The sequence below is a fragment of the Chrysemys picta genome, chromosome 5 (genome assembly GCF_011386835.1).
Source record: "Chrysemys picta bellii isolate R12L10 chromosome 5, ASM1138683v2, whole genome shotgun sequence".
In the NCBI taxonomy this organism is placed as follows: domain Eukaryota; kingdom Metazoa; phylum Chordata; order Testudines; family Emydidae; genus Chrysemys; species Chrysemys picta.
In genome coordinates, this window is record NC_088795.1 from 127,006,018 (window position 1) to 127,078,106 (window position 72,089).

Consider the following 72,089-nt stretch of genomic DNA (forward strand, 5'->3'; position numbering starts at 1 on the left):
ATGGACTATAGATGACTACAAGAGTCATTCCACTAAGATTATGAAATTCATGTTAAATCTCTAGTTCCCATTCAGAATGTGTTTCTGCATATATTTCCTAGAAAGTTATTTCATTTCTGCTCTGTATGTTTCTTACCTTATCAAAAACATAATAATAAAATTGATAATGTAACAAAAAATCAATGGTAAAAACAGGATAAAAAACCCTCTCAGGTACAAAAGGCCAAATTTAAAATAGCCAAAAAAGTGAAATAGAATGTAAGTCAACTTGTCATTTCCCTAGTTTTGATAAGGTCACATTTAAGAATCAGTAAAAAATAATATTGCTCTATACTGCAGCCTCTGTATGTCAAGCTTTTACTGATGTCAAGGGGCAATTTTGCATGTGCAAGGATGAGTCCTTGTAAGTTACTGGTTTAAATTGTGCTCTCAAATGAGGACCCCATTTGTACCTTGGCCATTCAAATGCCATGAAAATTATTTTCTAATTTGGCTTTTTGAGGAACACACATGAAGCGTCACATTTTCAAACAGTGGCCTATAATTTTAAATGCCCAGGTACGCCATTTGTATGCAGAATTGTTGCACTTTGAAATATGGGTTCCAAAGTACACAATTAGACTATATGAGTTGAATGTGCAAATGTAACTGTGTATGCAAATGGCTTGGCACTCAAAATATTAATATCCAGAATTAGATGCTGGGTCACAGCTGGATGAAAATTTAGCCACAATTATTGTTGATCAAACAGCTTTTTCATTTTGGGGGGGGAGGGGGAACCCTAAATGGGCCAAATCTTCATCTGGTGTAAATTGGTTTATCTTCATGAACGTCAATGGAGGTAGGTCCATTTAATCCAGTTGAGGATCTGGCCCACATACTGTAGATAGCAGCATCATCCCAACTGGATTTGAAGCCTCTCCTGAACCAGAATCAGATATTTTCCCATTAGGCTGCAGTGGTCTTCATTCTCCTTTCACTTACACAAGTTTAGCTCCATTGATTTCAGATGAGTTACTCTTGATTTATGTCATTTTAACATGGAGGAAAATTAGGTCCAGAGTGGAGTATATGCTAATATACTACTGGTATCTATATGTGTTATGTTAGTAGTAAGGACATGTGACAGAATAACCTCCCATGACAGGAGCAATTCAACATCGGGCCTGATTTTATTCTCACATTATTTTTACATGGGTATAGCTTCATTAACTTCAACTGAGTTGTTCCTTACAACAGTGTAAGTGAAAGGTGAATTGGCCCCAACATGTTATAGTGACATTCCACTGAGTCATTTTAAATAATTCTATTTTTGTTCATTATATTTGAATTTTTAATTTGCACAGAAATTGTTTAGAATATTAAAGGCCAGATCCTTAGCTGGGGAATATTAGTGTAACTTTACTGACTTGGTCCTCAATCAATAAACACTGAAACTGAGTTCTAATGATGTGTAAATTGCTCTAATAAAAACTCATCACTATAATTTTAAAAACAGCAGAAATCAAACAAATACCATGTTATTAAAAATCTACATTATTTTTCATTTTGCAATATGAAAATTTCTGTTTTCCTTCCAACAACAAAAGACTCGTATTCTTTACTGTACACTCCCGTTCACGTTATGAATTACATGTCACATATTGCAAGGCTACAACTGCAACTGAAAGAGTGAAGGTTGATAAAAATCTACTCCAGGTTCCTCAGTGTCAGGATACTTATCAGCCTACAAATTGCAAGACCAAGATTTAGGGTGGGTAAATAAATAAATGCTGACTAGTTCTAATTTACCCCAGACTAGTTCAACGTTCCTTGAGGAGAGCTCTGATAATATAATAATGGGACTGTGCACATATATGACACTTGACATGCAAGGATCTCAGCACACATTATGAACATTAATGAATTAAGTCCCCAAGCCTGCAAGGAGCTCTGCACACGGGTGCGCTCATATAGGCTCAGGGCCTTAGTCTCACAGCCCTCCTACGAGGTCCATTTTACAAATGAGGAGACCATGGCCCAAAGAGGTAAGGACTGACTGCTTCACCCTTTTGATTTTATGGCATCCAAACTGACTCATGTCCCTCACTTGGAGAGTGGAGCATCAAACTGATAAGCCAGTCCCTTTTGACTTTATTTTTCTAGAGCACAGATTTCTAGCTGGGGGAATGAAGCCATTGCATTTAGTTTGGAAACATCCATACTGTGTGGGATATTTTTATGTCACCTGAACCTGACCATTACTACTATCTGAAAACTATGGGAAAAGAGTCACAGCTTGTTCTCAATTATCCCTACCATATTAGGGTGCACACCTGGGGTTACATTCTGCTGTTGGTTATGCATTTGCAACCCCTTTATAGACAGTAGGATGCAATGTACGTATTCTGGTATAAAGACAAACAATATTTGGCCTATGATTTTTAGGAACCCATACTGTCGGGGTTCTTTTAGCATCTATAATAAACAAAACTGAAAGCAATTTATATTACATTTGCAAGTCATGAACAAATATTGCCCATTATTCAGACAAAAAACTCACAATATGAACACTACCTTCTAATCTCAACCCCCTACCAACCAAAACAAATAGGAAATTAATGCAATCTAAAAAATAAAAACCCTTTCTCCCACCCCAAGCAGATTTTTGACCCTGACAATGAAGAACCAGAAACTACATGAAGTCCACCAGGGACCTTACTATTGTTATTGATGTTACATGGAACATACTACAGCTCAGTTACTAGTGACGTGTGGCAGTATAAAACTGAGAGAGAGAGATTGATCCTCAACTGGTATAAATCAGCATAGCTTCACTGACCTGCACCCAAAAACACCAGCAGAGTAGCTGGCCTTGAAATTCTTGAATCTAAGATATAAAGAAAAAGGAGCTTGCAACCAATACGTGGTACTTTATCCAGCCGTGCAGCGGTGGCTTAAGGTTTTCAGATTCATGTTCCGCTGCAAGGCTGTCTTCCTTTTAATTAGCACTCCAGGAAAAAACACGTGGCTAGCACACAAGGAAGATGAATAATACTTGCTAGTCTAAGCCTTTTAAGGAATACTGCTTAACACACAGACACACACACACACACAGACACACACACGTGCGAAAACATCACAAAACTACAGGAAGCTCTATTGCGGTCTACATTCTTTAGAATTACTACCAGTAAGAACTCCCTGCACTCCGCTTCTATTTATCTGTTTGAGCAGGTAGAATATGTACACTCTATCAGGCAATTCACATAGAGATTTTAATAGCAGAATGTAATTCCTCAGCACAAGAAAAATGAAAGTGAAAGGTCTATGAATTATTACAAACCCACTCAATCTCTTCTGGCCATGCAGCAGTGCCCTGAACTGTAAAGGCTTTTTTTCTTGTGGTTAAGTTACCATGGAAGATGAAATAGTCACACAGATGTACTGGTCAGTAGAAACTGTTATTGCTAGCTGTATACTGACTATAAATACATTTTTGTTCTGATTTATAACCTCTCTCTACTGTATAAAGAAAAAAAAGACCCCAGAAAGATTTGTTTGTTTTTAAACAACTTTTTCAGACCAAAAAGTTTTCTTTTTCCAAAATAATATTTTTGGATGTTAAACCTCTGTTGTGAAGATGCATCAGATAATTCGCCAGACTGTTTGGAAACAAAACTCATTTCTGTTACAGTGAAGTTATTTTCTGCTCCATGAATATCTCCCAACACATCTTGGCTCTAGACCATATTGTTTTGTGGTTTGTTATCTTGCTGTCTTCCTCAAGGATTACTGTATGGCTTGGAGTATAAACTAAATGCCGACTGAATTTCTTCCCAAAGCAAAGTCAATTTTTTTGAATCTCTGAAGGACCTCCTGAACAAGCATGCAAGTTTATCTTTATGTGGAGAGTTTTTATGCTGGACAACAGAACGTTCCATGTATAAGTGTAAGGAGGAAAGTGCTGAGCGGGAGAAGGAAGGATGATCTACTGGGTAGGGTCCTGGATTGAGACTCAGGAGACCTAGATTCAACGCCCAGCTCAGACACAGACTTCCTATGTAAAAAGCAACAGAGAGTCCTTTGGCACCTTTAAGACTAACAGATGTATTGGAGCATAAGCTTTCGTGGGTGAATACCCACTTCGTCAGATGCATATAAATACATCTGTTAGTGTTAAAGGTGCCACAGGACTCTCTGTTGCTTTTTACAGATCCAGACTAACACGGCTACCCCTCTGAGACTTCCTATGTGACATTAAGCTACTCATCTAATATACTTTCTGCCTCCGTTTCCCATACGTAAAACAGAGATAATGCCCACAAGGGTGCTGTGAGAATAAAATCAATTCATAGTTGTGAGACACTCAGATACTATGGTGATGAGGGCTATATAAGTGCCTAGGTAGATGGATGATAGAGAATGAGAATACCGCCACGTAGCCACTGAGTCACTCACAGCTAGCATCTTGAGCAAGGCCTAAGCTAAGCGCCTCATCAGCATGACAAAGATCACATGTAAGTCCACCTCTTCTCAGATACACCTATTCTTTACCCACACGTTGTCTCTTTTTATCCTGTGAACTTGTAATACACTGGGCAGAGAGACAGCTTGAGACTTATTGCTCTAGATGCTCTGCTGTGCCCAGTATACACTTGGTGCACTGGGAAGGGGTGCAAATGACCCAGTTGCCACTCCCAGGTCCTGGGGCCAGTTCTAACCTCGTGCAGAGCAGCCTCCGTAAGCTACTGTAAAATACGCTATCTGACTATGATCCCCTCGGGGTCATTAACTGGTGGAAAATACCTGGGCAATAGCGCTTCACACTCCCTCTTGCCTCCAATGCGAGGGGTTGTACACATGTGGAGTGTGCCACAGGAACCAGCTCTGCCAGTTCTACATTCACTGGGAGACTGGGGAAATCTGGCAGCTTTCGTGCCACCAGAACAGGGCAAAAGGGTCAGACCCTGGCTCCCCACCTCTCAGTGCTTAGTAAAATGCCTGGCACTTACCACCTCTAGCTTCTACCGCCAATGAACGATACTACACTTGCACTGACTCACAACATTCTTACGCACTCTGCGGCACAGGGGCTTACAGAATCAGGGCACTTTATGCCTGTCCTCCTTTCGTTTCTCTCCATGTAAAATGGATGTTTACCATTCTAAGAAGCCCATCCAATTTAAAATAAGAAAAGCTAGACTCAACCGCCTTTCCCTGAAACACACAGGAGAGAACGTGTTTCAAATCACATATCTTACAAGGATAAAAACTCAAGCTACCTGACACAGTTCTGTAATAGCAACGATACAAACAGAAGCCGGCCCATGGGAGGCCTGTGCTGATTTTACAAGGTGCTCAGGTCACCATCAAACTTTGTGATGAGGATTGTGTGTAACAATTTCACCTTGTTTGATTGAAATATTTGCATTATAACTTGTTTGGGATTAAAAAAAGTATTAGGAACTTAATACTTCGCATTGGTTTTGGTCTGTGAATTTTTGAATCATCTAGAGAATATGAGCTCCTTGATGAAAAGTACTATTTTGTGTTATGAACCAGAAAATAATGGCCTATCAGACTATAGAAAGTGGTCTACAGCATCTATCTTTAATCTTTTTGTGTAAGTGTTCTAGACACTGTAATTTCCAATAACAATAATGGAATAAATACCTCATTAACCCCTTTAAAGCTTCCAACACCATGACAATATCTAAATGAACTGTCAGTGGAACAGGCATTGTTCAGTAAGACAGTAGACCAGAAAGTTAATATTGAGCTATATCCTCAATGAGGTAACTGAAATGTATCCTCATTCTCAACAATCGGATGGCTTATATATTGTCACTACGGTATAAGGAGAAATCTAAAGGGATCATAAATCATTTCACCTTTGCAACAAGAGATAAAAACAGCATTTACTGAACTTTGGAAGGAATGTTTGTTTAGACAGAGTTTAACTTTCAGAAGAGCCACTGCTTGAACTTCATATTTATGCATTTCTGATCTATAAACCTATTGATATGGCACTATACGAGTCATAAATTAGTATTCGGACAGACTAATACCCACTGCTGTACTGAATGTCATGGATATTTATTGAATGGGAAGTAAAAGTGTAATGTTGAGTTTGAGCAGAATATTCACATAACAATAAAAAGTATAGATTTGGCTTTAGGGAACAATTCATGGTGCTTGAATGCATCAAAAAGGAAAGTAGGCAACTTGTTCAAAAATATGAAGAATTTAATTAGTAAGTATGGTTAGACGGTGAAAGTGTCTAGATCAAAATCAAAGCCTGTGGGTGAAAACAAAGAAGGACTATATTATGCAAGACAATGGACATTCTATTGACTCGAACAACATGGTAATAGCCATTGCGGTAAAAGTACCGCAAAAATGAGTTGTGGGGGAAAGGGGCAAAAAGGAATTGTGCCTTTGCTTGGAATCTAGTCAAACATCTTCTTTGTAGGAACATAGCAGGAAGCATTATACCTCTCCCATCATTCATGCAGCATAGGATCTTCTAGTCCTTCAGAACATGGAGAATGGGCCAAATATTTCTCTCAGTTACAGTGCTGCAATCACATTGGGGTAGGGTGACCAGATGTCATGATTTTATAGGGACAGTCCCAATATTCGGGGCTTTTTCTTATATAGGCACCTATTATCCCCCACCCCCGTCTCGATTTTTCACACTTGCTGTCTGGTCATCCTACTTTGGGGTGTCATTGCTACAACAGAGGAACTTGTCCCAGAGTCTGCTGAATATCAGGATTTAGTTTAAAATCATAATGCAATTCTCAAACAGTTGCATGCAGATAGACGGAGCAGAATATCAGATATGAGTTCCACCATGTAGATCTGAAGGAAGAATTTTGCCCTTTATAAAAACATCAAATATGCATTCTTTGAATGAAATACCTAATAGTTCTGAAAAAATACTAAGCTGAGATGTTTAGCCGAGAGGAGTAGGTCACCCAATTCTAGGTGGGAAAGAAGCATACAAGTTCTCTAGGTAGCTTTGCAAATCTCAGCCTTAAAAGCAATTCAACCATTTTTCAGACACTAGTTGCTTGTATATTAGAATCATGCTCAATCCAAAGCAACAGTGGGTGGGATTTTCAAAAGCACCCAAGTCACTTAGGAGCACAAGTCCCATTAAAAATAAATGAGCCTCAGGTTTTGGGTGTCCAGCCTGAGACACCCTAAAGGGGCTTGATTTTCAAAGAGCAGATGTTCAAACACTTTCTGACCATCAGGGCCCACTTAAGGTGGCAGCAATTTGGGCACACAAAACAGAAGACACCCAAATCACTAGCACTTTTGAAAATATAGGCCATAGAAAACAACAACAACAAAAAATACATGAAGGGCTACCCTGAGACATTAAATTACAGTACTGGGATGTCAACGCCATTTGGACTGATTGCAAAGTTTGAACCCTGAATCTTCAATAAGAACCCCTAACAACTTGAGCTAATGGTCTAAGTCCCCTAGCTGGAAGCCAAAGCAGACTCATAAACCTTTGTGGCTCAGCCATTCACGAGAGACACGTAGCATACCCTGAATAGTGGGTTACAAAGCACTTGAGGTGTGGAATGGTATCTCCACGTCAGGAGTTCTGGGGTGCATGCCTCCCAAAGCTCCCACGGAGTGCAGTTGTTACCCCACTCTCAAAGAGGGTGCAGTGTGCTCTTCCCTCGACAGATAGACAGCTTGGTTGGGGCACGGGGCTATGGCTCTGCCTCCCTCTCACACTCCCTGCCCCATGTGAGATGACTAGGGTGACCAGATGTCCCGATTTTATAGGGACAGTCCCGATATTTGGGGCTTTTTCTTACATAGACTCCTATTACCCCCCACCCCCGTCCCGATTTTTCACATTTGCTGTCTGGTCACCCTAGAGATGACTAGGGGGGCTAGTCAGGTGTAGTCCTTGAGCCCACGGTAGTATAAACAGATACAATTGGTACCTAGCTGCCATTTGTGCCTCTGAAACTCTCCTCCAATGTCTTCAGAGATCTCACTGGGGCAGTACAACTCTCACCATCTCCCATGCAGGCCTAAGTCTACCAGGTACAACCCAAACGGTGGAAGTTTGTCCCTCATCACAACAGAATGGGGTTAGGAAGTTTTCTCTTTTACATATCTTAGAGGAATGTAACCATTTTAGACTATAAAAATGATGGATCTCAAGAATGCAGATGCAAAGGTGTTGTGAACTGCTGAGACTTCTTTTATTTCTGATGTCTTGCAATACACCACCACCAAAACTATCTCCCAACCAGCACATGAAAGCTATGCAGAATTAATTTGGCAATTTCTTTTAAGGCAAAGGAAACACTTGACTGATTTGTAGTAGGAAATTAACTTCCCAAAATGCAAGGTGAAGCAAAAAGGTGCTGGCTGGAATTAACTCTTTACATGCGTTATGACACCTGCTACAGGAAGATGCCTAACACAATATGTAGACAAAGCCAAATGAGGGGTAAGCAAACCAGTTTGGAAAATATAAGAGCGACCTCCCTCCTCCTCTGCACCCTTTGTCCATCTCTAAACTCAAACTTTTTTGAAGGTTGACAACACAGAGGTACTTACACCCAAACCCTGGAGTCATATTTGCATTTAAGGCCTAATTCTGAGCTCAGTTACACTAGTGTAAATCAGAAGTAGTGTTACTCAGGAAGTTAATGCTCATGACAACCATTAAGTCCTGTTAACCTGAATTTATATTTTACAGTGGAAAAAAAGAAACCCCAATATAAATTGCTGGTTACATTGGGGCTCAGTCCTGCAAGGTTCTGAGCACTCTGGTCCCAATTCTGCAAAGAACTGAATCACAAAGTTGACTTTACATGCACGTGCTTAGAGTTAAACACGAGGTTACATGCCTGGCTGGATCTGGATCAGAACCAGAGTGCACAGCATCTTGCAGATGATTTTCATAATCAACAAATTTGATGCTCGTGACAAGGAGAAGCACATAGTACTAACTAGAACTAGTAGAGGGCTCAAGTGGGACTTTAGTTGTGCATAGGCTTTAGGCTAGCCCTCTACATGGAGATGAATTTCACCTCCGTTCCTAACCCTCATTATTCCATTTTTTGGTTCTCTTGAGTAGAGACGTCTGATTTGGCTAATTTCCCTCCCACACACACACTTATATGGTGACTTACTAGTGTGAAAAAAAAATTAAATAGGGACTGATTAAGGTATTGTAAAGTCACTGATTTATTCAATTAATTTAGCCTCTTTCATGGGGTGACACTGGCCCTTTAAGAAGGAAGAGGCCAGTGCATCTGTGTCTGGTCAGCTGACCCCAGCTGAACTTCAGAGAGTGCACCTGGGCTCTCCTCCTCCTGGATGGAGAGCTGGATGGTCAGAGCCTGAGAGAAATCAGACCTCCTACATATGGTGGAGAACATAGGCACTTTGACCAGCCCCTGCCAGAGATCCCTTCAAGGAGTGAAGGCTGGCCTCACTCCATGGAAGATCAAGGATTAGAGATCTGTTCCCTTAAGGACTGTGTGGGGAACTTGGGGAACCTTTTGTGATGAATACAAACTTATATGGAATGTCTATCGTGGAATGTGGGTGTAGGGAATGGTTTTGTTTTTTTCTGGTCTATGGAAAGTCTGGAGTTGGTATATTTATTTGGAGTCCACTTTTGTGTGAGGTTTCTAAAGGAAGGGTATTTTAGGAAAGGCTTTCCCTACAGGTAGGTCACTTGGAGGTGATTTCCCTCAGGGGAATGGAAATCCATTGTATCTTTATATGTTTGCTTTGGGAATTGGAGAATGCTTTCACTACAAGGCTTTTGGAGAACGACTACACTGGTGTATATGAATAAATTATGCCCAGAGGCAGGCTTTGTATCAGACACTGAGAGGCTACGTTCCTTTCATGGGTGGACAAAAAAAGGGAAACTGAGGATGGGTGCACCCATTGTGCTGCGACCTGAAGCTGCAGGGTGCTCAACTAGGAGGCCACCTCTTTATACTCTTTCTTTCTGTTTGTATGAAATTCACTCCTGTGCCGAGGGGCTGCACAATGCCCATGCTCTGCTTAAGTCCCAGATATCATGAGGGGCAACAGCGTACATCATTCAGCCAATTCTGTTGCCAGCACAGTGAGCTATAGAATAAAGGGTGCATAGCTAGACTGTCCATACAGTTAGCCTGAGCAAATACACACTCATATTGCCATTACCGTTACTTCATCCTGCCTCTCTTCTCTATACACCCGTCTGTGTCTTTCATCCACTGGTTGAGCCTTGTCATCTACCAAGACTGTCAGCATCTTGGGACACGCTGGAGATGGCTGGGTTTTGTTAGGCACCCAACTCCCATTGAAATTCAAGGCCTGTGAAATTCAATGGGAGTTGGGCTCCTAACTCCCATAGGTTCCTTTGAAAATCCCTGCTACATCTTTGTACTGCGCTTTGCACAATGGGGAGCCCATCACAGGCATAAATAATATTAAATAATAAAAGTTGAAACGAAATGGGATAAAAAGGGCATTTCCCCTGAACTCACTCCTAGGTCTATTCTCTTCTCCGTCGGTCCACACTAATGTGAACAGGAATTATGCATGTTCTTTGGACTCTGCTCCTGCAAACAGGTGCCCAAGTGTGAAATTATGCAGGACTAGACCCTTACATCTGTGCAAACTCCACCTAAATCAGTGGGACTCTGTTTAATGGTCCATACCAGAGTATCTTTTTGCAGGGCTGGGACCGTGGTTTGTAACGCAATGAGATGGGAACACTTTTTTAGACTTCATTATTTGTTAGATATACTTTTTACCCAAATTCTGTGACCTGGTCAATAAGCAGTTAGCATTTTATGACAAAGTGCAAGTGGTAGTGTTAATAGAGGTTTGTAAGTACATGCACACATGAGAGTTGAGGATAATTTTTATGACTCCAGAAGAACTGTGGGTAACAAACAGAAGTCAATTTTTATGTCCACAATGATTGTATCCTCTCAATGCCTTCAGAAAATTGATACTAATTAACTGAATTGAGTAAGGCTAAGTACACTTGCTCACAGACTGGCTGGTATATCAAGTACTGTACTTGAGAATTTTTCAAAGGGGGAAAAGGATTAACATATTTTATCAAAAAAGAAATTGGTGGCCAGTCAAAATATACAACATAAACTCCCAGTTTAAAGTACTTTAAAATCCTTTATCATCTTACAATTTCATAAATCATTAGTTTCCAAATGTTTAATATAAAACAAAAATATTTTAAAGAGAGTCTTTTATATATGAAGATGATAAAAATGGATTTGGTTGTTGCAATGACGCAAAGTACTTTCACTGAAAATTTCAAACTCTTATGATTTTAGTATTAACCTTTCTATAACCTCCATCTTGCCTCTCAGTCTTGCCCTCAAAACAAATGAGCTAACGCTCCTCGCAGCACTGTTATCATATTCCACTCTTTATTATTTCACTTGCTAAATGTTTTCTTTCCTAAGACACTCAAACTGATTTAATACCCTTCCTGCTTAGGCTCTGCCTTATGCACAGATGTACAAGACTTTTGCATCAATTTAAAGCGCAAGTGATGAATGGAATTTAATGATCTTTTTTGTACAGTTCTGTATAACACTAAACAATGGCCAATGCATTCATTCATGATCAGTTTTTTGCCTTGTTTTTAATTAGCTTCCTATCTGGAGGGGCGGTGTGAAAAATTGCACCCTGGGCCTTAATACATCTTTCTTTTATAAAATGTATGTACAACAAATAAAAAGCACATTTTAACCTACCTGCTACCTATTACGTTAAATGTCATTGCTACTAAAGACTGGCAGCTCCGCTATCAAACGCCCTCATTATTTTATTCCAGCTCTAGTTTGGGTATAGTCAATCAAATCACACTAGATTTATGTCAGATGCTAACAAAATACAGTATAAATAGAGCTATTGAGTACAATTCAGTGATTCTGTGTTTATTCAGCTCTAAGCTATGAAGCTAAAGTGGATACCATTTATAACCAAGACATGCATTCTTCATGGCCATAAGAGTTAGCAGGCCATAGCTAGAGCACTTTTAAGCCTGAGAAAATATAAAGTGTTCCTATGAGCGGACTCAATTTTTTTTAAGTATACAAATTAATAACTTATATAAAGATAGAAAACACTACCATGGCTATAGCTCAAATATTTTGATTGGGAAAGTTGTTTGATGGACCTAAAACAACCTTGTTTGCAATGGAAGCCTCATTATTAATGGTCAGTGATTTTAGTACTTTCAAAAGGTGACTTTCCAGGGGAAGGATTTTAGGAGTATGGCTACATATTCGAGGCTTCCATTCACATGGACATTTGCAGACCTTTTCCACTTGCTCAGAAGAAAACTTTGCATATCTGGGCCTTCAGCCTCATCAAGCCAATTTTGTCCATGCAGAATTACTGAAGTCCTGTTTCGCTTACAGTATTTACAGAAGGGCTATGAAAATAGCAGCCTTAGAATGTCAGGGGAGAGCCATTCACACAGAATTCTATGCACATGTTCCTCACTTCCATATTCAACCATGATTTCTACCTGACCCAACCAAGAGCAGTGAGTATTGTACAGTGAAGGATTTAGTCTCTCTGGCAAGCCAGGCTTTGGCAAGACTAAACGTTCAGTGAAACCTCGGGATTTCCCAAATGGGGAACCAACCAGACTATTTATTTTTAATCCGGAATCTAGGGTGACCAGATTTTTGGGTCTTTTTCTTATATAGGCTCCTATTACCCCCCACCCCCTGTCCTGATTTTTCACACTTGCTGTCTGGTCACCCTATCGGAATCTCAGCTCTCTGAAGGCCTTATGATGTCATTCTATAGTGAAGTGCATGTAAGGGGTAAAAATGAATGAAAAGCCCTTGTTATAACTTTGCTCCATTGCATGCCTTCAGGTATACAGAAAACATAATGTGCAGGAAAAAGCAATGGACATAGTTTGAAAAATCAACGCAAGTCACCAAACAAGTAGCCATCCTGAAAGAAAGGTCCCTATTCATGCTATTAACATGCACACAATGGGTAGGAGAATGCCTCTTATCTTAGCACTTGATGATACTTTTTCGAGTATCCATTTGGAAAGCCTGGCTGACATACAAGTGCCTAGCAGTTCCCGGAAAGCTGTTCAGGCCTGGCGGTTGGATGTCACCTTTGTCTCAGGCCTCGAGAGCAGCCATAACACTGCCACAAGTATAGATGACCATATTAATTCAGATGTCACCCTATGGCTTTGCCAACCTGATTGTTTATATGTCTACGGGCATGGGCTAAACAGATGGAAAGTTATTGTTACTACAGGCAGCACTGAGTTACGGTACATATCTGTGAATGCACTTTTTGCAGGGCAGCATATGCTGTGACTCGCCCCTTGGTTCCTTCCACTTTAGCTCAGACCTTGCCCATTTGTTCTGGGATTAGATTTCACAACCACAAATGGGGGACATGTGACATAGAATCATAGAGTATCAGGGTTGGAAGGGATCTCAGGAGGTCATCTAGTCCACCCTCTGCTCAAAGCAGGACCAATCCCCAACTAAATCATCCCAGCCAGGGCTTTGTCAACCCTGACCTTAAAAACCTCTACTGACTACTGTATTGTATCATGTATGGCAGCCCGCGCACTGCTGTGAAAATGGTTTGCTGGGCCAACATTGCTAACATATGACAATTTTCCAGGCTTTAACATAGCAAAATGACAACTTCCATCTGAGCACTTAGCAACCAATAAATTAAGCCTCACAACAACCTCAGGGGAGCGTTAGCATGTTGACTAAGGGGAAAATGAGGCACAGAATGATTGAGGAAAGCCACTCAGCAAGCCAATGGTAGAGGCAGGATTAGAGCTTGTGATTCCTACTCCTTGCTCTAACCATGAGGACATGCCTCCTTTTAAACACAGCACAGCCCATATGCATCCGTGCACAGCATCTGCTTGAACTTTCCGGAGAAGATCAAGACTGACAATACATTTGGAGAATAAAAAAATCCCCGGAATATAGATGCTTCCCTACAACACCAATCTAAATGAGATTCACATCCTGTGGAAGTACATTACCCTTGATTAGCAGCCTTTTATTTTTAAATATTGACCACAGGGCTCCGTTAGTTTATTTAGACCTGTGACAATGAGCTCTCCTGCTTAATGACAGCTGAGTCTGAGCAGGTGCCATTGGGCATATGGATGGGAACGAAGAGTATATTATGAGTAAGAGAAGAAGGATGGAATGGGGGGTGCTTTTGTTTTTATGTATTTACTTTGCCGTGGATTGGCCTGTTAAAATAATAGCAACCCAGCGATTGAAATGATCCTAGGTCTCTGTCAGACAAATCACAGCTCAACTTATTTTCTTTCAGTTACATCAGAAAGTATGAACTCGCAACCTTGGCCCGAGCTCTTTTAATCGTACACTGACAGGGCAGGAATAATTCACCAGTTGAGCTAATCAAAGGTGAAAAGGGAGAATCAGTAAATGTCGTATCCTTTTGCCACTTTCATCAATCCGACTAACTGAATTTGAGCTAAAGCTTGGCAAATTTTCTGCAAAGGGAAATTAATATGTAACACATCTGAGGCCTGATGCAGGCCTGTAAAATTGGAAAGCCTGCGTTATATCAGAGGGCGATTATTGAAAGAGAGAGAATGTCCAGACCCTAGGTAATCAGAAAGACGCTTCTGTGTATCTCTCTGCTTTGATAGCACTCTGACCTACCAGCCCGGCACCTGAGTAGAAATTCCTCTTCTTTTCAATTTTTTCCCCATCAGGAATATATTCTATTGCCCATTTCTGTTGCCCACACATGATTGAATCAATTCAATTACGTTGGAAAAGTTGATACATATTCAGGCCATGAAGACACTCAGGATAGAAGGAGAGGAAAAGAGACAAAGAAATCCGTATTTACTCAATAATAAGTTTCATTTGGAGAAGGTTTGAAAACAATTCTCTCTCGCATTTGTCCCTGTCAGATCACATTATTCACAAATGAAGTTTACAAAATATCAATTCAATTTCAATAAGAGAGCCTGAATCTCAACACACGAGGGCTGAATTTACCAAATCATAACACTTGAGGGGACCCTGGTGGCTTCCAAATATTTTCCAGTCAAAGGTAATCAACAGCAGACTGCTGAATACTAATACATTCAATTTCACCCCTTTTGTTCGCATCTGTCCCCTTATAATACTATTTTCTACACTTCCAAATCACTGATGATGGCAGTCTGGAAAAAAAGAAGGGTGGGGGCTATCATACAGCCCAGACGGTTTTGTGAAAAACACTCTCAAATATCTACAAGATCCTCCCTTTTTAAAATCAATTTGTTGATGAGTAAACTAGGGAGCAGTGGCACAGAACACCAGAACGCCACCCAACATCACCCCCAACTGTCTTCTAATCACATTCTAAGCACAGCATAGGTTTCCCAAACTAGCTGCTTGCATTAAAATTTGGTAACTAGACAACAAATGTCACTTCCTCCTCAATTTATCCCTAGTTATTGCAGCAGTAAGGAGGGAGACATTGCGTGCTAACAATGGACCAAGTCCTATGATATGCTGAGTTCTTTCATCTTCGTGGACATGACCCCATTCTCAATGGGAAAAATCCCATTGACTTGAATGGGTGCTGGATCATGCCCCAATTGAGTACAAGCCACATGTAACTCAGAACAATTTACATTTCTATAGTGTCTGCTATCTCAGCACTTCCAAAGGCTTTACAAATATTAATGAATTAAGCCTCATGGTATTCCAATGAAATCAGGAAGGATTATTATGCCCATTCTACAGGTGGAACACAGAGGCACACTGCAGCTAAGTGACTATGTACACACCTAAGCATGGTGTTCAATATTTTGCTATCTTCCAAGGGTAGGAACAAGCTGCAGGTTCCATTTCCAGTTCTGCAGGAGAGTCTGTTTCAAAGCTGTGGCATGTTTAGTTATAGAAAAGCAATCACTAATCCACAACCAAATAGTGTCTATCTTGGAATTTGGGCATGGTATGTTTGCAGGGAAATTCCCTATCTACGGGCAAAAGGAGGAGATGTTTCTGGGCAGGTTGGTTTAAAAAAATATTTCATCTGTTTGAAGATATTCAGGGTTTTTTTGAAAGTTAGAATAAGTCCCAGGGGGGAGGATTAAAGGGCAGAGAGCAGGGGAGGTGGTCAAACGTACAAAAAATTGGGGAATACATAATGGTACATAAACGGTTCATCAGCATGAGTTGGGGAGTACCACATTACTCTGAGTTATACAGGTTATCCCAGATGTGCACTGATAAACTTTTATACCACGCAACAGCATCATGTATCCGGGGTATGCCAGAAAATTTGTATTAGGAACATTTTAAAAACGTTATTGGTACTATGGTTTTTTATTTCTTTGCCCGTAAAGCCTGGTGCCTTCGTTATCATAAGTCTAACTGTTCAGAGTGGAGAAGTAACTATGAAAAACCTCGAAAAATAAACTTAAAATTGCATTTCTGTACATAAAAATATCATCAGTTTAAAGTTTATCATCTGAGGAGCTACCAGAGCTAGAAGCAAGTGTAGGGTCCCGAAGGGAAGTTGGCTTCCATCTCCTCTCCTATTTCTAGCTCCACAGCTTCCTGAGATATTGGATTTTAAATCTGGGTCATATTTCTATACAGGAAAACCTGTCACTAGGCCAGGACTGAATCTTGCCAGCCTTGGGTAGATGTAATTTAGGAAGAAATTCCACATTTTGAAGTAAAAGGAGGAAACGTGTCTATGGCAGTCTGAGTTGTTGGGGTTTTTTTTGGGTCTCTGCCTGATGGTATGGAAGGGTTTGGAATATTAGAAAGGCCCAAAGGAGATGAATTAGTGGTCAGGTGATGCAGTCATAGGGTTTTGATCAGGGGTTCTCAAACTGGGTGTCAGGACCCCTCAGGGGGTCACAAGGTTATTACATGGGGGGTCGCAAGCTGTCAGCCTCCACCCCAAACCATGCTTTACCTCCAGCATTTATAATGGTGTTAAATATATAAAAAAATGTTTTTAATTTATTAGGGGGATGAAAGGGGTCACCAGTACAAAAGTTTGAGAACCACTGGTTTTGATAATGGCACAGGCATAGCTGTAATTTGCCTGGGTACCAGCTCTACATATATCTGTAAATATAGATGATACACACACACACACACACACACACACACACACACACACGCTAAGCTTCAGTTTAATTAATGGATCAGGTCCCAGCTACCTTAGACATCAAACCTCCATCGGCAAGCTGCCAATACAGTTGTACTCCTCTGGGACAATGCAATTCCGCAAAGCCCAGAACACACAAAGCCAGAGCAGAGCACAAAAGCATCCTCAGTTGAGGCAAACTAGCTGTGACACAGACTTCTAGAGGACAAATTCAGGGTCTAGCCTTTAGAAAACATTGAAAACCTTCCTGTTTGGTCACTTTTCCCCTCCATATTCAGAACAACATTCATTACATCAATTGACTCCTCTCTTTTACACCACAAGAGAGAGGCTACCCCAAGCAGAGCTTTCACTCACCCAAAAAAGAGGAGACAGAGATTCCATGAAGTCAATTAGGAATGTCACTATTTTATGAAGAAGGCACTCAGACTCTATGGGGGTGAGTGGCCGTATAAAACTCCTAAGATAAATAGATACATGCTCGCATGTATACATATGCAATGGTTAAAGTAGATTGAAACAAGAGGGGGCGTTCACACTATGGCAACCAAAGAGGAGGCGGCGCTATAGAGGAAAACTGGTCAGGGAAAGGAGGAAGACCTTTCTTCTGTTCGCCCTTACTTTAGCCTCCTATTTAGGCATCTGTGTGTGTGCATTGTTATCTAGATCTGCATACACACACGTGCAAGCACATCCTGTATGTACACAATGGTAAGTATAATAAATGACTCACAAGACTTGCAAACAAATGTCATTTATGACTATGGGATGCTGCTGAAAAATATGGCGCAAATTGCTTAGCATGAAATTTTACTTTTACTCTCATTCCATTATAATACCACTGCAGAGTTCTTCCCCTCCTTGACTTTTTTCTGGCTTTACATGGAACGATAGAGAGCATATTAACCCCATGCTGTTATAAAAATGGTTTTATGCTTTGGAAATTATGCCAAGACAAAACCAAATAGCTCAACTTAATTTTCCAACATTTACAGGTTATTGTGAACTATCAAACCAATACTTGCAAAAAAATTATATTAAAATGGTGGTTAATATAACAATTTACAAACCATACCCTTTTAAAACACAGCAATTGTTGTTCTTAGCTCTATGGAGGCCACAGACTGTGCAGACAACGATTAAATAATACAAGGTTTTCTTTATATATTAGGAGGGTGAAAATGTGTAATTGGAAAAGAAAGTGAAGACTCCCTACAAAAGGATTTTGCACGGACATATGCCTTAATGGATTACTGTTATCAGTCTCACCACATAAACTAACAAGAGTGCTTGGAGTCTACCCTTTTTTTTTTTAGTATCTTTAGAAATGGGAGAAAATAAGCATTTAATGGTATTTTGAGAACATTTAAACCTCCTCATTATATTCTAAAATTGATCCCAGCGTTTCTGCCTCACGCAATGAACGGTTACACTGATTTTGTGAACTGCTAGGCCTAGGTCCTGTGGGAACTCAAGAGAGAGACAGAATGAGTTTTGGGCCATTCCACTATTTCAGCTCATTGCAGGTCCCCTGAACAGTCTAGTGATAAAAAACAATCAGATGATTCTTGAGGAGAAGAAAAATATTTTACACCAAAGGTATGAAACCCTCCCTTGGAGCAACGGGTCTGAAGCCACAATGCCACACATTCTCAAAGTTAAGGGGCGGGTCAGATCACAGGGACATGGTGCTTCCCTACTCTTTTGCAGTGGCTGTTCTTCCATTGGGATGCCTGAGAAACTATCACGCTCACATATGTGAGAACACCCAGGTAAAATACATGCATTGCCTTTCAAACGCTTTGTGCTGTTTGAGGTGGAAGTATCACAAGGCAATTTTTTCTTTAGAAACAGCTCTTTGCCTTGTAAATTTGTTTTTAGAAAGAGAAAAAAACATTTGAAATTGGTCTTTAGGTTTGTAAATGTCTAAATTTGGAAAAACAAATGAACAAAACCTCAAGGAAACACAGAAAAAGAAAGGAGAACACAGGACCAGGAACAAGTCAAGAGAAAACAGAAACCCTCTTTGCGCACTGACTGTATGCTTTGAATTTGCCTTGTTGGAAGCCAAGGAAAACCCCCAACCTGCACAGGGACAATGGTTAAATAAGAAAAAGATTATGAAGCATTTATTCACCTAAATCCTTTGAACTAACTGAGGATTGGGTTCAGTGCTGAAAGACAGGGGGAAAGCTGTAGAGAATTAGAGAAGTCACAGTTTGGTTTGAGTTCATTCTCAATCTTTTTTTTTTTTTTTAAAGGATGTTAATTCTGTACATTGAAAAATATCCCACAACTCCAAAGCTGTCTATTGTGATCCTATACCTGAATCGAATTCTTAAAATGTTCTATTTTTTAAAAAAATCCACAATGGTTTTCTGCAGCAAGAAACCAACCTGTAGCAAATTCAGAGTGGATAAATCCTTATCTATTCAAGAGCACAGAATGGTCAGAGTGTATTTCACTTTGGGGCAATCTTAGATACATATCCAGAGAGGTACTGAAAGAATGCAAAGATTTGCCTTTCTAAAGATTTGGGAATATAAATTTCAAGTAACACTTTTCCATAGCTACTGATCATCTACATATTTCACCTATATCAAGTTAGCAATTTAAAGGATGAACCTGGTCTCCAGTTCATAAAATATGCAAAAATGTAACAAGATTGTACGTCCATTGTTTAAGCATCAAAGTGTATCGATTCAATCTGTGTATAAAATTGACTTGAGTAACTGCATGATACTATCAGTGACCTTTTCCCTACCTTCTCCTTATATCCCCATTGTTTGTTATGCTTGTTGCCTGTTGCTTTTTGTTTTATATTCAATCTTTAATCCTGCAAACAGTTATGCAAGCATTTAGCTGTATGCATTTGAATAGTCCCAATGACATCAATGGGACTACTTGTGTGTGTAAAGTTAAGCATGTGTGTGCTTTATCCAAAATTCTTCATACCTAATAATATGGGGAGGGGCTCAATTTTTAGAACATGGTTTGGGCAGGATCTCATTTTATCTATATTTTCTTTACACGTTTCTCTTCTTCCACTTTTTTTCCCTAGAAAGATCACCAATAAAAGATTGTAGAGACATTTAATGCAAATGCAGTTGAATTACTCATTGCATGTTGCATTGAAAGCCAGGAAGGCCATTGGATTTCCCAGTGTTTAAACAGTCATTTTCTGTTGCCTTTTTTGCCTTAGGCCTTGTCTACCCTACAGAGTTTTGTTGATGCAAATTAAGCTGACAATCAAAAACTGCTATAATTACATCACTTGTGCATGTTCACACTACGCTCCCTCTGTCTGCAGAGCACGTCCACACTTGATGCTCTAGCATCAACAGTGAGTAGTGCACTGTGGGTAGCTATCCCACTGTGCTACTCACCATCACCTGCTGCCAGGAGTGGTGGGAAGGCGGAGTGGATTGCAGTGCATCATTGGTGTGGGCTCCACATCCCACAATGCAATTCTTTCCATCCCAACATTCTATGGACTTCCGACTGCGTTTTGCAGCATTTTTCAACAGCCCCTATTTACTGTGAGCACACCATCTCTGTCTGAAAGGCTGGACCCCACACTGCTCTCTACTGTTGTGGTCACTGTTATGAACACATCACGGATGGTCATGCTCTCCCAAACTGAACAGGAATCAGAGCTGCCTGACCTACCGTGTGCCATGAAAAGAAATACCAGATTACTTTTGGCATTCACAGAGCAGCTGAACATGGTGGACCATCACTTTTGGGCTCAGGAAACAAGCACTGAGTAGTGGGATCACATCATTATGCAGGTCTGGGATGATGAGCAATGGCTGCAGAACTTTCAGATGAGGAAAGCCAGCTTCTAGGAAGTGTGTGCGGCGGTCACTCCAGCACAACCGCGCAAGGACACTAGAATGACAGCTTCCTTTTTGGTGGAGAAGAGCAATTGCTGTGTGGAATCTGGTGACTCCAGACTGCTACCAGTCAGTGGCAAATCAGTTTGGAGTCGGGAAATTGACTGTTGGGGCTGTGTTAATGCAAGTGTGCAGGGCCATTAATCGCATCCAGCTGCAAAGAACTGTGACTTTTGGCAATGTGTGTGAAATAGTGGATGACTTTGCAGTAATGGGATTCCCTAATTGCAGAGGGGCGATAGATGGCATGCATATTCCAATTTTGGCCCTGGACCATCTTGCGATGGAGTACATCAGTAGAAAGGGGTACTTCTCTATGGTATTGCAGGTGCTTGTGGATCACTGTGGGCATTTCACTGATGCACCTTCCTGGACCACTCTGTGTTGTCTGATGCATCTTCAGGAACACTGGCCTGTACAAAAAGCTCTAAGCAGGGAACTTCTTTCCAGACCAGAAGCTTATAGTGGGGATATAGTTAAAATGCCCACAGTGATCCTGGGAGACCCAATGTACCCCTTATTCCCATGGCTCATGAAACCTTACACAGGAAACCTGGACAGCATCAAGGCTGTCACAAGACTGTCACAGAGCAACACTAGGCTGACCAGGTGCAGAATGACCGTGGGATTTGCCTTTGGCAGATTAAAAGCATGCTGGCGCTGCCTTTATGGCAGATTAGACCCAAATAAGGAAAACATTCCCATGGTCATAGCATCCTGCTGCGTGCTCCATAATATTTGTGAGGCTAAGGGTGAAGAGTTTACCGCAGGGTGGAGTGCAAAGATGGATTGCCTGGATGCTGAATTTGAGCAGCCAGATACCTGGGCTGTTAGAGGGGCACAATGTGGGGGATATTCGAATCAGGGAGGCTTTGAGGCAACATTTTGATAATGAGAACCAGTAAAGTATCTTTCTATACAGCACTCTGCCATATTTTGTTAACTTGCCGCCGTGCATGAAAATTGTGATGATTCCTGACCGGGATTTGCAGTCAGCAAATAATCAAACTAGGCCAATAGGTATTACTACCAGCAGCAATCACCAGGTGTAAGAGACAAATATATATTGGTTATCTTCCAGAGAGTTTGTTTTTATAAAATACCAATTAACAACACTCACAAAAGGGTTAGTGGGAAGGGAGATAACAGTGCAGGGCAGTGTAGGCTCTCATAGCTGTGTGTAAGTCCAGTTATCATGGGTGGATTCAACAGGGTACCGAGACGTTCTGGGAAGAGACCTGGAAAACAGTGCTAATCCTGAAATGCACCTAGGAGTAATAGTAGAGAACAAATTAGACATGAATCTCTAATATGCCCAACAGTGTATAGGTTTGAGCATGGTCTTTGCAGTATGCTCTGGTTAACTAATTTAGGATATTTCAGATGGGGAGGTGAGTTCCTAAAATGAAGGCCCGTAGCAGGAAAACACTCTGCCATTAGCACCCTCAGGGACTGACAACTCAAGTGCCTCTGTGTTTTGGGTTTTGTGTAGGGAGGGGGCAAAATTTCTCCTTTAATGCACTGGAACACTTTTGCTCCTGATTCTTATTTACATTAAGGCTCCTTTTCAACACTCTGGTAGTTTAAAAGTGGCCTTATTGATGCTCACTTTAAGAGCCCTTCACATTGCCACTGTGTAAAAGAGGATAAGGCCCTTTTATTATTATTGGCATTTATTTTATATTTATTTTCATTTTGTCTGGCTTTCCAAAAGCTCCGGTGTAATTAACAGAACACCCCATTACCTTCCCCTCCTGCACAAAAAGAAAGGTTCACTTCAAATAATTTTTGTGAGGTTAATGGGAAAACAGGGCCGGCTCCAGCTTTTTTGCCACCCTGAGCAGTGAAAAAAAAAAAAAAAAAGAGGCCAAAAAAAGAGAACACAGAGAGTGGAGAAAGACCCTGAAGGAAATATTTAAAATAGAAAGGCAGGATGGAAAGAAGAGTGAGGAGCGCATTGTAAAGGCCCAGGAGTGGATGATAAGAGTGATGGAGAGGCAAACAGAGATGTTGAAGTCCCTAATCATGCTTCAAGTAAAACACATGAGTGCTTCCCCCCAGGCAGCTGATATATAACTGCTTTCCATGCCCTCCCCAAACTCCTGCCACACGTATACATGTTTTAGATATTCCCCCCCTTAAATTAGCTGTCTTTGATTTTTCAAGGCTGTATCTCATTTGTTTTCATCACATTTCTAATCTCTCCAGGGTTCCTTATTATATATATTGGCCCTCCCCAGTTTTTACAACTCATCACAGCTTAGTTTACTGCATTTTCTGGATCATTAAAGATATTTAATAAAGCCCCAATTCAGGGATATTTCCCTATTCAGGACAGCACCTAACCATTAGTTTAAGTTCCAATGAAGTCAATGAGACTTAATCACCTGCTTAAAGGTAAACATGTACTTATGTGCTTTCATTAATTAGGTTCTATGTCGGGTCCTAATACTGAGCCATGTGGCAGCCCACTAGACAACTCCTCACAATATGATCTACATCCATTTATTATGTTTAGTTTGTTCTTTCAGCATTTTTTATTAACAGACAGTGTTCATTTCAAGCCAGTTTGAATTCTGAGTATGATTTTGTTAGACTCTGTATCAAATGATTCACTAAACTACAAATATCTAATGGTTCCTGTTTTCCCTTCATCCAGTAAGACCCTGATCTCACAAAGATTTACTCACGTGCTTAATTTTACGCATATGACTAGTTTCATTTACTTCACTGGGACAACTAATGCAAGCAAAGTTAAATACATGCATAAGCCATTGCAAGATTGGGGCTTAATTTTGTAAGAGCAGTCGTTTGCCTGGCAACATTTCTTTTTATAAATCCATGCTGCTCTCCACTCATGGTCCCATTATCCTCTAAATATTTAGTAATAATTTTCCCCCCTTACTCTAAGGCCTATTATTTTACTAGAGGTGTAGATTAGATGCTTTCCAGATGGCAACTGCCAGGATAATTTTTCTTTCCTTTTTTGAAAACTGGTATTACGTTTGGTTTTCTGCAGTCATTGGCATCTGCAAAGTTTTCCAAGACTTTTAAAAAATAATGGTATGTTTTACACACGTTAACTTTTTAACTCCCTTACTACTATAAAATGCATATTATCCTAACCTGGGGCTAGATTCTGCCACCTGACTTACTCTGAGTAGTGTCTTACTACACCAATACAGTAGTACCCCTGTTTTACGTATTGGGGATCTGATGAGTTCATAAGCTTCAAAAGTTCATAAAAGCGAAGATCTCAAAATTACAGTAGCTACAGTGCATAAGTTGCACTATGGTACACTGCATTGCTTTCTTCCTTTCCTTCAAACCACTGCAAAGTGATTTCCAATGCACTGAAGGCATTGGAATGTGAAGGGATGTCAACTTGTTCTTCATCAACATCGCTTTTGTTATGTGATTTATTTTTTCTGTAGCAAAAAATGGTTTGAAAAACTGGTTCATAAAACTGGTTGCTCATAAAATCAAGGTTCTACTGGAGTCACATTGACCTCTGTCTGGCCCAAAATAAGCAGTACATGTTCAGATATATTCTTTACTTGCTCTTTATCAATATCTCTTTATACCTGATCTTTCTTATTTTCTAGTTTTCCAAACTTCTCTATTTATTCTTCTTGTTGAAGGCTGATTTTTAAAAGGAGTTCAGTATCTCAGCTATTTTAATCTGGGATAACCCAGCACAACTCTCATTTGCATGTAAAGTATGGTCAATGTGAATTGATCAAAACCAAATTAACAGCAATTGGTTCCAATATTTTCCCTGTTTACACATTAGCTTGCTACCTTTAACATATAGATATATTGAATTCAGCTTAGCAACCTGAGCATGAATGCTTTGGCCTTTAAAGAGAAACTTATCTGTAATTAAAATCATGCACAAGTTTTAGTGGGAGTCTGTTTACTACCTAGAAAGAAAGCTGATTTAAAAAATGAATAGATTTCAGCACAGTGGTTGCTGCACTTTAATTCCTAATTAAATCCCCTAAAATTATGGGAGGGTCGCTTTACCAAGAATCAGATCATATATACATCCTATCTGGTTCTGGGTGGATTTTGAAAAAAAGAAAAACTTTATTGGATTCCTTCTTTAAAAAATACCATAGCAAACTGGTAAATTAGCATAGCTGTAGTCATTACAGTGGATTTTTTGCAAACATTATATAGTTGTTTCAATATGTACTTGCAAATATGGGGTATAAATCATTTGGTACCATATTTAAATGACAAGTAATAAGGACTTTAAAATAAAAACCAAAGAACATACCCAGTAGTTTCTATAAGGAAATGATTTATACTATGGTATATAGTGAATTTCTTATGATAATTTAGAATGGTAATTGCTATGGTTTCACTACACTGTTTAATTGCTGCAGTACATTGATATATATATATACACTAAGGAAGACACTGCAATAACTGTTGTGGTTATATAATATTATTTGCATAATCTGCACTGTAGTTTATTCTTATAGCAGATAATGTGGTATACTAGGGAATCAAATAGTTTCTCACCATATTGATTGCAATTAAGAACACAAATATGAATACAAAGATAAGGCTTTTCTCAAGGTCTACATCACAGAACATTCACAAAATTAAAGTTTATGTCATTACTGTGCTTGTGCTTCTAGGGAAGTAATTATGAAAACAGAGCTGATGAGATTTCCCGGGGCAGAACTATAAAACTGATATCTGAATTCTTTTAAAAGAAGCTGCATTTTTAGGGCCAAATTTTGCTCACAGGTACTGTCCAACTGCTATGAAGTCAAGACATTTGCTTTGGTATAACTAAGAACAGGACTCATCCCACTGATATTAATTTATTAACATAGCTCTCAGCCACATCCCCTCCATTTGTGGTCTCATTAGCTATCACAACCTAATCTGGATGGGACCAGTCAATACTACATGGGAGATCTCTAAAGAAAACCTGTGGGAAGTGATTTTGGTAATTCACCAGGTTGCATTGTTCTTCCTCAGCCAGTACTGAATAAAGCTGGTTGAAAAAATGGCCATCAAAATGTTTTCAATGGAAAATGGCTTTTGATTAAGTTGACTTTTTCGCAGAAAGATTTCCATTTTCATTGAAAAAATTCAGGTTTGCATAAAAAAACCCAACCCCCTGAAAAAAACAGAGAGCCCTGATCTCAGCTAGGGCCTTTAGGCGCTACTGTAATACAAATAACAACAACAATGAAGTGACTCGCCCAAGAGCAGGTCACTGGCCGAGCCAGGAACAGAGTCCAGGTCTCCTGACTCCCATGCCAATGCCTATCCACTGCCACGGTGAATTATGCACTCATCACAAATGTGTGCCAGAATGTGTAATACCCAGAACACACCATCAGATATTCTGTATATGCCAAATAAATTTCAGAAAAACTAGCCAAACAGAATCCCAACTAGTCAACCATTCTCTTTCCAGTAACACCCTCGACTACAAAGGGAACCGTAGGTGACCCAGTCCTATGAAAAATCAAGCCACTTTTATTTTTCCAGCAAGCTGGAAGAAACTATAAAAGAGTGGAAGTGACATCATGACTTGGCCTCACTCCCCGACAACTCAACACCTGGAAACAGGTCTGGAAGACAAAGACTTTGAACTGGGGAGGGTGGGCCCAGACTGAAAGGCAGTTCCAGTCTGTGTATTGAAGATCTGTAACCTGTTTGTACCATCTATCAGGATGAGACACTGCTCGATTCAAATCCTGTATAGTTTATAGAACTCGGACTGCAAATTTACTTTTATTTTTTAGGTAACCAACTTTGATCTTTACACTTGCTATTCACAATCACTTAAAATCTAGCTTTCCATAGTTAATAAATCTGTTTTATATTTTACCTAAAACAGTGTGTTTTGGTTGAAGTGCTTGGGAAAGCTCAGCTCAGTTTACAAAGGCTAGTGTGTATCTTAGAATCATAGCATATCAGGGTTGGAAGGGATCTCAGGAGGTCATCTAGTCCAACACCCTGCTCAAAGCAGGACCAATCCCCAACTAAATCATCCCAGCCAGGGCTTTGTCAAGCCTGACCTTAAAAACCTCTAAGGAAGGAGATTTTACCACCTCCCTAAGTAACCCATTCCAGTGCTTCACCACCCTCCTAGTGAAAAAGATTTTTCCTAATATCCAACCTAAACCTCCCCCACTGCAACTTGAGACCATTACTCCTTGTTCTGTCATCTGGTACCAATGAGAACAGTCTAGATCCATCCTCTTTGGAACCCCCTTTCAGGTAGCTGAAAGCAGCTATCAAATCCCCCCTCATTTTTCTCTTCTGCAGACTAAATAATCCCAGTTCCCTCAGCCTCTCCTCATAAGTCATTTGCTCCAGCCCCCTAATCATTTTTGTTGTCCTCCGCTGGACTCTTTCCAATTTTTCCACATCCTTCTTGTAGTGTGGGGCCCAAAACTGGACACAGTACTCCAGATGAGGCCTCACCAATGCCGAATAGAGGGGAATGATCACGTCCCTCGATCTGTTGGCAATGCCCCTACTTATACAGCCCAAAATGCTGTTAGCCTTCTTGGCAACAAGGGCACACTGTTGACTCATATCCAGCTTCTCGTCCACTATAACCCCTAGGTCCTTTTCTGCAGAACTGCTGCCTAGCCGCTCAGTCCCTAGTCTGTAGCGGTGCATGGGATTCTTCCATCCTAAATGCAGGACTCTGTGCTTGTCCTTGTTGAACCTCATCAGATTTCTTTTGGCCCAATCCTCTAATTTGTCTAGGTCCCTCTGTATCCTATCCCTACCCTCCAGCATATCTACCACTCCTCCCAGTTTAGTGTCATCTGCAAACTTGCTGAGAGTGCAGTCCATGCCATCCTCCAGATCATTAATGAAGATATTGAACAAAACCGGCCCCAGGACCAACCCTTGGGGCACTCCACTTGATACCGGCTGCCAACTAGACATGGAGCCATTGATCACTACCCATTGAGCCTGATGATCTAGCCACCTTATTGTCCATTCGTCCTGCCCATACTTCTTTAACTTGCTTGCAAGAATACTGTGGGAGACCGTATCAAAAGCTTTGCTAAAGTCAAGGAATAACACGTCCACCGCTTTCCCCTCATCCACAGAGCCACATCAAGGGAGGGGCAGATTGAGTAATGAACTTACACTGGTAAGGCTTCTGACCAGGGCAAGACAGTACAGTTCTGGGGTGCGAGACAGGGAAACTGGGGGTAAATGGCTGGAGCCTCTCTATTGTTGGTTCATGAGTGGCTGGGGAAAGCATTCATGTAACTTAGTTGGGCGTGTCCCTGCCTGTGGATGTCTGTGTAAGTGCAGTACCTGCCAAAGGTGTGTAGCTTGCCAGCAGCATCAAAGAGTGAGAGAGATACCCGAGGTTGGTGGGATAGAGGGCTCAGCGGTCCCACAGTCCAGATTGCATTGCAGGAACCCCATCACAAGTACCTAAATATGGATTTCATTGGCTAAATTTGGGCACCTAGTTTGAAAATTTAGATCTGAGTGCAAGTGTTACACACCTACATGAGAAGCACCACTAAGTAAGTGAGCAGCTATAGGTTGTATTTCTGCTGTCTTTTTGCTTTGGGAACAAAGTGAAAGACTTAGGAAATGCTTGTCAATGAAATGGCTCCTTCTCAGTGCTTTGTGGAGCATACCTAAATCACAGGCATCACACAGTTTCCAGCAGTATGTAAGGAGACAACTAAGCAGACCACTATGCATAATATTTAAAAAAAACAAATCCTTCTCTGTGAATATTTTCCCAAATAAAAGGAATGAGAAGTATGCTTTCCTAGGACTGATGATGTGCTGCTGTTCATCATCTGTACATATTCAGATAAACACCACATATCTGCAAACCTGAAGTTTCACAAATTTTACCTCAGATTGTCTGAAATTTTGTATTCGGATTTAGTTATTGATTTGTCTTCTGTTTAAAAGGTGTCAGTCATCCAATCAAGGAGCAGAAACAATACCATGTGACACAGATGACCAATCACACACAATGAATACTTATTCGTCAAAGCAAATAACCCAAAGGCTGAAAGGTATTTGGTGGATACTTAATACTAGTACTTAATACTCAATCCCTGATTGAGAAGGCACTAAATTCAGACTGGGCAGTGTTTGAAATGAATAGTTCATCCAGCTCTAATACTAAGACAAGATACTGCAGAAAGTTGTTAAGACAACTCACCATGAGAGTAACTCCTGCTTCAATTTGTAGACTTCTGTAGTTTCAAGAAACAACTGATGGCAGGGGCACTGGTAGACGATAAATATAGCAGGCAATCAGTGTGATTGGTTGTGATCATGACATTTCACAAACGCAGCTTCTGTCATTTTCTAAAATATTGTTTTAGAGGGTAGTGACAGAGGTAAAAAACAAACAAACAAAAACCTCCAAATACCCAAGAAATGTCACCCTGTTTCCCTAGATGAGCCATATTGAAACTTTGAAGAAAAAACACGATTCAGATGAGAGCGATTCTTAGCTCTGAATATGTACCTGAAAAATTAGAATTAGATGTTGAGATTATTGAAGTAATCAAATCACAGGATTCTTTTCACAATAGTTTACAGCATACTAGCTATATGCTGTAGACTGAGTGTTGCAGAACTGGCTTGTTAGAACAGGGGACTGAGGAATTTTCTACCTGACACTGCTATTGACACAATCTTTGCCTTTAGGCCACAAATCCCAGTTTGTGAGGTAAGTTAATATTATTTTCCCCACTTTGCAGCTGGTTCAGTGGAGTCTACAAGAACTTTTTTATAAAACATAGGGTCAATGTCATTTTTCTTATTTTTAAGATTAAACAGATTTTTTTTTAATCAAAGGAATATTCTCCTGCAGCATTTGCAGCCCAGATACCGTGGCAACATTGCATTTGTGGACGAGCGCTGGGAAATGAAATTGGCTTGATTACTCTATCATGGACAGCACTACATCCTCCCAGTCACTCAGGCCCATGACCTGGTTAACATCTTTGATCTGGCTCGTTCACTCAACCTACCTCTTCAAGCAACATCTAAAAATTATCACTTTTTCTTCCACACCACCTCTAAACTCCAGCTCTTCCTCTCCATCCACTCAGCCAAAACTCTCCTCCAAGCCTTCGTCATCTCACATCTTGACTACTGCAACCTCTTCTTTGCTGGTCTTGACTACTGCAATCTGTTCCTCTCCAATCTATTCAGACTCCTGCTGCTGCTAAGATAATCTTTTCAGCCTGTCTCTCTGACCACATCAACCACCACCTCGAGTCCCTCCTTTGGCTCCCTCTTCACCAAAACACAAGTTTCTGGTCTTTACGTCTCAGGCCCCTCATAACTTAGCCCCACTCTACCTAGCTGATCTAGTAACCTACTACCACATTGACCTTTGCCTTTGCTCGCAGCCTTTATTGCCCACCAGTCTGCTTCTCTCAAACACCACCATGCCTTCTCAAATATTTACCCATATGCAGGAGAAAATTACACTGATAAAATTCCAAACAGCCACTATCTTACCTTCCTTCAAATCCTGGGTGTTTCTTATCTTCATGGCAGCAACAACAACAACAACAAAAAAAAAAGGAGAAAATAGATGAAGCTAAAAAATACCAAAAAAGGGAATGAATCCTGCATTGTTCGCCTTTCTAAGTCTGTCCTTGGTGTGTAAGTTAGTGCTATCTATGGAGGCTGAGTGTTTCAAAACGGTCAAAGGGACTGAGGCATCAATTCCCACTTGCCTACAATGGGAAATGGGTGCCTAATTCCCTAAGACCATGTCTCCATTTGGATCGCTTTGCTGGCATAGCTATACTGGCAAGGCACTCAGTGTGGATGTAGTTTATATTGGCAAAACCGTGCTTCCGCAGTATAGCTCATTTCACTGTCCCTAAAAGAAACAAGTTTTACCAGTGAAGTTTTGCCAGTGTGACCGCTGCCTGCTCGGCATGGCGCTCTGTCCCCCTCTAGTGGTGGCTAGGCCAGCTAGATATTGATGACCCTGCTACCACCTTTGCTAACAGAGATGTGTCTTTTAGCTCAGGCAGTAGAGGCTCATGCATTAAGCTCAAGAGGTCCCAGGTTTGATCTCCAGTGATGACAACCAGGTCGGCATTATACCAGTATGACTGCGTCTAAACTAGGGGCTTCTGCTGGCTCAGCTAAGTCAGTCAGGGATCACACCTTTTCACATCCCTGACCAACAAAACTATAGTGGCAGAAGGCTAGGGTAGACATAGCCTTGAAAATCCCAGCCTTAGGCTCCTGTAATTTACAATGTGCAGGCAGACTTCCATGGATCCACAGAGCTCCATGGATTTCAATGAGGCTTCATAGAAGCATAGCAGTCTGCCTGCATGTCGTAAGTTTGCTGAATCAGGGGCTGCAATTGTATTTTCATTGTGGTAGAGACCTGTGTTCCTACATGCCTTTACACCCATGGCACTAGCAACACATAAATAATAATCATGATTATACATGCCACCAAAAGTAGGTTAATCACTCAGATGCCATGGTAATGGGAGCTAACATACCCCAGAGAGAAACAGAGGCCAGGTCTATACTGTAGTAATGTCAGTAAAAGAAAAAAAAATTATACCAGCAAAATCCCACTGTAGATACAGTTAAACCAGCAAAAAAGTAATTTTGCTAGTATTGCTTATTTTATTGGGTGAACTGATACAAGCTATGCCAGAAAAAAGCACTCTCTTAAGTTGTGTCTACCCTAGGTGGGGTTGCCAATATATTATACCTATATAGCTTGACTGGCAATCCCTTCTAGCGTAGGCACAACCTGTATCTAGATCAGTGGTTCCCAAACTTTAACAGCCTGTGAACCCCTTTCACTAACACATCAAGTCCATAGGCGTGTGCACGGGGTGTGCCGGGTGTGCCCGGGCACACCCTAATGCCGGGGAGGGCAAATGTTCTCCCCTCCAGGCGCGGCAAGCCGCGGGGTCTGCGCTTCCTGGCCGGAGTGCCCGGCCAAGCACAGCAAGCTGCCGGCCCCTCCCCCGCCTTTCTCCCTCCCCATGAGTCCTGCCGCCATGCGCGCAGCGCTCTGGGGGCCGGGGCTGCACGCTCCCGTGGGGCAGGGTTTGGCTCCACGGGGAGGCAGACACCTCCCCCCCTCTCCTGGAGCCCTGCTGACTCGTGCGCAGCGCTCTCGGGGCCGGGGCTGCGCGCGCTCCCGTGGGGCAGCATTTGGCTCCGCGGGGAAGCTAGGAGCCTCATCTCATGCCATGGTAAGGAGTCCGGGGCCGGGGGGGTGGATAAGGGGTGGGGGCAGTCAGGGGATAGGGAACAGGGTGGGTTGGATAGGGGTGGGATCCCGGGCGGGGGTGTTAGGGTCTCTGGAGGGGGCAATCAGGGAGCAGGGGGGGTTGGATGGAGTATGGGAGTCCCGGGGTCTGTCAGGGGGTTGGGGGTAGATAGGGGTCAGGGGACAGGGAGCAAGGAGGGTCCTGTGGGGGCAGTTGGGGGGGGCCTCTGGAGGGGGTGGTCAGGGGACAAGGAGCTGGGGGGGATTGGATGAGTTGGGAGTTCTGGAGGAGGGCTGTCAGGAGGCAGGGGTGTGGAGAGGGGTTGGGGGAGGCAGGGAGCAGAGGGGGTTGGATGGGTCAGGAGTTCTGGGGGTCCTGTCAGGGAACGGTTGGATAGGAGTGGGAGTGGATAAGGGTCGAGGCAGTCAGGGGACAGGTAGGGGGTAGGATCCTAGGGGGGCAGTCAGGGGACAAGGAGCAGGGAGGCTTAGGTAGGGTGTGGGGTCCTGGGGGGCAGTTAGGAGCAGGGGTCCCAGTAGGGGGTAGTCAGGGGACAAGGAGCAGGGGGTTGGGGGTTCTGAGGGTGGCAGTCAGGGGGCAGGAAGTAGGAGGGAGTGGATGGGGCGGGGCTAGGGCGGGTGCACACCCTAATGAAATGGGCTGCGCACGCCTATGGTCAAGTCTCGTGAACCCCCTCTTAAAAATTAATATTTCCAGGGTTTTTCTCCTTTACCTGAGTATAAATTATAAAAGCAGTGATCTTGGAAATATAAAATTTGTTTTTATGACATGTTTATTACACACTATTTATTATTAATTATTATTTATCATTACAGTATTTTTATTACATTATGAAAATGGCAACACTCTTCCAAGATCTCACTTTCGTAGCTTGTATCACTTTGAATGAGCCTGTTATAAAACAAGGCTCCTATGTTTCATCAAGGAGTATCAGGTGTGAAACAGCATGAAGGTATTTAAGAAGCCAACTCAAAGAGTTCCTCCTACACAAGCATTCAGGTCTTGAGCAGTCCAGGCAAACAACGCACGTTACAACAAAGCTTAAACTTGTTCTTCATAATAATTTTAAAAACAATACTATTTCATTTTAAAAACAGCAAAAAATATTCACCTCCCTTTCCTTTTCTTATAAGGAGTCTTGAAGTTTAAATCTCCTCAGTGTGACCGAGATGCTTGCTTTGATCTGCTTAGCTCTTGGAAGTCCAGGGGCTCCGGGCTGCTGGCCCCATGCTGCCCTAGGGACACACCCTAGGGACAGCTCTGTCCACCATTAGGGAATTGTTTCCCGAGAACCCTCTGTAACATTTCGCGAACCCCCAGGGGTTCACGAACCCCAGTTTGGGAACCACTGATCTAGATATACCTGTATCAGTATATAAGCAAACTCTCTCTCTCTCTCTCTCTGGACTAGTCTACACTAAAGGCTGAGTGATCCTCTGTTGGAAAAGCACCATCAGTGAAGCTTCTATTGTCACCAACTCAGTCAAAATAATGGAGGATCTGACACACAGAACTACTCACAGTGACTGCATCATTCCCAAGTTATAACTTGGAACATGAGACATTTAAAAATCTTTACAAACTGATATTTCCCAATGATAAGAGATTCTTCTTGTGGTATGAACACAAAGACCACATCAGAAGAACACTTTTAAAAAAAACCTCAGGTCTCAGATTGAAACTTTATTATATTTGTCTTTTTATAGGGAGGTTTTTATCATTGTCTACCGCTGTGTTGTAAATTAGTGAATATGTTGTTACAACTCCAGCAGAGTCCTTTGTTTAAAGAGGTGAAACTGGATTTGTAAACTAAATATTTCTAGTGCATTTTTGTGGGCAACCTATTTTATTGGACTTTGAATAACAGTTATTTGCATACACTCAGTCTATGATTGACAATAGTTGATGTTGCCATAGAATTCACTGTACAGGAGTAAATACCACAGCAATTCTTATCCCTGTGCATAATAAATGCACCAATAATCGCTTGTGACTGGGAGGGAGAGATGGAAAATTAGAACAAAAATGTAAAATTAGGATTAAATAAGAAAAAGTGTAAAGAAAGTTGGCAAGTTAGGCAGATGGGAGGAGTTGCCAGGAAATGGCAGTCATTGCTGAGATAGGCAAACTTCATGGATTCAGTTCCATTTGCTTCAAAAAAAGATTCACCTGAACCTCTTCGGAAGTATCATGAAATCAGGTTTTCCTGTGAGATTTCCAGTACTTCCTATTTTGGCAGAGCTATAGGTATAGAAGCAACGTCTTGCAGTATTTTGGTACATCTGCATCTGCTCCTGGCCAAACCCAAGAAGTGTGCCGGTGAGTGAAGACATAATGTAAGAAAAAGTTAACTGCAATTTTTTGAACTTCAAAAAGACTTGAGTTTGCTTCAAGGTGTGTTCTGGAAAAAGGTTCAGGTTACGTTGTATTTCCTGCAAACCATCCTTAGCAAAGACAATGGACTAAATTCTGCTCTCAGTTACACTGCTGTGAATCTGGAATAATGCCACTGACTCCTGGAGTCACTCCAGCGTTACACTGATGTAAATGAGAACACAATTTTGCCTATTGTGTATGCTGACTATGAAGTTCCACACCATTTGTACATACACAACTCTATAGCATTCCCTGTTTAACCGCAGTAAGTACTGCAAAATAACACTGAGGAGTATTCACTTGAATTCCGAATAGCTGCTTAGTTTTTTGGTTTTGTCATCTGGGAACATTAATATCAAAGGATTTTTGGTTTTAGTTCACACAAATATTTGGGGAAATGGCCATTTGCCATAGAAATAACCATATCCTGACCACAAAGTTATTTTCACACACATGCAGGTATGCAGCATTCACAAGGGACGTTCTCACTCATCATCAACAGGTTAGGGAGCAGAAACAACACCATGCAACTTAATTGACCCATCACACAACACAAATAGCAAACACAGAATAAAGAACAGCAGAAAATGAAGTTGAAGTGAAGACAAAACAAGTGACCTGAGGGAATTTAGATAGGCACAATGTACTTACCCAAAATTTTTGCCAGAAACTCTGGTCCCTTCTACCCTTCTACCCCCTCCACTAGCACAAAAAGTTCTGTGAATCCTTTAATAGCCAGAAGTCATTTTGCATCTCATTTGAGAAATTATAAATATTTGGATGTCACTAACAAGCCCACTAGGAGCATGTTCTAAGCGCCATTTATGGGTGGAATATGGATTTCTCTCTCTTAGCACCTAACACTCTTTAATTTATCCTCATCTCACCCTCTATCGGGTAAGGAAGTGCTATTTGCTCCATTTCACCTCTCTACGTGACCTTCATAGATCTTACAAAGGCTTTTGACCTGCTCAGCAAAAAGGGCCTTTTCCAACCGCTAGACAGACCTGGTTGCTCCCCAATTCTCCTCAGTCTGTTTCGATCTTTCCATGATGGCATGAAGTCTACAGCTCAGCATGACGGTGATCAATCTGACAGCTTTGAAATTTGCAGTGGTGTCAAACAGCGATGTATTTTGGCACCAACACTCTTCGATATATTCTTCTCTCTGCTGCTTCGTCATGCTTCCCATCTAGCACCAAAGGTGTACATCTCCATACAAGATCAGATGGAAAACTAACATTGCTTTTTCCTCTTATATGTGTAAATTCAAACACCTGCTGATAGACAGAATTTCTTTTCAGCAATGATCCAGTGCTCATCACAGACACTGAAGAGGAGCTCCAGCAACTTTGCAATAGCTTTCCTATAGTTTGTGATGAATTTGGACTAACCGTCAGTCTAAAGAAGACCATGATTAAGGCTCAAGGTGTATTGACTGAACCAAAATTTTTAATAGTTAGCCCCTCCTTAGAAGTTATGCTCATGTTCTGCTATCTAGGATTAAGTGCGTTGGATAACTTATCTCTAGTAGACGAGCTGAATTCTTGCATTGGATAGGCAGGTAGCTACCACATTCAGCCAACTGACCAAGCACATGTGGGATAACAAGTAATTAACACTGATCACCAAGATACGGGTCTACCAGATGCATATTCTGAGCCCGCTGCTGTATGATGGCAAGACCTGGACCACCTACAGCAGGCACAAGAGAAGGCTAAACACCTCCCACGCTCACTGTCTTCACTGTATTTTAATTTCAAATAGGAAACCAAAGTTCCTGACATTGAAGTAATTGAAAAAGCACAGTTGCTAAATCTGATTGCTGTTCTCAGACACAGACGTCTCTGTGGTGCAAGTCATCTGCACCAGATGGATGGACACATTCCAAAGGATCTTCATGGAAAACTTGTGGATCCTCCAAAGCCACTGGGCTGACCTACGCTCAGGCTCAAGAACATTTGCAAAAGTGACTGAAACTTTCAGCATTCACACCACAAACTGGGAAGATGCAGGCCACATTGAGGACTGCTCTGCACCAGGGAGTCAAAGAGGCTGAAGAGAGGTAGATGAGAAAGAGGAAAGTGCAGCAGGCCTCAAGAACAAACAGTGCACCAGGTTTATCCTCTGGCCCTGTGCCTTATGCCTTACGTTATCTGTGGCAGTGACTGTCGCTTGAAAATTGGATATTTTATCTACGTGTAATGCTGCAGCATGACACACATTAACTGAACTGCTTTGGTGCTTACACCATTCTCTTTCGAGATGGATGGCTGCCATTTCAGAGATGAGGCACTGAGTCACAGAAAGACTAAGTGACTTGTCCAAGGTCACACAAGAAGTCTGTTGCAGAGAATTGAATGCAGGTCTCTCAAGTCCTAGGCAAGCATGTAACAACTGAACCATCTTTCCTCTCTGGAAGGAAAGTGAGAGGTGAGTCTTTTTTGAGTAATAGAGGGAGTCGATATCAAATATGAGGATAGCCACACTGGGGGGGGGGGAGGAATCAACAGTTCTTTTGTTTTAACCTTTGTTATGATCTTGAAGCTTCAATCCAGCATTCTCAGTCTCCAAAATGAAAAGAGTAAATTGATATGTCATAGAGCTAACAAAATGAGGAGTGTTATCAAGTGCAGGCTGTGTAACTAGACCACATTCAGTACACAAGTACAAATCATATTGTTCCCACCTATTACCAGAGCCTGAATATGTAAAATATGAACCATTCCACAATCTGTATGCTCATTTATATTACCTTTATGTGAAACTTAAGGAATAAAAAATGTTCCATTTCCCCTTCAAATGTAACACTGTATTAGACAGCCCCACTAGTTATCTTCGCTAGAATACACATAGGGCCATGTTCATTAAAGGAAAAAACGGACATTTATCTATTTGGTCTTTGAGCATGAAAATGAGGCTAAAACTGAGTGAAACTTTTTGAATGGAACACGAAGCCTGATGAAGCTTCCTGGGGTTCACAATGAGCCCATGACTCTGGCCAGTTTTGTCTAAAATGCTCCCATATTTCATGTGAACTTGAACTGTATTTCACATAAATCTGCACTAAAGCTTCCAGCTGACCTAGGTCAGGGCATGGTTCCATTTAAAAAACATCATAGTTCTGCGGGGTTTCAATCCAAATTTAGATACAAGGTGGGGGCTTTGGGTGAGTTTTGCTCTGCATTTCCAAAAATCCAGACTCAGTGCAAAACTCCAGGGATGTGCCTCACCTGAATGAAAATAAAAATGGTTGGGCATGGAATTCCCAAATGGGAAGTGAAGCCATTAGGTTTTGCACAGCTCTAACAACAGCATCATGGAAATCTATATTTACTTTGTTATGGCCCCCTACCCCCAATGACTTCAAGGATTCAAGACCAGACCCTTAATGCTACCTTGACTTCCTATTTGACTCTCTTGTTTCTCCGCCAATACAATTTCTGTCCCCCACCACATTTACTAAACTCACCTATAACTTCCATATTGCTAAGTCTAAGACTGCATCTCTATTCTCATCCTTCTAGAACTGGCCCTGGCTTCCAGCACAGCAGATCACTCTTTTTCCAGGACTCTCTCTTTTTAGGTTTTCATAACATGGGGCTCAATATCTCCGATGGCATCTTCCCTTCTCCCACTTTCTGTAGGATTCCTACAGAGTTCTTGCATTTCACCTCTCCTCTTTTTCTTCTACACCTCCTCCCTACTGGATGAACTCATCTGCTTCCATGTTATCAGCTACCATCTTTATGCTGACAATTCTCAGATTAGGATGGCCAGGTGCCCAGTTTTCAACCGGAAAGTCCAATCGAAAAGGGGACCTGACAGCGTCCGGTCAGCTCTACCTATTGGACACCCAAAGTCCAGTTACTGCGGGCGGGGGAAGCAGGGAGGCACTGGGTCATCACCTGTGCCAGCCCCTACTTAGCCGGGGCCGCCTCCTACCTGGGTCGGATAGCTGCAGCTCCCAGCCCCAGCTCCACGGGGGAGTCCCTCCTGACCCAGGTGGGGGGGTAAGAGGGGGAGGGGGGAAAAGCAGCAAGTGACAAGGGATAGGGGGAAGAGGAGTGGACAGGGGGCAGGGTATGGGGGGAAGAGGTAGGGTGGGGCCTTAGGGGGAAGAGGCGGGGCAGGGGAAGTTCCGGCACTCCTGCTGGAGTGTCCAGTTTTTAAATGTTACCAAGTTGGCAACCCTATCTCAGAGATACCTCTCCAACATAGACTTCTTCCCCTCTCCTCTCTTCTAGGCCCAGCTGCCTCCTACAGCCAACCTAACCCAAACTCAACATAGTGAAAATTGAACATCTTATCTTCCCTTCTTGCTTCTCCACACTCTAGCTCCTCTCTGTCACTGTCTAGCTATTGATGAACAGACCATTATCTTCCCCATCCCTCAGACACAAAACATCAGTGTCATTTTCAGCTCCATTCTGCTACTGTCCCATATCCAGGCTGCTGACAACTCCAGTTAGTTTTTCCTTTCAAACATACCAATATGCAGGGGTAGCAGGTTTCTATAATTTTTGGTGGTGCCCAGAATGGGTCCAAGTCTCCTCCCCCCCTCCACCCCCGTCCCACCCCCCAGACATCTGCCTTGTAAGCTGATCTATATTTTTTAAAATAATGTAAAAATGGACGGGAAAGAGTAAGCATTTAACAGTTTCCCTATATTTCACAATGTGGGGAGTCTTGGGGGGGGAAATGAGGGCTCTGGCTGAGGGTGAGGGCTCTGGGGTAGGCTGGGGATGAGGGGATTGGGATGTGGGAGGGGCGCAGGGCTAGGGCAGATGGTTGGAGTGCGGGGGTGAGGGCTACGGAGCTGGGCCGGGGATGAGGGCCAAAGAGGAGGACTCCCCCCCAGCCCTCTCCCCACCGGCAGCAGCAAGCTCCACGGGAGGGGCCCTCCTCTGCCCTCTCACACTCAGGCAGCGCACACACCCTGCACCACGGTCCCTGAAGGTTCTCCTAGGGCCCCTCTCAGATCCAGAAAGCCCCCACACCTCCCCTGTGGTGGATGCCGGGGGTGGGGCTGCCATCACATGTGCGCCTCCTTCCCTCCTCCCTCCGCAGGCAGCAGCACAGACACCACCTCAGCCTGCCGCTGGCGCCGCTGCCTTTTGTAAGCAGTAGTGGCAGCAGCCGGCAAGGGAGCACAGCGCGGAGCCGCAGGGCAGCTACCTGCTGCCTAGGGCACATGCAGGGATGCTTTGGGCGAGGTGCACGGGGGTGGCAAGTGGGGCCAGGAGATGCTCCAGGGGAGGCACGCAGGGTGGCAGGCAGGGCCGGGGGAGAGACCTGGCCCCGAACATTGGTGGAGCTGAGCCCCCGGGCCCTGAATATTGCTGGAGCACAGGCATCATGGGCCCATATACCTCGCCAATATGTGCCCTTTCTTCTCCAACTCTATTGCCAAAATACTTATCCATACCTTGGTCATTTCTTGCCTTTTTGTCCTCCCTTCCTCTCATCGGATTCCCCTGTAGACCACTAAAAAAAAAAAAAATGCTGCTCTTAAAATCCTCTCTTTCACTCATTGGTTGCTCTCTGTCACTCCCTCTTCAAATTTCTTCACTGGCTGCCATATCAAACTCAAGCTCCTTGTCCTTACCAATAGGGATGTACCCAACTACACTCTGATCTTTGCTTCAACGCAGATTTATTTCTTCACAGCACCTTTTGCTATGCCCAAACAGTGAGGCTCGCTACTTCTCGTTTCCTTATTTTATGCCTTCTTCTACGCATGACTTTCTGCATGCAATGTCACCTTCTTCAGCATGGAACACCTGCCTCTCTCTGAATAAAAACCCTTCCTTAAACCATTCATCTTCCCTGGAGCCTTTCAAGACTAGTAAAAGACCAAAAACCAGTAAAAAATATCTACCCTTCCCCACCTCTGAGTTAAGGTTTTCCACTGGTTAACCTTAAGGTAATTAAGGTTTTCCAGTGTTATTTGTTTCTGAGCTATCCTGTCTGCCTAAAGTGGTAGGGACTGTGTCTTCCTCACTTTTCAGTACTGAGCACACAAACAACAAAGGTGATTCTAGGTTCAAATCCCAGTGATTTGCTCTCTTTTGTTTCTATCTCATGAGTTGCATTTCAATTTGAATACTTCAGATCAACCCAAACATTGAAAGCAAAACTCACTGGAGTCTGTTAATCTATTTTTTTTACTATGAACACAGGAAATTACCATTTGCCATACTGGACTATACAGTGGTCGGTCTAGTCCAGTATTTTGTTGCCGACACTGACTAGTACCAGCTGTTTCAGTGAAAAGAACAAGAAACCCTGCAAGGAGTAGCTATCCGATAACATGCCCCCAAGGAACATCTCTTCTAACCCCCATTGGTTTGAGGTTGGTTTATGCCATGAAAAATGGCAGCTAGTATCCCTTCCAAAACTCTGGATTCTTTTGAATCCTTTCTGTTATCACGGTGGATTCTGTTGTTACACATGTAAATGTTCAATTCTTAGCCTCAGTCAATGAGTTCCACAGGCTAATTGTGTGTGTTGTGTGAAAAAGTATTCTCTTTTATCAGTTTTAAATTGGCTGCCTTTCCAATCTCAAGTATCCATGGCACCTTGATCTTTTATTGGGGCCCGTAGATATTACTACAATACAATTAAATAATAATGATGTTTCTTTTGTTTTATAATGTTACTGGGCAAAAGCCTTCCACTTCCCATGGTTCAATATGAAGCCATAAATCAGGCTAACTTAATTGGCCCAGGTCCATGAATGTTAGCAAAGCTTTTGAAAAATCTGAAAGGTCATTTCCGTAAAGTTTCACATAGCTCTGCCTATGACACCCACAGCTGATTAGTACATTGAGAAACAACAGATCTCTTACTTTTGCCGAAAGTAAAAGTGCCCGGAACAGTTCTTTGCAGAAAAATCACTAATCCTCTAAAAACAAAACACAGCACTAAATTAAATTTTGTCATTACATGATATTGACAAGTCTGTAAGTATGATCAATTTTTAAATTTGGCACCAAGAAGCTCCCCCTTGTTTCCTTTGTTTATTGCCAACTGTTAGATGTGTTCCTGCTTACAACTGCAATCTCATTAGATCCAGAAGTCCCCTGATTTGAGGAGAATCTTTACAGTATATAGATAATTTATTCTGAGTAGTGATCTGGCTGACACTTGATGCAGTGAGGAGTGAGAATGTGCAAAGGTAGCCCCTCTGAAACATTTCAAGCAGCCTTTTAAGAAGCTATCCAACAAGGAAGATTAAACATTAGCTGATTACGGACAAGTAATTAACAATGTCAACGAAACACAGAAACTGAATTAATAATAATTATATCATCAACATGATGATCATCTTGTAGAGAATCCCAGGGAAGAGGAGAGGTTAATTACTCACTGCTAGCAGAACAGTACCAAGTCGACCGCAACCATGCCTCTGGATGGTGTTAACTGCCAGCCAGATAATTAATTAACATCATAATTGTAATGCAGGCAGCATGAAAATATTGAAATATTACACCATTTCCATTCTATTACCTATCCAAGACATTCTATAACTTAGAGCTGGAAGTACAAAGCTCTGTTGGGGCCTAATTTCTCTCTGGTGTGGCTTTGATTTTACCTTCACGTTCTACCAGTGTGCTATACCAATTTATATACTCTAGTGGCCTGAGCAAAGGAGAGGGAGCCGGGAATTCCTGGGTTTTAATCCCAGCTTAATCCCATGCATAATGTCTGTACTGTTTGCTCATTCAGTAACTACGCTACCAGCTGGCATTTAACTCATTACTTTGTCAAGCACTGTGGGACGCAGTGAGTATGATAGGCACTATATTTTCCATTCTGCTTTGCATCAGGCCTTGTTCTAGCACACATCTGATATACCCCTGGATGACAGACAAACCAACAGTACAAAACATACATACTGAACCTCCAGCAGCAATAGTAACAAATACAGTAAAATCTCAGAGTTACGAACACCAGCGTTATGAACTGACCAGTCAACCCCACACCTCATTTGGAGCCACAAGTGCAGAGTCAGGCAGTAGCAGAGACCAAAAAAAAGCGGGGGGGGGCAAATACTGTACAGTGCTGTGTTAAACGTAAACTACTAAAAAATAAAGGGAAAGCAGCATTTTTCTTCTGCATAATAAAGTTTCAAGGCCGTATTAAGTCAACTTTCAAAAGTTTACAACTGAACAAACAATCATAACATTTTGTTCAGAGTTACAAACATTTCAGAGTTACAAACAACCTCCATTCTTGATCCATTTGTTACACTGACATTCTACTGTAGTGGTTCTGATCTCAGTTACATCATTGTAAAGCAGGAGTAACCCCACTGAATCCTTTGGAGTTACTCCAGTGTATAAAGAGTGTACATTAAAACAGAATTGGGTCCCTTACAATTTGTGCAACCACTTAACACATTTGTATAACAACTGGGTTCCAACTCTGCTATTCTTACATAGAGTACTCACGCATACGAGTTAGTGAGACTCCCCAGATTTATAAGCCCTCAGTGAGAGTAAAAAATGCAGAATCAGGCCCATAAACACCATCTCTACCATTTCTGGTAGTCCGGCTTCTTCTTATTTCACTGCCATTTGGTATGAATAATTATTATCGTCACCGATTACTATTCTTTTATTACTGTAGCACCCAAAGGCTCCACTCTGGAGATTGGGGACCCATTGCGCTTTGTGTTACTTACTAGCTAAGGAAGTTATTTCAGTACAAGGAACATGAAGAGATGTTGTATTTTATGGCAAAACATAGCCAGGAAATAAAATAATAAAAATGAGGAATTGCAGCCCTGAATGTTGCCTCCTATGCAGAGATAGTCATAACAAAGACGACTTTTCATATTCAAAAACATTTTATAGACACTAACTATTTAAACCTCAAAACAACCCTGTGAGGTCAGTATCTATCATTCCACATGATAAAGAAGAAAGTGAAGCAGCAGATGGCTAAGGGCCTGTCTACACAAAATAGTTTCACCATCAAAAGTTCTGCTAGCCTACTGCTACCAACGTAGCTATTTCAGCAGAGACCTGAAACACTTCTGGTTGCATTTGGCAGTGCAGTGTGTCCCCTCAGCATCAGGTTGTATTAGCAAAAGATGTGTAACACCGTGGGTAGGCAACCACATGACCCCTTCACCAATGTACAGCATGCTATCTTGTGGGAAATGTTTGCAGTGTACTGTGGAATGATAGCACTGCTCACAGGGAATTGTGGGAATTATCCCAAATTCCCACAATTCTATTTCAAACTATAATCCACTCTCTCTCATTTCATTTTTTAAAATTCCCACAGTTCTCTCTGGTATATCCCATAGTCTACTCTTTTCCGCCTAACTCTTCAATCCATCCGCCATCTTGCCATGAGAAACATGGATGCTGCACAGATCAGCAGAGCTCTCGGATCTAGAGACAGGGCAAATGATTCTTTTCTATTTGTGGAACCATAATGGCCAGCCATGCAGCAGGGATACAGAGAATACTGGGGAGTGGGTGATATAGACACGGACTGAGATTGGCCAGCTGCTGCAGCTATTCACTCACCAGCTGCACAATGTGAAGCTGTGATTCTGGGTCTATGAAGTGAGCACCAAGTTTGGGATCATGATGCAAATCTGGGACGATCAGCAGAGGCTGCAGAACGTATACACGTGGAAGGCCATTTTCCTGGAGTTGTGAACTGAGTTCTCTCCAGTCCTGTAGTGCAGGCACACCAAAATGAGTGGCACTCTGACAGTGGAGAAGTGAGCATTGATCTCTCAGACAGCTTGCTATCGCAGATTGCTACCAGTTGGTGGACAATCAGTTTGGTGCTGCAAAAGCTATGGTGGGAATTGTAGTCATCGAGGTATGCAAGGCCATTAAGCATGTCTTGATGTGCAGGATTGCAACTGTGGGCAATGTGCAGGAAATAACAGATGGATTCAGTGCAATGTGGTGGAGTGGTAGATGGGTTGTATATCCTGATTCTATACTCACCCACCCCTTGCCTCTGAGTACATAAATTTAATAGATTCCAAGGTCAAAATGGATCACTGCAATCATCTAATCTCACCTCGTGTATGACACAGGACATAGAACTTCCCCAAAATAATTTCTTTTGAACTACAGCATATATTTTTTTTTTAAATATCCAATCTTAAGTTAAAAATTGCCAGTGATGAAGAATCCACCATGATCTTGGTAAATTGTTCCAATAGTTAATTACTCTGACTGCTAAACTTTTGCACCCTATTTCCAGTCTGAATTTGTTTATCTGTTACACTAAAGAACCCATTAGGAAATATTTATTTTTATGTAGGAACTTATAGATTGTGATCACGTCACCCCTTAGCTTTCTCTGTGTTAAGCTAAATAGATTGAGCTCCTTGGGTCTATCCCTATATGGCATGTTTTCTAATCCTTTAATAATTCTTGTGGCCCTTTGCTGAATCCTCTCCAATTTATCAGCATCCTTCTTCAATTATGGACATCAGAACTGGAGACAGTATTCCAGCAGCAGATGCAGCCTAGGATCGCATTAGCCCTTTTGATCACAGTGTCATACTGGGAATTCGTGTTCAACTGATTATCCACCCTGACCCCCAAAATCTTTTTCAGAGTCGGTGCTTCCCAGAATAAAGTCCCCCATCATGTAAGCAAGGCCTACATTCTTTGTTCCGAGATGTATATATTTACATTTAGCCCCATTTAGCTTACCAAGCAATCTAGATCTCTCTGTATTAGTGACCTGTCCTCTTCATTATTTACCACTCCCCCAACACACACACCTCCTATCTTTGTCTTTTCTGCAAATTTTGTCAGTAATAATATTATGTTCTTTTCCAGGTCATTGATAAAAATATAGAGCCAATCCCAGTGGGACACCACTAGAAACACACACACTCCAGGGTGACTCCCCATTTACAATTACATCTGTAAACAGAAAGAGGTACTTCTCCACAGTTGTGCTAACACTGGAGGATCACTATGGGCATTTTACTGACATTAATGTTGACTGGTCAAGAAAGCACCATGATGCTCACATCTTTGGGAATACAGGACTTTCTGACAAGCTGCAGACAGAGACATTCTTCCCAGATCGGCATATTCATATTAGCAGGGTTGCCTTGCCAATTGTGATTCTGAGGGCTCCAGCTTATCCTTTGCTTCACTGGTTCATGAAGCTGCACAGCAGACATCTGGACAGCAGCCACAAAAGATTTCCTATTAGCAGAGCAGGGCCAGGATGATCATGGAGTGTGCCTTTGGAAGAGTGAAGGGTTGGGGAGATGTCTCACGACCAGGCTGGATCTCAGTGAGCAAAATAGTTCTGTAGTTACTGCTGTGTGTTGTGAGGCCAAGTGGGAAAATGGTACCTTCGTGTGGAAGATGGGGGTGGAGAGGCTACCTGGTGATTTTGAGCAGTCTGACTCAAGGCCAGTAACTAGAGTCTATTAAAGCACTGTGCAGCTGAGGGAAGCCATAAGAGCACACTTTGACACAGCTAGACAGTGTGTGATTTTGTGCGATTGCACATACAGTGAACAGTTTATGTACATTTTTTTTAATGCAGGAAGTGCTGGTGTCTAGGGGAGGTAGGGAGCATGTGGCCCTGGCCTTGAGAAGAAGGAGCCGTTGTCCGTGCAGTGTAACGGCCGTGGAAGGTTTGTTGTTCAGGTGCTTTGCTCCATAATATGTTTGAGCATCTGTGTTCATTGTCTGAGAAAATGCATGAAGTCTTGGTGAACCTCTTGGTCCTTTTGTCTTTCCTCAGGCTCTTGGTCCTTCTCTGTCCACCAGCACACAGCCCTCCATTCGTGGGTCCCATGAGCTCTGGATTTGGCAATCTTGACCAGTTCTGCGAACAGGTCTTCCCTTGTGTGTTTTTTTCCCTCCTTATCATGGTGAATATCTGAGCAGGTGCAGAAGGGACAGCCCTCAAGGATATCCCAGCCAAGGCGCTGATAAATAACCAGACAGAACCACTGGTCGATTTTTAGGCATTAGCAGACATCAGAAAAAGAACAATAGGACTCTCTAAATTTTTTCCCCATGTAGAGCTGCATAACATTATGTACAGGGCTTAACAGTTACTAGCACTTGCTGACCATGTAACTGCACACAGCATGATGAGAACACGAGGGCACTTTAAACACTCTAGCTGTGAGGGGCAGAAGGCCAGGTCTGGGTAACTTTAGGGATAGTATAGTGAAGACTGCTAAACTTATCACAGGCACTGGTATAACACTTGGAGGTGTCAGAAGCCCAGAGAAAGGCAGTTGCTTGAAAGAGCTTGCAGTCAGCGATGGCCATATGCTGCCACCCACTTCACTTATATGATCCCCCCTCAGAGGTCCTTGCAGAGTGTCATGGGAAGGTTTCTTACCATGGGGCAGAGACAAGGCTGCTCTCCCTAGAAACATCTGGGCAAAAATCAAACACTACCTGCTTACAAAATTCAGCAAAATTTGTCAAAGGACTAAAAAGTTGTTTGGTCCCAAGATAAACTCCCAACTCTGCTAGCAGTCGAGACCCAATGTCTTTGCTGATAGTTATGTGAATCCGTCCATGCCAGGAGCCCCTGAAGCTAACCACACACAGTTTCTACCTCTTTCTTGAATCTACCCATAGCACGAAAGTAACCTATTTGGACTTAAAAAACATGAGTGTGTAAAACATACATAATATGTTTTGGGCTTGAAAATGAAAATTCTGTATTGAGGACCTGAAAAGCTATATCCACACAGTTTATACAATGCATCTGCTGCAAAATCATGTCATCCAAGTCCTCAGTTACTGCTTTGCTTTCAAATGTTCTTTTCAGTTAACTGGGATGTTGCAATGTATTTCATTTTTCTTTGAAATGTCTCTGAACGTACACGGAATGCTCCGGTACTGGTGTGCATGTAGCTTACAATCACTGGAATTATATGGTTTGGTATTTGCAATGCATTGAATTTAATCTGGTTATGATGCTTATACAAGTATGTACTTCAACTGCATCAATGGCATTTGGGAATGTTTCTTGGCTGCTTTGTCTTGGTTTTTTTTAACGTTGGTTTTGTCGAGTGCTGTCAGTGCATGCTCTTTAAATAGACAGGTTACTTTAAAACAAAAACCATTTGTCCACTGGCCACATGGGGTCAACCACCATTTTGAGAGGGGGAAGGGGAAATCAGAAGGGAGGGTGAAGTCGGGGGGAAGTTTAAGAGGCCGTGGAGAAAGTAACAAAAACCACGCAGCCGTGGAAGGAATAAATTACACCTACCTGAGTCCCCTTCCTCGGTGGGTATGGCGAGGTCTCAAACAGCTTCTGGCTTTTATGTGGCCCTGCATCCCTCATGTCCTCCCTCCTCAATGAGCTTCTCCTCAGTTTGCCATATGGGGGGGGGGTCCTCCTCTGGAGCTCACAAGTGTCCACTTTCACTGCTGGTGGGATCCCCCCTATGTATAGCATCGAGCTCCACATAATAACAGCAGCTCTTGCAGGCAGCACCAGATTTTGTCGCCCTCCTTTGCCTTTTGTTAACATGGTCATAGCTCTTTCCCCTTTGCCCAGCATTGGAACTTGTCTATCAAACCTCAGCTTCTGCATCCCCTTGGCAATATCAGAATATACCACTCAATTCCACACCTGGGCTTCTCCTCATAGGCAGAGGAAATCCAGGACGTCTTTCCTAGACCATGCAGAGCAGGAGTTTTAGGTGGAGTTTTCCCTGGAGCCATACCTGTGCAGTTACAGAGGTGAGCGAGCAGGAAAAGAGGCATTTCCAAAACACTCTGGAGATTTTAAGGTGGGAAAAGGGCAGGCTTCCAGCCACTACAGTGACTCCCCACCCCACATGGGCAACAGAGTTCAGAGTGGTCACTGCCATGGGGACAGTGGCATTCTGGGCTTGATACCGGAGGACTCCTTGTACCAGTACAGGTACTTCTGCATACACACAGACATTGTGCCAGTAGAACAGTACCAGTAGAGGGCTTCTGTTAGTCAGGGGACTGGTCTAAATTCACCAGCAGAAGTCAGGGTTTTGCAGGTAGGACTCAAAGCTAAGTGTGGACACATGCCAGGCTGTGCCAACAGAAGGCAAGTTTTGCTCTAAAAGTTTGTAGTGTAGACCAGGCCTAAGTGACTTACCCAAGACCACAGACTGATCTCTGTGGACTTACCCAAGACCACAGAGTGAGGGTTAAATCTAGAACTCAGTAGCTTCTGGCGCCTCCCAATCATGTGCTCAGACCACTAGACCAGTGGTTCTCAAAGCCGGTCCGCCGCTTGTTCAGGGAAAGCCCCTGGCGGGCCGGGCTGGTTTGTTTACCTGCACATCCCTCGGCCCACGCCACTTCCCGCAGCCCCCATTGGCCTGGAGCAGCGAATCGGCTCTGAGAACTATTGCACTAGACCGTCTCTTTCTTACTAGTGTAAAACTGAAATAACTGACAGTCCCCCACAGGTGCCTAAAGTTATCCATAATAGTCTTCACAACTGAACACTACAGAGCAGATCACTCCTGACACAGCTATGGTGGTCCGCTCTGTTCTGAGATCACTAATGAAAATACTTATTCCAGTGGGAGGGATATCATAGCACTAGCCAATCCACAGATTCTGAAGTATGATGATTCCATTTGTGAAACAGTACATCCTGGCAGTAGCGTAGCTAGCGGGGTGCAGGGGAAGCAGCCGCTTCCCATCAGCACATGTTCCATAAGCGAGGCCTTTCCAAAAGCGGCCGGAGGAGCGAGGGGGGCGCAGGCTGGCGGCCCACAGTGCAACCCGCAGCCATGGGGGGGTGGCAGGCGCAGCCGGAGGAGTGGGGGGGGCGCAACCGGAGGAGTGGGGGGGCGCGGCATGCAGCCCACAGCGCAGCCGGCAGCCGCGGCTGGAGGGGGGGGGGGGCGCAGGCTGGTGGCCCGGCGGGCGCAGCCGGAGGAGAGGGGGGGGGCCACGGGGTGGCATGGCAGGGCCAAAGGAGCCATGGGGGGGAGGGGCGCTGTGGCCGGAGGAGGAGCCACAGGGGGCGCCTTTTTTATGTTTGCTCCCCCTCCTCTTAGAAGCTGGCTACGCCACTGCATTCTGGTACAGATATAGATTGGAGATGCCAGCTAGTCTGCATGTGATTTACTCTTATGTGATCTATTATCAGGATTATCACCAAAGTTTAGATCAATACACTGAGATGAAAGGGTGACAAAGACATTCTCATAAGACTGATTTGTCAAAAATTTTAATTCAAATATTTTGCTTATTTTCACAAGAAAAAAATTGATCAAAACTAATGATTGACCTAAACCAAAATTCTGGATCTGAGCAACTCTGAATTTTGGGACTGTCCAGCCTATTCAGATCTGGGTTTTGCAAAAGACCCCTATCTTTCTAATGGGCAGGAAAAAAAACTTCTGGATTCAAATACCCCTGAACCATTTGGGCTAGAAACTCAGATCTAAATCCAGATCTAAAAGTTCCTAATTGAGTCCATCTTTAACTGTAATTAAAAATGGAAACAACAAGAACAGGGCAAATCCTACAAACATTTGCTACTTGTGCTTATTACTATGAGAAGTCAATGGGACTAGTCTTGACAAAAAGCATTACTCTCAGTAGTAAATGGTGGTTTTGGTTATCTGGGGTATACAGTATGTTTTGACCTAAGTTACCTGGTTTCAGTGCAAGATCATTTATTTTTGCATATAGTTGAATCCTAAAACAGTTCAGGTTCATTTGAAAATTCCTCCATGTTCACTTAAAAGTAGAGCTGAACAAAATTCAAATTATGGAGGGTAGGGTCATTTCACTTTGGTCAATTTCAAACCACCTTTCAGATCTCAAACCAAGTATTACTAGAACATAAGAAAGGCCATACCGGGTCAGACCAAAGGTCCCTCTAGCCCAGTATCCTGTCTACCGACAGTGGCCAATGCCAGGTCCCCCAGAGGGAGTGAACCTAACAGGCAATGATCAAGTGATCTCTCTCCTGCCATCCATCTCCATCCTCTGACAGACAGAGGCTAGGGACACCATTCCTTACCCGTTCTGGCTAATAGCCATTAATGGACTTAACCACCATGAATTTATCCAGTTCTCTTTTAAACTCTGTTATAGTCCTAGCCTTCACAACCTTCTCAGGTAAGGAGTTCCACAAGTTGACTGTGTGCTGCGTGAAGAAGAACTTCCTTTTATTTGTTTTAAACCTGTTGCCTATTAATTTCATTTGATGACCCCTAGTTCTTGTATTATGGGAATAAGTAAATAACTTTTCCTTATCCACTTTCTCCACATCACTCATGATTTTATATACCTCTATCATATCCACCCTTAGTCTCCTCTTTTCCAAGCTGAAGAGTCCTAGCCTCTTTACTCTCTCCTCATATGGGACCCGTTCCAAACCCTTAATCATTTTAGTTGCCCTTTTCTGAACCTTTTCTAGTGCCAGTATAGCTTTTTTGAGATGAGGAGACCACATCCGTACGCAGTATTCGAGATGAGGGCGTACCATCGATTTATATAAGGGCAATAATATATAATATATAGAAATGGCTCAAGTCCCAACTGGAAAAGTCAGTTCGATAGTGATGAGATATCATTACTGGAAGTTCTGCTCTGTAGTTGTGATGCTTCCAGAAAAGACATCGGATAAAAAGGGGAGACTATCCTTTGAGAGCATTGACTAACTTTTCATAGATTCATAGATTCTAGGACTGGAAGGGACCTCGAGACGTCATCGAGTCCAGCCCCCTGCCCTCATGGCAGGACCCAGTACTGTCTAGACCATCCAAGATAGATATTTATCTAACCTACTCTTAAATATCTCCAGAGATGGAGATTCCACAACCTCCCTAAGCAGTTTATTCCAGTGTTTAACCACCCTGACAGTTAGGAACTTTTTCCTAATGTCCAACCTAAACCTCCCTTGCTGTAGTTTAAGCCCATTGCTTCTTGTTCTACCTTAGAGGCTAAGGTGAACAAGTTTTCTCCCTCCTCCTTATGACACCCTTTTAGATACCTGAAAACTGCTATCATGTCCCCTCTCAGGGCTTGTCTTCACTACCCGCCTGGATCAGCGGGTAGAAATCAATCTCCCGGGGATTGAATTATCGCGTCTCGTCAGGACGCAACAATCAATCCGCGAATCGATGCGCGTACTCCACCAGCCCAGGTAGGAGTAGGCGCTGTCGACGGGGGAGCCGCGGCGGTCGATTTGCCGCCGTCCTCACAGCGGGGTAAGTCGGATCGGATACGTCGAATTCAGCTACGCTATTCGCGTAGCTGAATTTGCACATCTTAAATCGATCCCCCCCTCACTGGTAGACCTAGCCTTAGTCTTCTCTTTTCCAAACTAAACAAACCCAATTCTTTCAGCCTTCCTTCATAGGTCATGTTCTTAAGACCTTTAATCATTCTTGTTGCTCTTCTCTGGACCCTCTCCAATTTCTCCACATCTTTCTTGAAATGCGGTGCCCAGAACTGGACACATATACTCCAGTTGAGGCCTAACCAGCGCAGAGTAGAGTGGAAGAATGACTTATCGTGTCTTGCTCACAACACACCTGTTAATGCATCCCAGAATCATGTTTGCTTTTTTTGCAACAGCATCACACTGTTGACTAATATTTAGTTTGTGGTCCACTATAACCCCTAGATCCCTTTCTGCCATACTCCTTCCTAGACAGTCTCTTCCCATTCTGTATGTGTGAAACTGATTGTTCCTTCCTAAGTGGAGCACTTTGCATTTGTCTTTGTTAAACTTCACCCTGTTTAACTCAGACCATTTCTCCAATTTGTCCAGATCATTTTGAATTATGACCCTGTCCTCCAAAGCAGTTGCAATCCCTCCCAGTTTGGTATCATCTGCAAACTTAATAAGCGTACTTTCTGTGTCAATATCTAAGTCATTGATGAAGATATTGAACAGAGCCGGTCCCAAAACAGACCCCTATTGTTATACCTTTCCAGCAGGATTGGGAACCATTAATAACTACTCTCCGAGTAAGGTTATCCAGCCAGTTATGCACCCACCTTATAGTAGACCCATCTAAGTTATATTTGCCTAGTTTATCGATAAGAATATCATGCGAGACCGCATCAAATGCCTTACTAAAGTCTAGGTATACCACATCCACTGCTTCTCCCTTATCCACAAGGCTCGTTATCCTATCAAAGAATGCTATCAGATTGGTTTGACATGATTTGTTCTTTACAAATCCATGCTGGCTATTCCCTATCACCTTACCACCTTCCAAGTGTTTGCAGATGATTTCCTTAATTACCTTGTTCCATTATCTTCCCTGGCACAGAAGTTAAACTAACTGGTCTGTACTTTCCTGGGTTGTTTTTATTTCCCTTTTTATAGATGGACACTATATTTGCCCTTTTCCAGTCTTCTGGAATCTCTCCCGTCTCCCATGATTTTCCAAAGATAATAGCTAGAGGCTCAGATACCTCTTCTATTAGCTCCTTGAGTATTCTAGGATGCATTTCATCAGGCCCTGGTGACTTGCAGGCATCTAACTTTTCTAAGTGATTTTTAACTGGTTCTTTTTTTTATTTTATCTGCTAAACCTACCCCCTTCCCATTAGCATTCACTATGTTAGGCATTCCTTCAGACTTCTCGGTGAAAACCGAAACAAAGAAGTCATTAAGCATCTCTGGCATTTCCAAGTTTCCTGTTACTGTATCTCCCTCCTCACTGAGCAGTGGGCCGACCCTGTCCTTGGTCTTCCTCTTGCTTCTAATGTATTGATAAAAAGTCTTCTGGTTTCCCTTTATTCCCGTAGCCAGTTTGAGCTCATTTTGTGCCTTTGTCTGTCTAATCTTGCCCCTGCATTCCTGTGTTGTTTGCCTATATTCATCCTTTGTAATCTGTCCTAGGCCTGGTCTACACTACGACTTTAATTCGGATTTATCAGCTTTAATTCGAATTAACCCTGCAACCGTCCACACAACGACGCTATTTATTTCGATGTAAAGGGCCCTTTAAATCGATTTCTGTACTCCACCCCGACGAGCGTAGTAGTGCCAAAATCGATTTTAGCAATTCGAATTAGGGTTAGTGTGGCCGCAATTCGATGGTATTGGCCTCCGGGAGCTATCCCACAGTGCATCATTGTGACCGCTCTGGACAGCAATCTAAACTCGGATGCACTGGCCAGGTAGACAGGAAAAGCCCCGCGAACATTTGAATTCCATTTCCTGTTTGCCCAGCGTGGAGAGCACAGGTGACCACAGATAGCTCATCAGCACAGGTAACCATGCAGGCTGATAATCGAAAAAGAGCACCAGCATGGACCGTGAGGGAGGTACTGGATCTGATCGCTGTATGGGGAGAGGATTCAGTGCTTGCAGAACTTCGTTCTAAAAGACGAAATGCAAAAACTTTTGAAAAAATCTCCAAGGGCATGATGGAGAGAGGCCACAATAGGGACTCTGAGCAGTGCCGCGTGAAAGTCAAGGAGCTCAGACAAGCCTATCAAAAAACAAAGGAGGCAAACGGTCGCTCCGGGTCAGAGCCGCGGACATGCCGCTTCTACGCCGAGCTGCATGCAATTCTAGGGGGGGCTGCCACCACTACCCCACCTGTGTTCGTGGATTCTGGGTCGGGGATAGTCTCATCAGCGACGCCTGAGGATTCTGCCGATGGGGGAGAGGAGGAGGATGAGGATGAGCTTGCAGAGAGCACACAGCACTCCGTTCTCCCCAACAGCCAGGATCTTTTTATCACCCTGACTGAAGTACCCTCCCAAGCCAGTACCCAAGACTCTGACCCCATGGAAGGGACCTCAGGTGAGTTTACCTTTTAAAATATAAAACTTGTTTTAAAAGCAAACGGTTTTTAATGATTACTTTGCCTGACTTTGCATTCGCGGTCAGTTCAGCTACTGGAAAAGTCTGTAGCTACTGGAAAAGTCTGTTAACGTGTATGGGGATGGGGCGGAAATCCTCCAGGGACATCTCCATGAAGCTCTCCTGGAGGTACTCCGAAAGCCTTGCCAGAAGGTTTCTGGGCAGTGCATCTTTATTCCCTCCTCCATGGTAGGACACTTGACCACGCCATGCTTGCAGCAAGTAATCTGGTATCATTGCCTGACAAAGCCTGGCAGCGTATGGTCCCGGTGTTTGCTGGCATTCAAGCAACATCCGTTCTTTATCTTGTTGTGTAATCCTCAGGAGAGTGATATCACTCCTGGTAACCTGGTTGAAATACGGGAACTTAATCAAGGGGACAGAGGTGGCCGTTCCTACTGGGATGTTTGCCTGTGGCGGAAAATAAATCCTTCCCTGCAGTTAGCCAAGCGCAGATGGGAAATTGGCCCTGAGTTTTTCGCGTTTGGCTAGCAGGGATCTTCCCTGTTACCAGCCACGCGGTGGTGGGAGGGGTACCGTGATCATCCCAGAGAATTCATGGCGGGAGGGGGGGGGGTTAGTTTGGTGCCTGCAGGGATCTTCCCTGATACCAGCCACGCGGTGGGGGGGAGGGGTACAGCGATCATCCCAGAGAATTCATGGCGAGGGGGGGCGTGGTTAGTTTGTTTTCTGGTGCTGCTGAATGTTAACAGAAAAACCGCAGCACTCTACTTGCCTGAAGGGGCCCAGACAAGCCCCCCCACACTGCCCCCCCCCAACTGGCTGAGATTGGCCAGGCTTCTTCAGCACTCTACAAGCTATGCTTGGTATGTGGGAAAGGAGGGCGCAGAAGCTTACCATGGCCGCATGCAAGCCGAATTCTGTTGCCCAGACCTGTGATCTCTAGCAGCAAAGCCACAGGCACTCAGCATTAAGAGGCAAAATGCGACCTTGCACAGAAATCACATGTGCTATGTAATGTGAACAGTGTTGGTCACCGTGAAAGAGTATAAGCATTGTTCTGCAAAATGTAGCTTTTAAAACAATTCTCTCTTTTTTCCCCTCCCTACAGCAGCTGCAAATTCCTCAAGCCTCCCTCCTCCATCCCGAAGGTTATCACAGATAAGGCGTCGTAAGAAGAGAACGCGAGAGGACATGTTTTCGGAAATTATGGAATCCAGCCGCAGTGACAGAGCTCATGTGAATGAGTGGAAGGAAACAGTTTCAAAGTATAGGAAAGAAGTCAGTGAACGTGAGGAGAGGAGGGACCAACGTGAGGAGAGGAGGGACCAACGTGAGGAGAGGAGAGACGCTCGAGATGAGAGGTGGCGGCAGGAAGACCAGAGGATGAAGGATGCAACGCTGGGGCTGCTCCGGCGTCTGGTGGAGGTTCAGGAACGGCTGCTGGAAAACAGACTGCCGCTTCAGCCCCTGTTCCACCCTCCCCCCTCCCCATGTTCCGTATCCTCCTCACCCAGACGTGTAAGAACGCGGGGGGGAGGCTCCGTACACCTTCCCATTCCACCCCAGTAGACAGCCCAAGCAAAAGGCTGTCATTTTTTTAACCTTTTCTTTGTGGCTTTTTCCTTCCCAGCAATCCTCCTCCCAAATACCACCCGGGTTCCCTCCCTCTTTTTCTAATCTATTAATAAAGAATAAATGATTTTTAAATGATAGTGACTTTATTTGGTTTGAAAGAAAGCTGGGGGAAGGGGCAGGGTGGGTTCCTTACAGAAAATCAGTCAGTAAAGGGGGAGGGTTTTCATGAAGGAGAAACAAACAGATATTTCACACGGTAGCCTGGCCAGCCATGAAACTGGTTTTCAAAGCTTCTCTGATGCACAGCGCTTCATGGTGTGATCTTCTAATCGCCCTGGTGTCTGGCTGCGCGTAATCAGCAGCCAGGCGATTTGCCTCAGCCTCCCACCCCGCCATAAAGGTCTCCCCCTTACTTTCACAGAGATTGTGGAGCACACAGCAAGCAGAAATAACAATGGGGAGATTTCTTTGGCTGAGGTCAGAGCGAGTCAATAATGAACGCCAGCGACCTTTTAAACGGCCAAATGCACATTCTACCACCATTCTGCACTTGCTTAGCCTGTAGTTAAACAGCTCCTGACTCCTGTCCAGGCTGCCTGTGTATGGCTTCATAAGCCATGGCATTAAGGGGTAGGCTGCGTCCCCAAGAATAACTATGGGCATTACAACATCCCCAACGGTTATTTTCTGGTCCGGAAAGTAAGTCCCTTGCTGCAGCCCTTTAAACAGAGTAGTGTTCCTGAAGACGCGAGCGTCATGAACCCTTCCCGCCCAGCCCGCGTTGATGTTGGTGAAATGTCCCTTGTGATCCACAAGTGCTTGCAGCACCATTGAAAAGTACCCCTTGCGGTTTATGTACTCGGTGGCTTGGTGCTCCGGTGCCAAGATAGGGATATGGGTTCCGTCTATTGCCCCACCACAGTTAGGGAATCCCATTGCAGCAAAACCATCCACTATAGCCTGCACATTTCCCAGAGTCACAAACTTTCGTAGCAGCACCTGAGTGATTGCTTTGGCTACTTGCATCACAGCAGCCCCCACAGTAGATTTGCCCACTCCAAATTGATTCCCGACTGACCGATAGCTGTCTGGCGTTGCAAGCTTCCACAGGGCTATCGCCACGCGCTTCTCAACTGTGAGGGCTGCTCTCATCTTGGTATTCTGGCGTTTCAGGGCAGGGGACAGCAAGTCACAAAGTTCCATGAAAGTGCCCTTACGCATGCGAAAGTTCCGCAGCCACTGGGAATCGTCCCAGACCTGCAACACTATGCGGTCCCACCAGTCTGTGCTTGTTTCCCTTGCCCAGAATCGGCGTTCCATGGATAGAATCTGCCCCATTAACAACATGATCTCCAAAGCACCGGGGCCTGTGGTTTCACTGAATTCTGTATCCGTGTCTGTGTCCATGTCCTCATCATGCTTGTCGCTGCGCTGGCGCCGCCGCTGCCTCCTCGCCTCGTTTCTCTGGTCCTGGCTGAGCATAAACTCCACGAGAACGCGCGAGGTGTTTACAATATTCATGAGTGCTGTCTTGAGCTCAGCGGGCTCCATGCTTGCCGTGGTATGGAGTCTGCAGTGTTCACCCACCCGTGAAGAAAGGCGCGAAAATGGTTGTCTGCCGTCCGTTGCTTTCATGCAGGGAGGGAGGGAGGGAGGAGGTGAGGCTGTACCCAGAACCATCTGTGACGATGATTTTTGTCCCATCAGGCACTGGGATCTTAACCCACAATCCCAATGGGCGCGGGAGACTGCGGGAACTATGGGATAGCTATGGAATTGCTACCCACAGTGCAACGGTGCAAAAATCGACGCTAGCCCCAGTACTTGGACGCACACCACCGAAGTAATGTGCTTAGTGTGGCCGCATCCATTTCGACTTTATACAACCTGTTTTTCAAATCCGAATTATCTAAATTCGGATTAATCCCGTAGTGTAGACATACCCCTAGTTTCCATTTTTTATATGGCTCCTTTTTATTTTTTAGATCATGCAAGATCTCTTGGTTAAGCCAAGGAGGTCTTTTTGCCACATTTCCTATCTTTCCTACTCAGCGGAATAGCTTGCTTTTGTTGCAATGTAACTAGTTAAAGCGAAGTGCGTGTGTTTTTTCCATGTGGTCATTAGTTGTCATGTATCTATTTGTGAAACAAGTTCCACCTGCTCTAAAAACAATGTAAGGATTCCTCATGTTTGTCATTCTGTAATTTCTTGGGGCCAGATTCCAATATCCTTGTTCATGTTCTGTTCAGTGATTCATGTGTTCTAAGGCCAGAAGAGACCATGTGATCATCTAGTCCGACTTCCTGTAAAACACAGGCATAGAATAGTACCTTACTCCAGAAATAGCAGTGTAAGATGTTTACCGACGTGAATAAGGGTGTGAGAATCTGCCCTCGAAAAATACATTTCTTTGTACAATGGAGTACATTCTCTTTTCTTCTTTAACATTTATTTTTCTGCTTATAAGAGGAGCAGTGCACAGATAGGGCCAGACAGCTTGTGTAAATCAGTGAAGCTGCATCAAAGTCAATGGAGCAATTGGGCCTTAAAGGAACATCTGCCTATTGGACATCTCAAGTAACTTAGTCTGGTTACATCAAGACACTGGTTACTGCATTCAAGCTTTTGTTAATCTCAGTGACGAAAGGGTGCACTGAAATGCAGCCACTGGATAATTAAAATTAGAATGCTATAGATGGCTAGTAGATTGCTCATTTTATATAACGAATTGAAAGCCTAATAGGAAAACTCATAATACCAGCCCTCTTAACATTAACAATTACCATGATTAACAATGATACTCACAACTCATTTTTCATTAAAGACTATGGGCAGAGATAAGCTTGTTTATATAGACCAGCTTTTGAACAGAGGAGCCATTTATCACTTGGAAAGCCATGAAAGGACTGAACAGCACCCAGCAATTAAAACTTGCAAAGTGACCTTGTGACAATGAAACACCCACCCTCCTCAGAAGCAACAGTAAAGCAATTGTTTTTAGATCAATTAGAAATGAAGAGATAATTTGTTGGTTTCTTAAATCATACATCTTGGCCTGGCAGTCAATGAAGCACACTCCTCCATATATAAAGACCCTTATAGCAAATGCAGGTTTTCCTGAAGTACAGCTACAGATCAGAAGAGTTAAACTTTGAGAGGTTGGATCAAAAGATCAACATGAAAAAGATAAAATATGCCTTCTATTAAAATACCAAATACAGAAAAGAGCTCTCCCTTGTGTGTTTTCACAGACAAACAGCAACACATATGCATTTAGCTGGGCCATCTGCTAATTATCCAAATGAATCACAGAGTGTCTCAGTATTACTTTGCCCTCCTTCTGTCTGTTGTATCCACCTTTTGTCTCATCACGTACTTAGACTGTAAGCTCCTTGGGGCAAAGGGTACATCTACATTGCAGCTAGAGGCATAATTTCCCACTTGGATAGACATACCTGCGCTAGCTCTGATCAAGATAGCACACTAAGGATAGAAGTGCAGCTGTGTACGCACAGGAGGTGGAGCAGGCTAGGTGCACTGAGCACATACCTAGGGTTTCAGATAGAATTGCACTTGGGATGGCTTGTACACATGCAGCTACATCACTGTTTCAGAACACTACCTTGATCAGAGCTAGCCCAGGTATGTCTCCTCAAGCTCAAAATTACACCTCCAACTCCAGTGGAGACATGCCCAAAGACAGTCTTTTCATTATGTGTGTGTACAGGGCCCAGACTAGCACAATGGGACCTGATCCCTGTTTAAGCATTCTGGTGCTATCACAGCCCAAATAATATGTAGTTATAATCATAGAAATCATATAATAGAAATATAGGGCTGAAAAGGACCTCGAGAGGTTATCTAGTCCAGCCCCCTGCGCTGATGCAAGACTAAGAATACTTAGACCATCCCTGACAGGTGTTTGTCTAACCTGTTCTTAAAAACCTCCAATGACGGAGATTCCAAAACCTCCCTTGGAAGCCTATTCCAGAGTTTAACTATCCTGATAGTTAGAGATTGCTTCTTAATATCTAACCTAAATCTCCCTTGCTGCAGATTAAGCCCATTACTCCTTGCACTACCTTCAGTGGACATGGTGAACAATTGATCACAGTGCTTTTTGTAACAGTGCTTAACAAATTAGAAGACTTATCAAGTTCCCCCTCAGTCTTCTTTTCTCAAGACTAAATATTACCCTTTTTTTTTTTTAAACCTTTCCGCACAGGTCAGGTTTTCTAAACCTTTCATCTTATTTGTTGCTCTCCTCTGGGTTCTCTCCAATTTGCCCACATCTTTCTTAAAATGTGGTACCCAAAACTGCACCCAATACTGCAGCTGAGGCATTACCAGTGCTGAGTAGAGTGGGACAGTTACCTCCCATATCTTACATGCAATACTCCAGTTAATACATTTGCTTTTTTGCAACTGCATCACATTATTGGCTCATATTCAATTTGTGATCCACTATAACCTTCAGATCCTTTCCTGCAGTACTACTACCTAGCCAGCACAGAGGCTGGGGGAGGCTAAGCCAATCCTAACACTGCTGGGGGGGCAGTGGTGTATTTGGGGCCCCTGGAAAGATCTCCCCCGCCAGGGCCCCAGGGCTAGAGAAGCTCTCGCTCCTGGCCGTGGCCCGAGTTTTTTCGGCCTCAGGGCTGCAGCGGGGGGTGGAGGGGAAGGAGCGAGCGGGGGGCAGGGCCTTGCGAGGGGAAGAGGTGGAGGGGGGGCAGAATGGGTTTGGGCTAGAGGCAGAATGGGGGTGGGGCCAGGGGCAGAAGGGGCAGAACAGGGGAGGAGTTCTGGGCTCCGAGCTCCAGCCAGGGCCAAGAGAGTTCCACCGCACTCCCATGCAAGGCTGAGAGCTCTGAGCTCCTCCTCTCCCCACCCCCCTCCGGCCCCGACTGAGCTCTCAGCTCCCTGCCCTGACTGGAGTCATGGGGGAGGGGCCGAGTTCACGGCCCCCCTTGGCTTCGACTGAGCTCTCACACACACCCCTCCTCCGGCGGGGCCACATGAAGGGGGAAGGAGGGATGAGCTCTCAGCTCCTCACCACCCCGGCCGGGGCCACAGGGGGGCTGAGAGCAGCGAGTGGAGGGGCGGGGCCTCAGATAGAATAGGTAGGGTGACCAGATGGCAAATGTGAACAATCGGGATAAGGGTGGGGGGTAATCGGTGCCTATATAAGAAAAAGCCCCAAATATCGGGACTGTCCCTATAAAATTGAGACATCTAGTCACCCTAGGAATAGGTGGGGCAGGGAGGTAGCATCCGCAGGGGGAAGCTTCACCTGCTGTCCGTACTCCATTTAGTATTTGTGCATTTGATTTTTCCTTCCTAAACTTAGTATTCTGTAACTGTCGCTATTGAATTTCATCTTGTTGATTTCAGACCAATTCTCCAGTTTGTCAAGGTCATTTTGACTACTAATCCTGGCTTTATAATGATAAAAGGATTTTTATTTTAGATTCAGGAAGACAAAGAAAGAGAAAAACCTCTCACTCAGAGAGCACAGTGTGTATTTCTCAGGTTGCAGTAACTGAACAAAATGGCTGCTGTCTCTGCAAAGACGTAGCATTTTTAGAATGTAAAGGGGCAGTAAACAAAAACAAACAAAAAAATCAAACTCATCACAGTTTCAGTTAAATACACTGTGACAGGCTGGATCACAGAAACCCCCTTGGGAGCTGCCACCCGATGTGCCACCGACTACCTCTGCTCCTGTTTTTTCTGCCAGCTCAGGACTTTAGCATCCTGTCTTGCTGAGCCAGACACTCCCATCTGCTCCAACACAGACCCAGGGTCTGAATTACCTGCCCCAAAGCTGCAGGTTTACCTGAAAACAGCTCACAGAAGTGTGCTTGTCTTTAGCACTCAGATGCCCAGCTCCCAATGGGGTCTAAACCCGAATACATTCATTTTATCCTGTATAAAGCTTATGCAGGGTAAACTTATAAATTGTTCGCCCTCTATAACACTGATAGAGAGATATGCACAGTTGTTTGCTTCCACAGGTATTAATACATATGCTGAGTTAATTAATAAGTAAAAAGTGATTTTATTAAATACAGAAAGTAGGATTTAAGTGGTTCCAAGTAGTAACAGACAGAACAAAGTAAGTCACCAAGCAAAATAAAATAAAATGCGCAAATCTATATCTAATTAAACTAAATACAGATACAATTCTAACCAGTTCCAGAATGCTCCCTTTTACAGGCTAATCTCCTTTTAGCCTGGGTCCAGCAATCACTCACACCCCCTGTAGTTACTATCCTTTGTTTCAATTTCCTTCAAGTCTCCTGGGGGGGGCGGTGTGGAGAGGCTCCTTCTTTAGCCAGCTAAAGACAAAATGGAGTGGTCTCCCCAGGGTTTAAATAGACTTTCTCTTGTGGGTGGAGACTCCCTCCTCACCCTGTGTAAAATCCAGTCACAAAATGAAGATTCCGAATCCCATGGGCAAGTTACATGCCCATGCATGACTCAGAACTTGCAGGTAGTAGCCATTACCCACATGCTACCTTGAATGTCCTCAGGTAGACTTCTTATGTAAACTGAAGTCTTCCAAGCTCTTTTGTCTGTTAAGTGCTTCCTAACTGAGCACCTAATTTGCACATTCCTTTCCCAAAAAGTGACCAAATGTTCTAACTAAGGCTACTTAAAAATCAAGCAATTATACAGCCAACGTTCATAACTTTGAACACACAAATGGTGCCTGCATACAACTAGAATTAACATAACCAGTAAATTATAACCTTTACATAAATATGTTTCATGGCATACATAGCAAAACCCTATTCCAGTTATATCATACATAATTTATGAGCACCCCCCCATAAAGCCTTATGGGGTACACTGTCACTGGGGTACACTGTCACATAACTGAGGGGGCTTTGGGGGTGAGTGTATATACACCACAAGAGCCGGAGAGAGTTCTGAAGTAAAAGACGGGTCTCCAGAAAAGGTGGCCACAGCATTTTTGCTGATTCTTCCTCAGTACGAAATATCAATGGAAACATGCTGCAGCGTCAGTCCACATATCGGTTACTGATAAATATTCACCAGAGTTTATGCAAATCAATTTCAGTCTGTGAGGTGCTGAAAAACTATTAACTTCAGTAATTTGTTATTTGTTGCTAATAGCACGGGATTGGTCATCTGTGTCATACGGTATCATTTTTGCTCCCAAATTGGAGAACTGAAACTTTTGAACTGGAGACTAATGAACAATGAATGACACATAAATAGCAATAGACTTTGTCCATATACTACTTCAAACAGACGTTTAGAATTCAAATACGTATTTGAAAACACTGCTTTTGCAGTATCCATCCAGCTCTAATCTCATCATTGCAGTCTTAAGAAGAAGCCAAGAGGAAAAGGAAAATTGCAAGAAAGCTTTTCAGTGTGGCTGGTTTGAAAGATATATTTATGTGCTTTGTATAGCTTTAATTCGCACTCTAGAGTTACCCTGGATTTTTATTAATCAAATTAATTTACTATTCAATTAAAAAGCCCAAAGTGAATTAGAAAGATTAATATTACAGCCACTGGGATACACACACACACACACACACCCTTTTAGAGTAATAAAAATACAATGAAATATCAGTTAAAACGTAACACGATTTAAGCAATTTCCTTTCTTCATTTCCTTAAAATAAACCCCAGAGTTAAGGAGAGTGTTTAGTAGCACAATGAGAGGCTAAAGGAATAAGTGTGCAGTCTTCCATGAATGGAGTTCATAAAAGATGTGCCTCTCATTCTTCCTCTTTCTCCTGGTATTAATTGAGTCGGGGTAATCAGCGTTTGAGCAATGTGCACAGTGCGATTATTTCCCCTTGACTCCTCCCATCATCAGGCACTTTTCACCTGCTTCTGATAACAACTTCAACCAATTTATATTATATGGGGCCTTCCATCCCAAGGCACTTTACAAATTATGGGCAAAAACCTGCCTTTGCTCATTGCAGCTGTGCAAGTGCAGTGGTGAGAGGACTGGTACAGGACTTGGAGAGGGTTTCTAGTCTATTCTGCTGCAGCAGGGCAAGATAGCTCAAGGATGACGCACTCTGTAGCGCACCTTATTTAGTGGGTGCTGACAACTGCAGCATATGTTCAGGGATGCCAGACTACACCGACATGCTAACAAACCACCTTCCTTGGGGCTATGCTGTGCTAATCTGGGTGTTAGCCAAGACCATTGCACTTTGAGGAGAGGCGCTATGGACCACCTTTTTCCCCTACTACACCTCTACTCCGATATAACGCGACCCGATATAACACAAATTTGGATATAATGCGGTAAAGCAGTGCTCCGGGGCGGCGGGGCTGCGCACTCCGGTGGATCAAAGCAAGTTCGATATAACGCGGTTTCACCTATAATGCGGTAAGATTTTTTTGGCTCCCGAGGACAGCGTTATATCGAGGTAGAGGTGTACATCCATCCGTCTATCTCTATAACATGTTCACAGATTCTAGGGCCAAAAGGGACCATTGTGATAATCTAGGTCTGGCCTCCTGTATAACACAGGCCATAGAACTTCCCCAAAATAATTTCTAGAGCAGATCTTTTCTAAAAGCATCCAATCTTGATTTAAAAATTGTCAGATGTAAAATCCACCACGACCCTTGGTAAGTTGTTCCAACGATCAATTACTCTCACCATTAAAAATGTACGCCTTATTCCCAGTCGGAATTTCTCTAGCTTCACCATTCTCTGCTAGATTGAAGAGCCTATTATTAAATATTTGTTCCCCCGGAGATATGTATACACTAATCAAGTTTTCCCCTAACTTTGAAGGTAAATAGACTGAGTTCCTTGAGTCGGTCATTATAAAGCATGTTTGCTAATCCTTTAATAATTCTTGGGGCTCTTCTCTGAACCCTCTCCAATTTATCAACATTCTTCTTGAATTGTGGGCACCAGAACTGGACTTGGGCAGCGGTCGCAATAGATTTGACACGTTTCATGATTGAGCTATCAGATAAGATTTAGACAGAGCCAAAGAGAGAGTGATAGAAAAGAGGTTGGCGGAATAAGGGGGGGAAGAGACAACTGATACTGCTCCCTCCTTTGTGTAGGAATTGTAGGGTCATTGTTCTGGACACAGCCATGGAGATGATGTCATCTATTTCTCTTTGTGACAGGGGACACTCACCTCTTGTGAGTGCCTCCTGTTTGCTGGGTATGGGGCTGCAATCTTTTCTTGGTTCTGGCACCCCCTGTAGGTTGTTGAGCTCCCTAGGTGGGTCTTCAGAGGCTCAGCCCTCCAGCTAAGTCACAGAGTTAAAGGGTGAATGGATGAACCTCTTCCAGGGTAACAAAGTTTAACAAATGATCATCCCTCACCAGGGTCTTCAGCTCCATCTGCAGGCTTGTTTAGATTCCAGCCCATTTCTTGGGCTTTTAGTAAAGATTCTTGCCCCTTTTCAGGACTCAAGCCATTTCCTCAGTGGGGTCCCAGACCCAACCACTACTCCAGATCCCAACACACGGACCCAGTGAACAATAGCCAAAGAGTGCTTCCCTTAATAGTTGCTGCTGCTGCATTTCCTGGGATGCTTCCCCCTTAGTCCCGTCACCTACATCCATTACCTTAGGGTTACAGTCGCTGGATTCTCTCCATCTGTTCCTTGCTTAAGCAGGGTCACTCCCAGGTTTCTCTGCCTGGAGTGTTTCAGTCTTCCAGACCTTCCTCACCCTTCTGGTCCCAGCCGGGAACTGACCTGCTCAGGCCCTGCAGCTCCTTTTAACTGAGCCGGCTGGTCTCTGATTGGCTGCTTCCCTGCAGCCACTCTAGGCAGGCCTAGAGGACTTAGACTCACAGCTCTTTTGCTAGGGCACAGTGTGGTAGGACCATGATGCCTCCAGGAGGCACCTTGAAAGGGCTTGGTACACCCTGTCACGCCCTTTTTTCATCTGACTGGGGCAGTAAGAAATTGGAATGGAAGGATGGTAACTGCAAATGAAATTAGGGAAGGAGAGAATGTGAAAGTAGAGGAAACACTGGAAAAGAAAAGACGACTACTGTGATCAGGGAAACTATAGGGTATGTATGTGCACATACGTGTACCATAAATATATACACATTTATGTTATGTGCCTTATGTAAGAAGGAGATACATATAAAGATATGATGTTCTTCTAGCTTGTATACTTAGAGCTTCTTGAGTTCTTTCTTCTTACTTGTGATTTATTTATAAAGACTAAATTAAGTTTCTAAGTAAACAGTCCACATTGTAACAGTTAATCTTGGCTGTACGTAACTCGTTTCTCATTCTCGTAGATAGGGAAAATATTGAATTAGTATTCTGTCCATGTTAATTTTTAATTTAAAGTCTTTAACGAAAGTACAATGGACTTTTGACATATAAATATTAAAAATTAAATTTCCTGAGTTCATTATCTGATAATTAGAACTAAATAACATCTTAACTGAGAGACAAACCCCACGCAAAGCAAGTCAGTTCCATTTAAGATTCCATTAGAAAAGTGTTTGAGCTAGTATGTAATAGACCATAAAATTTAATTTGGAAATGATATTACCAAAAATGATGGAATGATACCACTCACAAAAGGACATGTAGTCAGCCCTCATCTTTTCATTTGGCATGATGTTCTTCTATTGATTGTGTAGAATTAAAAAGGAATTACTTAATATTGCACAGAATAACATATGTAGGGCTTTTTTTTTTTTTCCTTTTCTCCAGCTCTCTGGTATTTAAAAGTCAGAATTGACCAGTGTAGCTCCATGTAATTACAAAGATTTCCTTATCTTAACCTATTTGCTGAAGTCATCCTAAAGAAAGGGTCTCCTAATCCATTGGCTGTCTCATATCTCATTTACATTGGTGGTAATCCCCATCCTATCTCAGCATTTAGGTAATGACTTTGGGATTAAATTGCACTTCTTGCAATTCTTTACTTTCAAATCTCCACAACATATCAGCGGGGCCTAGCTGAATAGGCCTGTCAGAGGTCTGGTAATGCAATATGGTAGGTAAGGCCTCTGACTTTAGAGTGAAATTAACTTTCTTCATAATAGGGTTTAACAAGAAAACCTTGACTCTGTGTTGCAAAGTATTTTAGGGTGTTATAAAAAGATGCTTAGATTAAGTTACATTAAGATTTCTGAATGCTGTATTTAGCTATCTTTACAGCATTTATATTTAAGGAGGCATTTAGTATCTCATCTTTAAATTCTTTGCAGTTGAAAAGACTTATAGAAAGTCTGGGGTACCTTAAATTTTGCCTGGGCATAGAATTTTGATGAGTATTTATCTGATCCACTGGAGTTGCTTTATTAAATTTCACTTAATTTACTATATCCAAAGGGTAAAACTATCTTAGTTATACTGTTGTATTTCAACTCTAGAGCATCTCATTGAAGGGAAAATTAGAATGACTAATTTAGGCTCAAATTCTTCAAAGTACTTAAGTATGTGTCTAACTTTAAGCATGTGAGTACCCTTATTAAGTCCATGAGAGTTCAAGCATATGCTTAAAATTAGTAATTAGATTAATGGAGATATCCCATCTCCTAGAACTGGAAGGGACCTTGAAAGGTCATCAAGTCCAGCCCCCTGCCTTCACTAGCAGGACCAATGTGCTTAAGTACCTTGCTAAACTGGGGGCTTAGATAGTAAACTCTTCAGAGTAGGGTGTGACACAGAAGGTGCCAACAGGCAAAGGGTTCACTGTACTTTACAAGCAACTCCTGTCTCAAACCTGACAAACTTACTACACCTAATACAATCACTTTAATGGTATTCATCCATGAAAGGTAACATGAGAGATCTCGACTTGAAAGCTTGTAACTTATCAATACTCAATCACTGAGAGTTGGCTGTACGGGTTATATTTAAGGAATAAGGGAACTATATGGAAAACTATGTCTTATGGTCTAGGAGTAAAAGTCACCAGAGAATCATATGTGCGCTGTTGGCTCATTCAAGTGGGAGGGAATCATCCCTCTTCGGTTCAGTTGTCTGCCTTTGCTCCATCCCAGAGCAGTCAACAGAAAATTATCAAAGACAATTGCAAACAACTGACACCACTTGCAGCTAAAAAGGAATGTTATAACAGAGGATTTCCCTGTCTGTGAATAAAGATGAAAGACTGATTCAGTATAACATAGGGTGGAGACAGATATTCTACATCTATTCACTAAGGAGATATCTTGCTGAGGTGGGCTCTTTTTCATACAAGTTTGGACTGTGGTTCCTGGGAAGCCAGCCAACTCGGCAAGCGACTGCACTTGGAGGGTGGAGGGGACCATACTTTATTAGAAAGGAAAGGTAGACTATTGGTACATGGAGATACTAGTTCATATAGCTAAGTAAGTAGGGCTGAAACCCAAGGCCTACAGGTGGAGGCCTGTATGCTTTTAGCTTAGTCATACTAAGCCTTAGAGTTAAGAAATGCTTGACATAAGTAAGTGACCGAAGAATAACTCGATGCCACAAGATTACAGGAAAAGATGTGCCAGTAGGTAGTATTGTGAAAAACTAACCCTATTAATTTTAGATCACAAAATGCCCTTGAGGCACATTTTTCCTAACACGTGCCTTAACCGCAAGATACAGCTTGTGCATCAATGCTAATGAGAATAAAAGGAACTATACACAACCTATAGAAAATGGGGTACTCCAATATTCTTGGGGGACACAATACAAATAAGGAAAAAGGGGGTTGACACCTTCATGCACATGTGCAGGATATGAGGTATAGTCAGAATCAGACCTTAAGACTATCTAGCAAGATGCAAGTATGACTATAATTTGTGCCTGGATAGATGTAGGATTTATATATGCTTGGATAATCATAACTTTGTTGGTAACTGTAATAAAATTGATAACGGATATTAGATGTTGTTCTTGTGAATGTGTGCATTAGTTTCCTTGGTCTTCACGTGTTCTTATATCAGAGGGGTAGCCGTGTTAGTCTGAATCTGTAAAAAGCAACAGAGGGTCCTGTGGCACCTTTGAGACTAACAAAAGACTAACTTCTTGAGACTAACTTCTGTTAGTCTCAAAGGTGCCACGGGACCCTCTGTTGCTTTTCACGTGTTCTTAGAGGCTCTAGATCTGAAACTTTCACTCTCTTGAATTTGAGAGTGTAGCCATCAGAGCCGAACCCACACTGGTATAAAGCTACATTAGTAAATCCACTTTAACTAAAAAAAAATTTTAAAAGTCTACAATGGGCAAAACTCCCTCTTGCTAGAGGCAGGGGGTAATAGGATGACTTACAGTCCTTGGTACCCCGAGAACCGTCACACAGAGACTATACTTTTTAGTAGCTGTAAAATATTATATATTATGGCAACATACACATTACTAGAATTTATTCTCTCTACCTTCAAGATAGATAGAGCAATATATTGAGTAGCAATACTATACAGACATCATACTGTATAGCAATTGTATAAGTTAAAGTTGCCAAACACTTTTCATTAAAAGAACATGTTTTCAGTTGCTTATAACTTTCCCAAACATAATTATTTTCTATGCCGGATGGCTTTGTAAGGCTATTTTTTTTTTAAATTTCATCTAAAATGGTTGAGCTATTTCCAAGAAGAACAGAGAAAAATACCTTGCTTTGTCGATGTTAAAAATAAATTCTTTCAATTATTTCGTTAATCCAGGATCTGAAATTTGGCAGGCAGGTCCAATACCATCCTGGTGTCAGCAGCGTGTGCTTGTTGCCATCCCCATGAATTTGGGATGCCATCCCCCAAATTTGGCAAATATATAACCCTTTGAAACATCTCTGCTCATTGCCTAGCAAGCAATGGGGTAGGTGGAGGGGCAAGCAGGAACCAGGAGGTTGGAACAGTGAATAGGGTGACCAGATGTCCCGATTTTATAGGGACAGTCCTGATATTTGGGGCTTTTTCTTATATAGTCACCAATAACCCCCCACCCCTGTCCCGATTTTTCACACTTGCTCTCTGGTCACTCTAAGTGTGGGCGAGGGGAAAGGAGGTGGTAACAGGGCAGAATCAGGGGTGGGTGGAACAGATAAGGACCAGGGGGACAACGGTAGGGCAAGCAACAGGAGCTCGTGGGGGGTGATAGGAGAAAAAGGGGACAGGGATAGAAAAGTCCACTCCCCTCTAGAATTGAACCCATTATTCCTGAATCCCAGCATTTCTCTGTGGTCTAGCAAATAGTTGTGAAACTCACTACAATGTATGCATGTCACCTCCTTCTAGTGACAGGTCTGTACAGAAGATAACAGATTTCTACTGCTACCAGTTACTCCGTTAACTCTAGTGACAGAGATCTGTGCTGTGCATGTAAAAATCCCAACCCTGTTGTTGACCTATGTATGTTTTTTGTTTTGTTTTTGGGGGGGGGGCAGGGAGGGTCAATGTAGTTCTACATGACAATTTTCCCCCCCAATTTTTCAGTTTTTAAAAAACAGGAAATCACATACAAAAACATTCATTGAAAGAATATTAAGGTTGCAAATCAAAACACACAGAAATTAGGAAATGCCAGAATGAAGGCTGCCTGTGCAAATTAGCTCCTCCCCCTGGCATTATGATACAGTCTTGAATTCCATGATCACATACTATTTTTTGTACAGGACCCCTGCCTCATATTTATAATTAATAAATTATCAAATAAAACCTCATAAATTGGTGATTACAGATCAGATTCAATTTGCACTTTGGGTTTGTTTGTTTTTTTGTTTTGTTTTTTTTAACCTAACACACATGGAGAGTGAACCAAGACCAAATGAAAATTGACATTGTCCCTGGTTATTATTTATTATGGTACTATCAAGATTGGGGCTCTATGGTGCAAGACGTTGTACAAACACAGAGTAAAACACAGCACCAAAAAGCTTACACTCTAAATGGACAAAACAGACAAACAATGTGAGGGAAAACAAGAGGTAAAGAGTCTTGCCAAGGGCTACACAGCAGGTTGGTGGCAACCGTGGGATTAGAGCCAAGATCTTTGAACTTGAAGCTTGAGGTTTAGTTTGTGAAACCACACTGCCTTACTTTACCCACCCTGAACTGAAACACACAAGTTTTACATAGTCTATTGCATTCCTTCTCAAGTGTAACAAATACTGGAAATATTAGCAAATCCACACTGAACCACTCTTTCAAAATGCAATTAAAAAGTAAACAATTCTCTCTCCCTACTCCAGCTTTCACACCATGATGTCAGTAACGTTGCCCTTATTTTTGCCTTTGATACACGTGGGTATTTCTTTGAAATGAACTTATTTTAAACTGAAAAAGCAAAGCAGATATGGATTTTTTTCAATACACTTTCCTAGGTAGCTACACATCTCCCACAGGCATGCCGCCGAAGGCAGCCTGACTGCCGCCCTCACGGCGACCGGCAGGCTGCCCCCCACGGCTTGCCTCCCCAGGCTTGCCTCCCCAGGCACGCGCTTGCTGGGCTGGTGCCTGGAGCCGCGCCTGGCTACATATTAATTTTGAAGGGAAGGAGTGTGGTAGACTGGCTATCAAAAGACATGACTGGAAGTTAGCAGGTCTAAGTTGTATTCCTGGCTCTACCATGGTGTGGTTTTGGGCAAGACATTGAGGATAGGGTTGTCAAAATCCCCTAAATGACTTAGGAACACAAGTCCAATCGGCTTTCAGTGGGATTTGTGCTCCAAAGTCACTTAAGGCCAGATCTTTAAAAGGTACTTAGTTGCCTAATGGAATTTTGACTTACATTCTAATGGGAGTTAGGCACTAGGCATTTTTGAAAATCCCACAGGGTGCCTATCACCTTCTTTAGGCACCTAAATACCTTTAAAAATCTGGTCCTTAGATGCTTTCGAAAATCCCACCCCTCAGCCACTGTAAACCTCAGTTGTCCCATCTGAAAACAAGGATGATATAACACAGCACAGGGTGTTCTGAGGCCACATTAGTAATGTTTATAAAGCACTTTGAGAGATTCCTTGGTGGTGCTACAGACGTACTACACATGATACTAACACAGCACGTTCTTTGCAGATATCCT

General features: G+C 42.8%; 1 protein-coding gene and 1 long non-coding RNA gene across 2 annotated transcripts; one reads left to right on the top strand and one right to left on the bottom strand.

Moving 5' to 3' along the window:
* Positions 1–22,200: 22,200 nt before the first annotated feature.
* Positions 22,201–30,935, bottom strand: LOC135983805 (uncharacterized). Its single transcript, XR_010601623.1, has 3 exons — positions 30,585–30,935; positions 29,269–29,336; positions 22,201–22,342 (listed from the first exon to the last, which is right to left on the bottom strand). It is a non-coding gene; the product is annotated as an uncharacterized LOC135983805 (long non-coding RNA).
* Positions 30,936–53,581: 22,646 nt separating this feature from the next.
* Positions 53,582–56,203, top strand: LOC135983799 (uncharacterized). The gene is made up of 2 exons (XM_065597144.1): positions 53,582–54,487; positions 55,620–56,203. Exons 1-2 carry the CDS (start codon positions 53,956–53,958, stop codon positions 56,078–56,080), a joined length of 993 nt encoding a protein of 330 aa, XP_065453216.1. The 5' UTR covers positions 53,582–53,955; the 3' UTR covers positions 56,081–56,203.
* The last annotated feature ends 15,886 nt before the right edge of the window (positions 56,204–72,089 follow it).

What these genes read in the sequence shown, in the direction of transcription:
- LOC135983799 (XM_065597144.1), top strand. Translation starts at nt 53,956, where the DNA reads ATGCAGGCTGATAATCGAAAAAGAGCACCAGCATGGACCGTGAGGGAG. An exon ending in CCCCATGGAAGGGACCTCAG is followed by an intron (nt 54,488 to 55,619) that starts GTGAGTTTACCT and finishes CCCTCCCTACAG; the next exon opens with CAGCTGCAAATTCCTCAAGC.